This window comes from Phalangium opilio, unplaced genomic scaffold (assembly GCF_054372755.1).
Source record: "Phalangium opilio isolate 3A_F unplaced genomic scaffold, DU_Popi_V2 ptg000100l_1, whole genome shotgun sequence".
Classification (NCBI taxonomy): domain Eukaryota; kingdom Metazoa; phylum Arthropoda; class Arachnida; order Opiliones; family Phalangiidae; genus Phalangium; species Phalangium opilio.
In genome coordinates this window covers 2,536,546-2,608,634 of record NW_028324203.1, presented here as the reverse complement: position 1 = coordinate 2,608,634, position 72,089 = coordinate 2,536,546, and the positions used below count along the sequence as shown (strand labels likewise).

Genomic DNA, 72,089 nt, shown 5'->3' with positions numbered 1-72,089 from the left:
TGCTCACGAGGCGCTCTCGATCTCGACTCCTCTTTTTTTTAAAGTTTACGCTCTCTCTTTTTTTTTCGAGACCCGTGGGGCAAGCCTGGGGTTTTGCCCGTGACGTGGGTCTTCCATCCATCGTGTTAGGTGTTAGGCGAACTTTTCCATAGCCGAGGGATCGGCCATATCCGCGATTGTCGAGGGGTCGGACATAAGTCAGCCCTACCGTTATAAATGCCGAGGGGTCGGACATAAGTCAGCCCTACCGTTACAATTCCCCCCGACTTAATGTTGAGCGCCCTCGCTCAACCGGTAGGAAAAAGTCCAGTATGAAGCTCAAAAAAAAAGGTTCGCAACAGGGAGTGGCACAAGACAAAAGCGAGTCACAACAATAAAATAAAACACAACAGTGGAATGAGTTGAGAGCCACAAGAAAACTACATAACAACCAAAAAATTATGTGAACGACCATCGAGGTGAGAACCACAAGAGTATATACAAAAACGTCTTTGTTTTCGACCAAGACCGAAAAAACCAACGATATGAGTGAGGTTTATCAATTGACTGAAGTTTCAGATATTGAAATTTTTCTTTAAGTATTTTTAGTAGTTTAATCCTTAATCACCATTTAATTCAATCAACTGATTTTACTCTTAATCGATCTATTCCCTCTAAATTTATTCAAAAAATTGCATATCTCCGCTTTTTCAAGAACAATTCCATTTTCCGAAAACATTTTATCATGAAATTAATTATTTTGAAGGGAGTACGTTTAGAAGGATCAATAATTAATATTTTAAATATTCTACTGAATTTCTAAGATGATTGCAAAATTTTATATCATAACTCGTTTAGAGTGAAGTGATTTATGTTATAATTCCGCTGAATAGAATATAAAATGATATTGTACAGTACTGAGAAATTTTTCTTTTTATGGAATCTTTACACTAACCTTTGGTTATTGTTATGCTTACATAATATTTTTCCAGTCCATGAAAGGAGAGCTACCTACTAAAAGCAACCACATGGGACAAAAGTTGTTCCTTTTCCTTTGTTAAACGACATTCTTTTATTAGTCCGAGCAAAATAAATTACTCTTAATCATATTGTATCGAGTATCAGTCTTCTCAACAAATTGTAACCATTGAAAAAACATTTTGGTGCAAACTTGAAAATTTCTCAAGCCACTAATATTTAAACCAATGTCCGTCAAGGTGCTTACAAGTTAAGGAACATCGATACGAAATCCCTTCAAAATAATTAATTTCATGATAAAATGTTTTCGGAAAATGGAATTGTTCTTGAAAAAGCGGAGATATGCAATTTTTTGAATAAATTTAGAGGGAATAGATCGATTAAGAGTAAAATCAGTTGATTGAATTAAATTGTGATTAAGGATTAAACTACTAAAAATACTTAAAGAAAACTTTCAATATCTGAAACTTCAGTCAATTGATAAACCTCACTCATATCGTTGGTTTTTTCGGTCTTGGTCGAAAACAAAGACGTTTTTGTATAATTTCTGTCACTTCAGTCTTAAGGCAGAAGTCAACTCTTAACAGGCTGAAAATGTCATTTCCCGTCCCTATTATCTAAGGAACCGAAAATATTATAAGTGGTTTTGAATAAAATATAAATCGAAATCATCTTTGGTTTGTCATACATTAATTATAATGATGGCACGAGATATTAGTGAGTATTAAATAAAATTAATAGCCTTTTCAAAATCGTAAAGTTAATTTCGTAGAACTGTTTACTTTTTAAATAAGTGCATTGATTATGGCTAAAAGTACGCCTCTTTTTAGGGTAGAAAGAAGCTAAAATACCATTTTTTTAGAAAATTTGTGGCAATAAACAAGATAATTAGCAACAATCAGGGGTAAAAACAAATCCAATTTAGTAAAATTTTGGAACAGGGGAAATATATTCAGTTGATAAAACTTGATAATTCCAAAAACAGGTGAACATTTAGCCGCTCATAACAACCTAGCCTAACATAAGCTTAACCCTGTATCTAAACCTAACATGATCTATTACATCATAAATCAAATGGGTCTTACGTTGCCTATTTATACCCTTGATGATCTATACATATTCTTGATTATTATAATAATTTGCCCTAAAATGTTAAACTTACAGTTTTGGAGACTTGGGAGACCACAAAAATCCGAAATTGCGTTCTAACATATGAATGCTCACTGAGAATAGCCAAAATAAAATTAATATATAATTGAAAAATAATGAAATCCTGTATACCTCATATGGAAGTGTTGAATTAACTGCGCTTACGTAAACACCACTGTCTTAATTGCCAAGCGAAAACACTTTTGTCATCTTTCCAGTAGTATTTTAAAGTGTAAAACCTAGGATATATTTCTAGCATGAAACGAAGCAGACTATATCAAATTCCAAAACAGAGCTGGAAATCAGCTTTTTTTATAATCTTAAAGGACGAAAGACGCTATAAAGAGTATATTACACAGACTTACCAAAATTCAACTTAAGCCTTGGCCAAAACGAACATCGAAAAATTACTTCAAACGATATTTAAACCTCTATTAACTGTAATTATTTACCTGAATTACTTTTTTAGACGAAAATTGGGCCTGATAAAAACAATTGGTTTTTAAGAGCGTTATAGTTCATTAGAAAATCCAAATAACGGTGTTAGAGCTCGGATGAAATATCAAAAAAATAATTAGCGTTGCCTTACTGTCGTCTGCTATCATAGCCCACTCGATCACGCGCGTCACGACGCAAGCTGCTCGCGCTTGAGCAGCGCAGCGTCCGGGAGCGCGGATCGAGTGGGCTATGCTGCTATGAAATAAACTTTCTTTCTGTCGTCTGCTATGAAATAGGGAATTCGAGGCATAATTAATTAGTTAAATTACAAAAATTAGACTTCAATTATTTAAAATCTAAGCAGGTAAGTTTCTCATTTAGTAAATTCTTGTTAATTTGAAAGTATTCCGAAAACTAACTTCCCTGCAGTTTTTCCGTATCACCTATGACAATTTCCCCAAACAACCGGGTAAAATGTAATGCTTTTTCTATGGGACGCTAACCCTAAAAAGGTGATTTTTTCGTTTAGCATTACAAACAGGTATCAAGTCATATCTACAAGGGCCTACCGGCCCTGTAGAATTACGTGAAGTAACTATTAATAAAAAGTTGAAATGAAAACAAAGTAATCAAAACAAAATCATCAAGTGAAGCACAAAAAAAATTTCGTGAATGAGAAATAAAAAAAATCATATTCACTATGTGAAACAAGGCAAATGACCATAACTAAACAAAATATAAAGTAAACATTAAGTTAAACATTAAATTGACACTAACATTAAGTTAAACATTAAATTGACACTAACATTAAGTTAAACACTAAAGTTACACTAAAATTAAGTGAAACATTAAATTTACACTAGCATTAAGTTAAACATTAAATTTACACTAGCATTAAGTTAGTGAAACAAATAGAACATGGGATATCAAAATATGCACAAACATGAAGGCTAGCTAGACCAGTCATGGTTTACAAGAAAAGAACTATCAATTAAACAAATTAATAACGTTAATAATCGTGGACACTAAGGTCCGTCCATCGAGAGACCCTCTCCCAGAGGAAAAATTAGACACTATGGTCAGGTGAGAGACCCTCTCTCAAATAAAATTAATATTTGACCCTACCAGTTCTGGGGTCGCGTGGCCGAAGGCTACGCTTTCTAGAGGCAATTTGTTCATTATGACCATCATCAGATGAGGCTTCACTACAAATGCTTAATGACCGCACGGGTCGACTAACATTGGAATTATTCACAACAGTTGGAGAGTTGTTCACCCTAGGATCAATCTTAGGGTCTGTATCGACCGATTGTTCCCCGGAATTGTCGGCATTTCGCTCGACGAAAGGTTTGAGGTCACGGATATGGAATGTACCCTTAAAAACTCTGTTTGATTTCATACCCTTAAGCCTATAAGTCAATGGGGACAGTTTTTGAGCAATTACATAAGGCCCATCACTACGCGGTGCCAGTTTTTGAGAAAAGTTGGCGCTGGCCTTAGATAAGAAGTGAGTGCGTTTTAATACCATTTGTCCGACCTCAAATTCAACGTCACGGTGACGTGAATTATAATATGGTGCCTGCCGGCTTTGCTGCGCTTCAATATTTTCTTGCGCTTGCGCTTGGGCGTCATCGACAACCTTTTTGATTGAAAGAGCGTGTAAGCTAATCTTAGCGGGATCTAGTGCGTCATCAGGATTGATGGGGGTGCCTACATCGGCGGGGGAACGTAATTCACGACCAAAATTAAGGTATGCTGGGGTGAAGCCCGTTGACTCGTGAACTGAGGTTCTAAGAGCCATAGCATATTGGTGAATGCCCACATCCCAATCCCTGTGGTTGTCGCCTACATACGTAGCAATCATAGTGGACAACGTGCGATTTATTCTCTCGGTTTGATTTGACTGAGGAGAATAAAACGACGTGAACCGATTGCGTACACCCAATAATTTTAAGGTATCCGTCATTATCTTGGATACAAATTGACGACCATTATCACTCACAATTGTTACAGGGAGGCCAAACCTAGTGAAAACTTGGTCAACGAGTATGTTAACAATTGCCCTGGTGGTCGCACGGCGTAAAGGAAATATTTCCACCCACTTCGTCATCATATCGGTGACGACTAATAACTGTGTGATCCCGCGCCTGCTCGGGGTATAAGGGCCTTTAAGGTCAATTGACACTACGGTCCAGGCGTCGGTTATAGCGGCGGACTTCATCAGTCCGGCCGGAAGTCGCTGCACAGGTTTGTGCTTCTGACAAGCCTCGCATGAGGCGACGTATTCTTTAACATCGCGGGTCATCCCGTCCCAAATATAGCGTTCCCGCATGCGCCGCAGGGTTTTTAAATTACCTAAATGACCGGCAGCACGGATATCATGGTTCAGTTGAAGAACTACCTTTTTCAATGCGCTGGGTACCCAAATTTTGAAATTAGGGAGTAGCGGGGCTAGAGGACTAGGGAGGCGATGTAGAACACCGTATATTAATTGACACTTAGGAAGCAGAGCTTCATCGGCTTTTGAGGTAGGTGGCAGTGGCGTGTTTTCGGAGAAATATTTAACGATAGGGCCTAGGCGTACGTCCTTGACCTGTTCGTTTATAATAATCTCAGTTGAAAACTCCTTGGTGTTATTTTGGACCAAGGCCTTACGTATCTCCCGCATTTAGAAGAAGTTAGTTCCAAAGTCTCAATTTACGTTCAGCAAATTTGTGTTATTGCCCGGAAGACATGGGGTGTTCAGGGTTCTGCCCTCAAGGCTATCTATAAACGTGGAATTGAACGATTAATTTTATACGGCTGCGGAGTTTGGTTTCCAGCGAACCACAATTCTGCTATAGTTCGACGACTCCAAATTATACAAAGAGCTTGCCTTCTGCGTATTGCAAGATCGTTTCGCACTACATCTACTTCTGTACTCCAGGTACTTACCGGTATCTTGCCCCTCCATCTTGTTGCGAGTCAGGAAGCGGCTGTCTTCCGTAGCTTCTACCTGAAAGAAAAAAACCCTCCATCTAAATACTCACCTTGACAATATCACTTACCTCACTGAAGTTCCGAAATACACGATCCACCCAGCACGCAGGCTAACTCTTCCATGTCACGACTGTACTCCAACAGGACTTGGCATGGAAATCTTCACTGATGGTTCGCGGTTCGATGATGGTGTCGGCTGCGCATTTGTTGTACTCTATAATAGCGAAGAACTAGTTGCACGACGTTTTACTCTTAACAATGAAAGCACAATATATATCGCTGAGTTAGTGGCTATTGAACGATCTCTACTTTGGTTGCTGAATCACGAAATCAATGAACCTGTTATTATCTTTACTGACAGCTTATCCGCGATCACCGCCTTACGCTCGCCTGTTAATACCACTCGCCTTGTTCACACCATTCAGCAGTTGGTCTACCGTTTACCTTTAGTTCGCATAACATGGACAAAAGCTCATATCGGAACACATGGCAATGAACTTGCCGACAATTATGCAAAGGAAGCTGCTCATAGTGATCTGTTTCCCAAAATTCGGATAGCACAAACTCGTAATTGGCTCAAGTCCCAACTTTTTAGTATTTCTCTAACCTATTGGCAATCACTCTGGACAGCTGATACCAAAGGTCGTTTTACTTATCAACTCCTCCCGAAGGTCTCGGTAGTCGGACCTGGATCCGATTACTATCTCTCCCAAATACTTACGGGACATGGAAAATTCCCGCCCTATTTGTTCCCCTTGGGACATCTCCCCACTCCATGCTGTGCATGTGGGGCTGCTGTGGCTAATGCGGAGCACTATATCTTGCACTGCCCCCTAACTGATGGCTTTATTAACCGTACCAACCTCCAGGAATCCATTACGAATCTCGAAATTGACGATATTATACTTGGACGCCTTCGGGACCTTATGCAATTCATAGTCAAAAATTTTGATTTACTGTCCATGCTTTCCTAATTTATAACGATATTAATTTTATTTTATTTATTAATGTATTATTATTTATTTAATTTATTTATCTATTTAGAACTTTTAACTGTAAATATTTTTATATAACATATATTTAAAAAAAAGGCTAGGTCAACCCGCTACGGGGATGTGCATAATGCATCCTCTACCGAACTGCACTTAATTTAAATCAAACTATATTGTGTATCTATTTACGGTATAGAGTATAATTATAAACGTTGTCCCTATCAACTGCTGATCAACAGTTTTCTCTCTGACAGAACTGCCATCTACTCGACTCCGAATTTCGCAATTACTAAACCGATAGCCCGAGGCGTCCCATAGGGTTCCTGTATTGGTCCCACATTGTGGAACGTTGTTTGTGACACTTTGCTCCAAACGCCTCACATCCCTCAAACCGACATGCAGGGCTTTGCTGACGATATCAACTGCATCGTCTGGGGCCCTTCTCGCAGTGTTTGTGAACGTCAAGGAAACACACTCTTGGCCTTCGTTTATCAATGGTGCATCAAAAATAAACTCAGCTGTAGTCCCTCAAAGTCCAAAGCCATCACGTTCTTTCGCAGTGGATGTAAACCTGATCGTCCCCCGACTTATAATATGGGAAATACCAACATTCCTAATACCAAAGAGCTCCGTCTCCTAGGTGTTACCATAGACCAGGGATTGACCTACCTTCCCCATTTACATGAAATCTACTCCAAGGTGTCCGTCTCTCTCCAACAAATGGCCGCCCTAGCCCGTAAGACCTGGGGAGTTCAATGCCTTGCTCTGAAATCCATGTATAAAAAGGGTCTGGAACGCATGATTTTATATGCTTGTGGTGTTTGGTTTCCAGCAACCAAAAACTCAGCAATAGTCCGTCGTCTAACCACCATTCAACGCGCTTGCCTTCAACGCATGGCGCGTTCTTATCGCACGACATCCACGGCCGCTCTGCAAGTCCTTACCGGTATCCTACCTCTTCATCTTGTAGCTAGCGAAGAAGCCGCGGTTTTTCGCGGTTACAACCTGAAAGAAAATACAATGCACGTTACAACACCCCTAACCAGACACACTTACCTTTCCGAAGTCCCCAAGTTTGCTGCTCATCCTGCAAAAAGAATATTGATTCCATGTCGAGCTTACGACCCCACTGGGCTTGGTCTTGAAATTTATACGGACGGCTCCCGCTTCGATGACGGTGTCGGTAGCGCGTTCGTGGTTTTCCACGATTCTCGTACCCTCGTCTGTCGGCGCTTCACCCTGAACAACGAATGCACAATATACATAGCAGAACTCGTTGCGATTCACCAATCCCTCCGATGGATTGTCGAAAATCGCATAACCGAATCAGTCCACATCTACACCGATAGTCTTTCTGCAATAACCGCCCTTCGTAACCGCTCTAACACGACCGACTTGGTCCAGTCCATTAAGTCCACACTAAACAATTTGCCCTTAGTCCGCCTATCGTGGATTAAGGCCCATGCTGGAAATCACGGCAACGAACTTGCTGATCAATCAGCTAAAGAAGCTGCCCATGGCACTGCCTTTCCTCAAATATATATAGCGCCTTCCCGTCACTATTTAAAGACTTACCTGCACAAAATTTCAACCAATGCATGGCAAAATTTGTGGGAAACTGGTCTCACTGGTCGACTCACGCACGAATTCTACCCACTTCCCTCTACTGAAGGTCCTGGCGCGGACTACTACCTGACGCAAATTCTTACCGGGCACGGAAAATTCCCGCAATATCTTCACGATCTCGGTCATCACCCCAACCCGTTTTGCGGGTGCGGTGCTGTTATCGCCGACGCCAGGCACTACATTCTGCAATGTCCCCTCACAGAAGGCTTCTTGAATCGCTCTACTTTTGACGGAACTATTCAAAAAGTTCTAACTAATGGGAACACGCTTCAACACCTGCGGAAGCTCATGCATTTTATTGACACCAACTTCGATTTGCTGTCACTCACCCCTTAAATCAAGGCCGCCACTGCTGTCAATTTTCATCCTCGAGACATTATCGATCGTTTACATTATTTATTTATTTATTTACTTTATTTATTTATATATACATGCATCTTTCTTTATTTACAAAAAAAATATTTAGGGTCCTACGCTGTTAAAGGGTGTGCATAAGGCACCTTTTCTTATCCGCTCAAACAATAAACAAAACAAAACTCTTATGTATTACCCAATACGGTGCAGAGTATAATCATAAAACTATGTCCCTATCTACTCCCTCCCATGGGTACCACCTTGACGTGGTGGCGAGGGCTTGCGTGCACCAGAGAAGCGTTGAGCGTTGCCGGTAGAGTTACTCATGCCGGTTGGTCATCGTGGAGGTGCCAGAATAAGTGTACCCACCCTCTGTTGAGGTTTCGGACTTTGGCAATAGTCCGTTTAAAACTTGCCGCGCCTTGCTCTCACTAAGTAAGGTGTCAGTTGCATTGAGGAAGCGGTGGGCGTTGCTGGTAGTGTTACACATGCCAGTTGGTCACCGTGGAGATGCATTAGTGTTTCCCTTTTGTGCGGAGGGATGCCAGGGCTGGGACATGCAGGGGGCCGTTTAGGATGAGATCCGAAGTCCTATTCGGCCGGGGTTTCCCCAGCGCGCGGGCTGCCGGCTTTGGTCGAGCCGGCAAGCGCCCAGGGGTCGTGGCACTGCGGGCGCCCTGCATGTCTAGTTTGGCGGTTTCTTCGGATTCCGGCTGTCCTGGCCAGAATATCCGCACAGGTGAGCGCCTATGGTCTTCGGGGGGCAACCCGCGTGGTGCCGGTGATCTCCTTTCAGGATCCCAGGAAGAGGTCTCCGGGGTGGATGCCCCGGGCCCCGGAAGTAACCGGGGGTATGGTTCGCCCAGCTGACTGGAGGCCTGGAGGATTGATTGGGAGGATCCGGTGCTTTCGCAAAGGCCGTGGGACATGTTTTTTGTCCCCGGTTGACCACCCCGTGCTGCAGGCGGGGTTTAAATGCGGCAGCTACTGTCGGGTAAGGCCGATTTCTTTTTAATTTTTGACCATGGATACAGACATAGATTTAAACACCACTAACGCCTCTGAGGCTACCGTTAACCTGGCGGACTGCACACGAGACGTTATTCAACATTTGGATGATTTTTTCGAAGATCTTCCGTGTGGCATTTCTGGGCCTGATTGTAGGAAGTAGGTGGTATTTACTTGCCAAGTAAATACCACCTACTTCCTTAAAAGATGGCACTCTAAAATCGTCCGTCTCTTTTTTCCACGTTTCAACAAAACATAACATTTGACTTTTTATTATTACATTGTCTGCTAAAACATCTTCTAAATGAGCATTTAAAGACTGCACGTTATGAACATAAATGTAAAGGGGATCATGCAAGAAAGGTAGTTCGATGCTTTTTGTGTCTCGCAACCTCTTAAGTTCCAATTCTACTAGGTTGTTTTTGGGTGAATTAGGAACTTTAAATTTTCCATCAATATATAAACCGGAAGCGGTTTTCGCTCTACTACAAGCCACATATAAATGCGCTCTTTCAATTTTTTTTGTAGCCTTACAATGAACCACTACCGAGGAGTAAGTATCACCCTGACTTTTATGTATCGTAATGGCCTCAGAAACAACCAAAGGCAATTGTTTCCTAGAAACTGAGGCATTATTTTGTCTCCATTTTCTATTAAACGACTTGATGACCTTTTCAACAGGCGTCCACGAAGCGTTAATATCACTATTCAAATATAAACCATGACATTTTTGCCTCAACATTTTCCCAACTTTGGGATCGTCAAACTCCATCCATACCCTGAACGGGATTTTATCCCCGACCCTATTTGTGCCGTACTCTATCTTTCTTAACCAACCTGTCGCGCCATTAGTTAGTCCGTCAGAGGTGTCAACATTGTTGGTCATCATATATCTCGCGCCACACGCAAGAGTCAATTGTTTGGGCAGACCATACGTATCAGACGTTGCTAACTTTTCAACTTGGGAAAGTATGTTATTTTTAACTTCACTACTAAGATCACCATTGACAACATCTACTGAAACCGAAACAGCCTTTTCCGTATTCATGTTTAAAAGCTTATTTTGATTGAATTGGTTTACTTCCGCGTTAGTGGCGAAAAGATGTATCGCTTCTTTTGGGGGTACACGCTCAGGCGTTACCTCCAGACTACTAAAGAAATCAATATCATTTTGAGTCATACTTCCCACAGCCATTCTATTTAAAGCTTCAGCAAATATTTTATCATCCCTCTGTCTCATAATTTCCTCAAGTTCGGCAAATTCAAATTGCTCCCATATTGGGTTACCAATTAACGACGCGTAAGGATTATCTTTCTCACTTTGACCTTGAAATGCGAAATAATCGCAAACTGGTCTCAATTGGTTAAAGTCTCCAACTAGAACGACAGACACACCACCAAAATAATCAGGACAACCCATAATCTCTTGTAACCTAGCGTTTACCCGATTAAACACTTTCGCTCCAACCATTGAAATTTCGTCAATTATTACTAGTTTTACTTGACCATAGAGTAACCTGCATTTATGAAGTGTTTCACTTTCCAATCTCGATATATTTCCACCAAATTGGCTAACGGGTAAACTAAAAGTACTGTGCAAAGTTGCCCCACCTATGTTAAACGCAGCCTTGCTAGTAGGTGCGCAACGGATTACTTTCGCTTCCGATGGATTACTCCCAGGTTGTTTGTTGTAAAACCTTGACACAGATTCAAATATAGCACTAATCAAAAGACTTTTCCCCACACCAGCGCCCCCTGTAACAAAGAGGCGCAACGGAGTTTCTTTGCTTTTTACATGATACAAAACATGGTAATATATCTCTCTTTGTTTTGAATTCAATTTTCTAAGAAGGGCGTTGTATTCAGAGTCATTAATTAAGGTAATTGACGGAGCAACAGTATTTTCGGCATTACCATCAATAATTTCTCTATTAATATTTCCTACAGGTTCTTGAACCGTATTAATTAAAAAATCGGAATCATCCATAGCTAAAGATCTATCAACTTCATTTCTATGTTCTAATTCAGGCTGGATATTAGTAACATCCACTTGAATTTCTCCATTTTCAAAATCTGCTACAGCCTGTTCCACGGCTGCTTCGTCAATTTCACTGTGAAATTCTTTCCTAACTTCATTAATAGTTTCGCTACAAAGCTCATGTTCTGATTTCATATCCTTTGTCAAATTATCATTACTTTCATCGCGCCAAGGCTTAAATAACATTAATTGTTCACGATAAAAGTTATCGGGATCTTTTTCTAAATTGAATCTTCTGTACCTAATAATTTTAGCACGGCCACGTTTCCTAATAAACCCTGATTCATCTTTAAGTTTCAGCCATTTACCACAAGCTTCAACTTCATTGCTCTCTCCCTCATCAACATGATCGTGGGCGGCTTTAGTCACTCTACGGGCTTTGGAATATTCGTACCAGGCACCAAATTGAGCTAACGTTATTGCCTCTAGTTCCTCTGGCCTTTGAACATAATGTTCTAGCATCCCAGAGGCAAAAACGTCATTACTGTCTGCTGGTAGTTCTTCAAGTTCAGATTGACTCTTAAGAATGTGTACACGATTTTCAGGGGCATTGGTGTTTATAAAAACACAGGCGCGACTGCACCTGGACACAGGAATTTGTAAACCACAGTAAGCCGCTTCCTGAGCGCTTACCTCGTGGGCATTCAAGAACTGATTAGCAATTAGTTTCAACTTCTGTTTTACTGTACATTTATCATTTTTTGCCTGTTTAGAAGCTTCGCGCAGAAGCAAAGACATCCCTCTTTGAGACTTTCCTATATATGATACAATATACATAACCAGTGCGTAAGCATCAAGAACGAATTGAATGTCCATATTCGCCTGCCAAAGACGCAAAGCGCACGGATTGTAAGGATTAACTCTAGTATCTTTGGGGTGTCTTTTCAACAAAACTGTTTTCCTTTTGAGGTCATAAGTAACGGCAGAAATATACTCGTCTTCAGTTATACGCAACTTAGCTAGCAACTCCTCAAAACTATCTACCCAAAACTCTTTTTCTTTCGATTGCAACATCTCATACAATTTCTTTGACCTTTCCTTACATCTGAGTTCTTCCTGTACGCTACCAGGCTCTCTTAAACCAGGGTCGTAAATTATGGTTCTGGGCATAGGTGGAAACGGGATTCCAAAACGACAAACGGAATTATTATCGACCTTCTTTCTACAAGTCGTTGTGTGTTTGTGAATTTGTAATCGTGTTAACAAGTCTAAATGATCGTCATTGTGCTCAGCAGCACAAGAAATAACATTATCAATAAATTCCTCTACTTCCTTAACATTTGAGAGATCAGTTTTAAGTTTTGGAGCATCTTTTATCCAAATCAAACCATGTTGGTGGGGCGAACCTCTTTGCTGTATTTCAACTCTAAAATAATAGTCTTCTATAACGCCAAGAGGACCTAATTTCTGTAGAGCCTTAAGCAAAGCCCGAAAACGGTGGTCAAAATATCTAGCGCAAGTAACAGGATCATCCTGAATCAGTTTTGCTCTTTCAGAAAAACTTAAATTGCTAATATCATCGTTAGGTAAACTCTCCTGCCCAGAGGTTAGTCTCAAAATATTCAGTAGCTCAGGCCATTTACTTTCGGCAGCCGAAAACGTTATGAAAAAGGTAGCCGTACCAAGCTGTCTAATCATACCCATCAATTCCTTTTGTCTGTGTTGCCAATAAGAAGGCGAGCTCTGTAGTCTTTCTAAAACCCTAAAACCATCATCCTGCTTAATTAAACCATCAAGAGAACCTGCAGAAGCTAAAAGTCCAGCAGTATAATTCGACCCATCTGTTCTTTTAGTTTTCCTCATGCAAACCTGTATAGATTGACTAACTTTCAAGGTTTCTAATTTGACAAAAGAGTAAAACAATTTCGAAGGATTTTTAGCACAGCGCCTATCAATACTACGAAGCTCCCATTTAAAAATATCACCAAAACTTCCCTTAACCTTAAGATTCATTTTTTGACCTACGTAAATGCTCGGGAATGACAATTCTTCCGCATCCTCGTCAAAGAGTAAAGACATTGGGGTTTGACCTTCACCGGGAGCAAACTTAACATGCATGGTATTACTTGGCAAAAAATTACTTAAAGAAACTAATAATGTATCTTGATTCCCAACTGTTAACGAACTACTTTCGTTAGGTTCATTCCACATATCATCGCTATCATCCTCTGCGTTTATTGGCGCTACTGGATTATCTCCTGAAACATCAACTTGATTTACCTGACGGTCATTTTCGTCAACAATAAATTCAAGTTCTTCAGGAATGGGGTCTAATATGTCACTCTTAACGGTAATTCCATGTTTAACATACAAAGGCGTTTTTACCAGAACGTTAAGGGCCTCTAAAATGACTTTGGGTCTCACAGTTTCGTACAAATAGGGTGTGTTATACTGCATTCTTCTCATAAACTTAATTTGAATAGTATCCGTGTCTCGAGGTAACCTTGGTAAAACCGAGGCGGTGGACTCTACATTTATAGGGACGTTAACCACATTTCCTTTAATACCACGTTGTTGGTCACACCCTAACCTTCGTATTTGCATGAATGGTATTCGTGGTGATATCATTCTTTCTTCTAAATTACTTATGTTACTTAATTGCGCAGGTATTTCAGGAAACACAAATCCATTTTCCCTTGAAAATTTTGGAATTTGCTTTCTCTTAACGCTTTTATTACAAGTACTACACAAAAATATTTCATCATTCAACTCTCTTTGTTCAATACCAGGGACTGACAAAAAATCTATGGACTTTACAATGGTGCCAGATGACTTAAAAAAAAGATTTGAACATCCTTCACACGGCCACGTTGGGCCGTCTTTAATGCTATCAAAATAGGTCTGCTCTATAACCGAGGGGTTTGCTCGCCTATCTGCGGCTGAAGATCTATTTCTAGAACGTTCAGACGTTCTAAAACCTATATCTTCACGCCTGGCAGCCTTAGCCGTCTGGTTTCTATCACGTTCAGTGTCTCTATACTCGGGATCTTGGCGTCTAGCCGCCATACCTGCTTGGTTTCTATCACGTTCAGTGTCTCTATACTCGGGATCTTGGCGTCTAGACGCCATACCTGCTTGGTTTCTATCACGTTCAGTGTCTCTATACTCGGGATCTTGGCGTTTAGCCGCCTTAGCCGCCTGATTTCTATCACGTTCAGTGTCTCTATACTCGGGATCTTGGCGTTTAGCCGCCTTAGCCGCCTGATTTCTATCACGTTCAGTGTCTCTATACTCGGGATCTTGGCGTTTAGCCGCCTTAGCCGCCTGGTTTCTATCACGTTCAGTGTCTCTATACTCGGGATCTTGGCGTCTAGCCGCCATACCTGCCTGATTTCTATCACGTTCAGTGTCTCTATACTCGGGATCTTGGCGTTTAGCCGCCATACCCGCCTGGTTTCTATCACGTTCTTTATCTCTAAATTCGGGATCTTGGCGTTTAGCCGCCTTAGCCGCTTGGTCTCTATCACGTTCTTTATCTTTAAATTCGGGATCTTGGCGTTTAGCCGCCTTAGCCGCTTGGTTTCTATCACGTTCACTTTCCCTATACTTTGGATCTTGGCGTTCAGTAGCCTTACTTAACTGATTTCTTACACGTTCGCTTGATCTATACCATTCATCAACCCTTTTTACTTTCTTGGTAAATATTCCACCCTGATTTTCAATTTCACAATTTGACTCATTCTCTCGCTTTTTCCCCTTACCTAGCGACTCCCTCTTACTGCATTCTTCATTTTGTCTCAAGATTCTTAATCTTTCTAACGGATAGACATTACCATGGGACGTACAAGGTACTTGTTCATCGCTTTCGATGATTTCACTAATATTAGCATTAACATTTTGTACATTATTGGGTTCCTTATTAATAGATATGCCTACGCCTACAGTACTTTCAATAGAACATTTATTTAATGCATTATCTTTCGTACGATCATGGCCAACTGGCCTCGTGGTAGGACAAACATTTTGTGTGCTAGAACCTGCTCCCGAAAGAGACTTTTTTTCCGCGGCTAAAGCTCTTCTCCTTTCATTTTCGCGTTTCCTAAATTCGGGATCTGACCTTTTTGCCCTCATTCTTTCCCTTGCCTTTCGTTTTCTGATTTCCTCTTTACTTACATTATTATCTTCCTCCATTTTATTATTCAGTTAAATACTCACAAAAATCCGCAAAAGCAATCCCCTTGCAAGACTCTGTAACGTTTGAAATATAATTTTCCGAAGAAAGTTATTACAGAAGATTGAATTATGAAGCACTACCTTTGAAATTCAAATAAAGAATGATAAAAGTGCGTAAAAAAGGTCTTTCACAAATAGGGGGAGTATAAACTAAACAGCATTTGTTAATATTTAAAAAATATTCTTAGATTGTCAAATACTTTTTCGCCGTTGAATTTGTTTAACACCAGCTTGTAAAAAAGGTCTCTTTCAAACTAGGGAATGATAAAAGTGCGTAAAAAAGGTCTCTCACAAATCGAGGGCGTATAAACTAAACAGCATTTGTTTATATTTAAAAAATATTCTTAGATTGTCAAATATTTTTTTCGCCGTTTAATTTTTTTAACACCAGCTTGTAAAAAAGGTCTCTTTCAAACTAGGGGTGGGGGGGCGTATGAAAAAACAGTTAAACATTATTCATAGAATAATTTCCATATATGGGGGTAGGAAAACGGTAACAGTTGACAAAGACTAATTGTATTTACCTTAAGTGGACAAGCAACGTTTCACTATTTTGTGGTTTTGAAAATGCATAGCTTGGCAACACTGTCACTTGTCCCGCGAATCGGCGTATGGGTTTTCCATCTTGAAGGAGAGAGGAATGGAGTGGAAACCCCCATACCTATAGCGTTGCCTGTGTACCCCCACCTACGGCACCGTAGTCCTCCCAGCATCCTCAGCGGTTAGGTAGGGTCGTACTGGACAAAATTGTAAAGGGCGCTCCCTCTATCTATTGCCGAAAATATTATCCGTATTTTCATTTTAATAGAGCTATTTCAGTGGGAGAAAAATTTCGTCTGCTACGAAAATTGGGCCTGCCTTTGAGTGTAGGGCGGACATTTTGTGAGGGTTTTCTCTATGGGCAAATAGCATTGGTGACGTAGCCATTACCCCCATACCTATAGCGTTGCCTGTGTACCCCCACCTACGGCACCGTAGTTCTCCCAGCATCCTCAGCGGTTAGGTAGGGTCGTACTGGACAAAATTGTAAAGGGCGCTCCCTCTATCTATTGCCGAAAATATTATCCGTATTTTCATTTTTATAGAGCTATTTCAGTGAGGGGGGGGGGGAATTTCGTCTGCTACGAAAATTGGGCCTGCCTTTGAGTGTAGGGCGGACATTTTGTGAGGGTTTTCTCTATGGGCAAATAGCATTGGTGACGTAGCCATTACCCCCTCTGAAATAGCTCTATACAGAGAAAAAGAAATTATTATGGTTTTGAGAGGAGCTTCTCATTTTGGTTGTTGTTTAAAATATAACGCAATGCACGGGCCTAGATAGATATAGCAGGCAATGAATAAAATATATCGCAATGCACGGGCCTTGATAGATAGAGGAGGCAATGTAGGAAACATGACGCAATGCACGGGCTTTGATAGATATAGGAGGCAATGATTTAATCGACTTCGGTACTTGAGAGGTTTATCTTTAATATTTAAATAAATATAATTATTTTTCATTATTTTAATCTTCAATAATTAACATTAATAATAGTTAAATCGTTTAAAATAAAGTTATTCCTATTATCTTTTGAAACTTTTCTAATAATGACGTTTAAAGTGAAGGGTACCCCTCTTGCCCGCTTTCTTCAAATTTTGGGCTATATATACGATTCGTTTCCATTATAATAATAGATAAAAACGCATTCGCGTGAACCTTTGGTGGAAGCCCTGCCATTGGGAGGCTAGACGTTTCTCGTAACCCTAGCTGATCGCCGCGTATATCTTAAAACCAAATAATAGATAAAAACGCATTCGCGTGAACCGATGGTGGAAGCCCTGCCATTGGGAGGCTAGACGTTTCTCGTAACCCTAGCCGATCGCCGCGTATATCTTGAAACCAAACGATGACGGAGGAAAAGAAGCCAGAATGTACTGACCGGCGTCCATGTGTAATGGACAAAAGACCTGAAGATGGTGGTGCATAGAAGCTGGTGTCAATGTGGAATTGACGAAGAACAGAAGATGGTGGTGCATAGAAGCTGGTGTCAAGGTGAACTTGACGAAGAACAGAAGATGGTGGTGCATAGAAGCAAGCAAGTACAGACTAGTGTCCATGTGGGACGGACAAAGACTAGCAGATTGTGGTCCTTAGAAGCCAATAAGTAAAGACTGGTGTTGGTAGATGAATGGCCAAATTTCCGTGAACCGCGAACGCGTTCCGGAAATCGGGTATTTGTTTGCTCCGATTTGTAAACTGCGAACGCGGTCACGTGGGGTCTGACAGACAGACACACACAGACAGACAGACACACACACAGACAGACACGGCCGGTGTAATACCTCTCCGTGACATACGTCACTCGGAGAGGTAAAAATGCAAACTCTTCATTTTGGAGGTATTTACTGTCTAGTGACACTTGAAGTTCCGTGTTATCTTATAAACAGACTAACATCGTGAGCATGTGCGGAGTATGCTGCCTTCCCGTGGCAAGTGTTTAAAACTTGCTTTAGCAAGGCCAAAACTTACACGCTTTTCTACGATAAATTAATTACACAGACACATATATAATTAATATTAGAATTTAATTCATTTCAAAATTAATCCGAAGGATTTAAATCATTTTATTGGCATTATTTAGTTCCAAATTAACAAACAGCCGATATCCTAAATTAAAGGGACTGTAAAGAATCGCGGACTCTTTTTTAAAGAAAAAGGCACCCTCCTCGCAATCATTGACGTCAGCAGCTGATGTAAAACGCGTCAAAGAGGAGTTAGTTCGTGGTGATCATGTACTGAGTAGTACAATTGTACTTTTTCAGTACATTTTAATGTCTTCAGTACGAAAAGTACATTTTGATGGTTGAGAGTGCATTTTCAAATGGCATTTTTAACATTAGCATCTATGGGACGAAAATTACGCCGCTAGATGGCGCTAGAAGCCTTTCGTGGAGGGGGACGGAAATTTTAATGTCCCCAAGGGGAAAAAGTCCTTTTATCAAAAAATCATCCCATTGGGGTAGTACGTTTTACTGTTGGGGAAAGTACGTTCCCAAAAATCTAAGGAACAACAACTTCATGGATGTAAAGCGGTTCCTCACATCCGGTTAATCGCTCTTGATTGGTTGTGAGCCACCCTGCTCCCGCGTTTCCCCAGTCCCAACTCCTGAGAGATCGAGATCCCCGCTGCATGGATTAACTAACGCTAGGGATTGTTCCCATAGAATGCTATTGCCAACTACATGTTCCGAATCATTCCTTGATTCCCCTCTTCATTCCCCCAATTTATTGTACCAAAACGGATGCAGATACAGCGCCATCTCTAGGCAAAGTAAATAGAAAAGATGGCGGCGCCCAATTTAGACCGTATTTGAATTTTGACGTCATAGAACACGGGATATTTGGTCCAATTTTCTTATATCTTCCTGTTAGGGATAGTAGCTGCTGCTAGAGGGCGTTTGGAATATGCATGCTTTATCTTTTGGGCGAACGAACTATCCCTAGCGTTAGTTAATCCATGACCGCTGTGTTTGCTATAATCATCCACGCAGCAATATCAAAGGCGCTGTGATTGGTCCAGTTGCATCACAAACCTTAAAAGTATTTTCCTGAAAGATGATTTTCGTTTAGCTTACCTCAACCGACCCCTTTACGACTTAAAATCAGTTATCGGAAAGAGGCTGCAACGATACTTGATTGAGTTTACCATTACTAGTCAAAAGTAACGAAAAATCTATTTAAATTTCCTCACTAACAATAAAAAATTCAACCTCTTTTGAAGCCTTACAAGAGCAATTGCAACTAAAAAAATGGAAATATCTTTTTCAGCAAATAATAGGTTGATATTGATATCATTTTCATGGGCAAACTTACAATATCAGCCAGCGTTAATTTAGGATATCGGCGTTTGTTAATTTGGAACTAAATAATGCCAATAAAATGATTTAAATCCTTATGATTAACTTTGAAATGAATTAATTTCAAATATCATTTATATATGTGTGTGTAATTAATTTATCGTAGAGGAGCCTGTATGTTTTGGCCTTGCAAAAGCAAGTTTTCAACATTTGCCACGGGAAGGCAGCATACTCCGCACATGCTCACGATGTTAGTCTGTTTATAAGATAACACGGAACTTAAATTGTCACTAGACAGTAAATACCTCCAAAAAAAAGAGTTTGCATTTTTAAAATAATCTCCTCGTCACAGGGTATCCGACGTTTTAAGTCATTATGCGTGACGATTCAATTTTTAAAAAAACGAATCTCTTTATTTTGGCGGTATGTTACTGTCTAACAGGGTGACCACTGAAAATTGTAAAATCCTTGAAAAGAAATATAGGAAATTTATCCTGGAAATAGGAGGGAATTGACGTAAAATATAGGAAGAAATTACTGAAAAATATAAGATAAATGGTCTGCATTTCTTTAAGAAAAATGATATTCATATATTAAAAAGTAGGAACCGTAATTTTATTGCAAACAGAACATATCACCACACATATATGAGCGATAAATTAGCACATACTGTTACTATCACAACTATTTCTTTTTGGTTTTTTAGGAGCTGGTTCAACACCTTTAGGGCTGGTTAAATTTAGGGGCATATGGTGTTTTTTTTTTTCAATTTTGAGTAGCTGCCTATTAATAGAGTCTAGTTTCGATTGAGCGCTAACATTTTCCTCATGACCACTTTTCAAAAGCATTTGAGTAGACAATGGCCGCGTTCAGTAACCGGCGTCAAAATCATGTCAATCGATGATGACATTGATGTCCTACACCACCTGTGTCTTGGTCAACAGCGTCATTGTTGCCAAAACCAAACTCATTCCTTCAGGTGATCAATTGGTTCTTCCCATTTTTTCACCTGATTCCAACCTCGATGCTTCAGAATCTGGGTCATATATCGCTTCGTTTGATGGAAAAGGGGTTGCAGCTTCGTTTTCCAATTTGACACAATTTAAGTCAAACTCTGAACTAAAATTATCGTTCGATAAAGGTTGATTGCCGAGGATTTAGCACCAAACAATTATAGAATTCACTCTGCACGGTGCGATGTCCATCTGAACTTAGTTTGATGAGCAGGAGAGCAAACAAAAAGGGGGTTATCCTGGGAAGAATCATGTTACATAACTAAAGTAATAAGAGGATACAGAGTGGAATCCTTCTATACGCTACCGGTAAAATAAGTAAAAAATTAAGGCTATAGGGAATCTGTGCAAGGTAACCATTTATTTCTTTCAGTTAGTTAATACGTTAAGAGTACATGTTATTCCTAATTCGATTTAATGATTTGGTATATTCGTAACCAAAGGTTAGGGTATTACGTTAGCTTCAATTGCTAGAAAAATACCAGAACTAAATATGAAAGTTAATACCAACAAGTAACGCTATTGGACTCGAGATAAATAACTATGATGGAAGGTAGGAAAAAGTAAACAGAATTTGTCAAGGCAAAAGTAAATGGATTATAATATATTTACTTTTGGTCATAGTTAATAATAAAAATCTAAAAAGCCGCTAAATCTTCTCTTTCATTTCCCGTTTCTATGTACCACTAATGAAACATAATAAACCTCCTATTATACGGTACTTGTAAGTCAAAGAAAACTATCATATAAGAGCCAATGTCAAAATATTATGGAATGTGTTAAAACTCTTCTTTTAACCCTTTGAAACGCATTTCGAACGTTTTACCCCGAATTTTCTTTCACAAGCTGCTTTTAACAAAATAAAGAGGAATAAATTGGTTTAAATATTAGAAAAAGACGAATTTTCAAATCAATTTCCGGATGCCTATACATTCGGTTTTCACTTCCACACATTCAATAAAGTTTAGAAGGTTTGTTTCCAAATTAAGAAGAAACAGAATGTATTTAAAAATCCGTACTTAAGCGGAGTTATTTCGTAGAATATCCTTATAATATTGATCCTAAAGGCATTTCAAAAGTTTGTAAAGCAATTCAGCAATTGGAAAACAGGCATAGACTCTTTCGTCAAAATTAAACTAAATGACATTATTCAAATTAACTTTAACAACCTCGTAGAGATGAGGTGGTTCTTTCACTCTGATGTGATAGCATCCATGATAATTCCCCAAATCTTCCAATGTTGTCAAAATAATAGAACAACGTGTGTTGGTAAATTGAGTGTCTTGGTCAACAGCGTCATTGTCATGAAAACCAAACTCATTCTTCAGGTGATCAATTGGTTCTTCCCATTTTACATTGGAATCCAGCCTCGATGCGTCTGGGTCGTATATCACTTCATTTGATGGAAAAGGCGTTGCAGCTTCGTTTTCCAATTTTACACAATTTTAGTCAAACTCTGAACTAAAATTATCGTTCGATAAAGGTTCGGGTTCTTTCTTAATTTTTTCAGAGGTTATGGTTGGACTTCTAGTATTAAATTCGCCCAATAATGAAATCCCTTGTTTGAAGTTGGAACCGACAGATAGAGAACGAGTAGAATTAGACTCTGTTGCGTTTCTGGGTTCATCGGGATCTGATTCAGAATGAATTTCCAATTCTTTTGGCTGTGGAATTTCATTAGGAGAATCGTGGTTTGTATTTGGCCCACTTCGTTCTGGTTGCGAACTTCTTCGTTTATCGTCTGGCTTTTGTTTTAATGAGAACACAAAGTCTGCAACATCAGTTGATCTACTTTCAGATTGAACTTCGTTAGAATCTGATAATTTCGATTTCCTGTCTGCCTGATCGGGTTTTCTAGCATTATCTTTCGCAGAAGCACGTTTCCGCTTGCTTGTCGACTGATTGTATTCGTTTTTCCGTTTTGACGAAATACTTTTTGGAATTTTTCGTTCAATTCCTGATATTGATGGATGAAGTCTAGCAATGTGATATCTTAGTACTTTCTTTAATTTGGCTGCGAAATCACAAAAATTACACTTAAAGGGACGCTCGTCACCGTGAGTCACATTGTGTATCTTTAAATTCCCGCGTTTCCGGGTACGGTAATCGCAAATATCGCATTTGAATGGACGCTCCTCACTGTGAGTCGCGACATGGCTCTTTAAAACATCGAGTCTTTGGGCACGGTAATCGCAAATATCGCATTTGAAAGGACGATCTTCACTGTGAATCAAGACGTGTTTCTTATCACCCCGCCTTAGGGCACGGTAATCGCAAATATCGCATTTGAATGGACGCTCATTACTGTGAGTCGCAACGTGTGTCTTTAAATTCCCGGGTATTCGGGAACGGTAATCGCAAATATCGCATTTGAATGGACGCTCATCACTGTCAGTCGCAACATGGTACTTCAAATCACCCCGCCTTCGGGCACGATATTCGCAAATATTGCATTTAAATGGACGCTCGTCACTGTGACTTAATTGATGATTCTTAAAGACTGATCTTCTCCCTGTCTGGAAACCACACTGATCGCACTTGAACTTCATCTTTCCCTAATGAACCGAAAAGTGATTCAATAGCAACGCTTAAGAGCTCAATGTAAATACTTGAAAGGAAAGATACTTGATTTTATGGGCATACCGGTTTTCACACGAACATCCAAACGTCTTTTAGATCGAAATCTGAATCGGGTCGCAAATTTTACATCATTGTTGAATAGTAGATATTGAGCGAGATTGTCATTAAAGCTGAAATAACATAAACATATCACGAAAACACTTAATATTCACGTAAGTTGAATGAGGTATGTTGGCTAATCATGCAAAAATGAGGAAATCACACAACATTCTAATTTGAGTTATCTATCCAGCTTACCATAAGATTGCGAAAAGGAGGGGTCCAATTAATTAGGTAATCAGCCCTGACAGCCAAAGAGGAATTTCCATGAGTCTTCGCGAATGAGGTACCTATTTAAAAATTAATATTCAAACAATCGAAATCACCTTAAAATTATAAGTTCTAAGATAATGTTTTAATACGCTTATAAGTAGTTCCAAAGTACTTTTCCTCTAAAAACACGTTTTTACAACAGAACGCGGAGCAGACGAAACCAAACCCTTCAAACTTTAAAAACAGGGGTGGAAACAAGCAAATACTTTTATGTAGTATTTTCAGGGCCAGAAATAAGAAAAATTTCTTATAGGACATGTGTCCAGTGACCCCCTATTTTACTGGAAAATTTATAGGACATTGTGGCTGGAGTGTGCCAAAATAGTGTGGCTTCTCCATAGTCAAGGTATCAAAACTTCGGTAAACTTATTGGTCAAACTGTCCAGTGACCCCCTTAGTTTTAAAAAAAGTTATGGGACATTTTAAAATTTTATTGGACAATGCCCACTGTCCTGTGCTTATTTCCGGCCCTGAGTATTTTAGTGCCACAAACCAGGGTGAGAAATAAGGAAATTATTAAAAAAGGCGTTGTTTCGGTTTCGGAGCCTCTACTTGCAAAATCAAAGAGAATATAAGGGAGGAGTGGAACCTCCCCCGCTCCACAAGCGTAAATGGTTATGTTACGCCTAAATTATACTAGCGGTACGAGGGAGTTTCCGGCTCAGTCGCGCCACCTACATACCATTTAATGTTGCAAACGGAAATGCCTCGGTACTGCGCATTGAAGATGCGCGGTAGAAAAGAATGACAAGTTTTGCCCCATTTTCCACTCCTCCCCTATATTCTCTTTGGTAAAATGGTTTGTTTTCAACGGGCGATAAAAGGTTTGTCACGTATTTCATCAACTCGAGTCTTTATTTGAAACCTAAGCAAGAAACACGAAACAATTATTTAAAATGAAAGGATAGCACAGTAATTTTGACGACTACGAGAAAACAGACATAAGCCTCTTCAGTCACATTACAGTGAATCAAAAATGGAACTAATTGACGAGATTCAAATTAACTTTAACAACCTCGTATAGATGAGGTGGTTCTTTCACTCTGATGTGATAGCATCCATGATAATTCCCCAAATCTTTCAATCTTGTCAAAATAATGGAACACTAAGCGTTGGTAAACAGTGTGTGACCACCATCGATTTCATCATCCCAAACATCGATGCTTTTCCTGATGAGTGTTACTGAACGCAGCCATTATTTCCCTCAGAATACAGAGGCAGTTTTGAAGCGTCGCATAGCGTCTGTGGAAAGTGGCTCAAAAAAAATTATTTATGAAGTTATTCTCCAGTTCCCCAGGCGTCGCTATAGCAGTTACGGAAGGATCAGGCACTCCGCGATATTTCAAACACGGTAAAACGCCGATAGTCTCGTCGTATGCATTAGAATTTTCCAATTATAGGAGAATATAGGAATTATCATAAAATTATAGGAGAAAACAGGAAGGACTTAAAAATATACGAAAAAATAGGAAATATAGGAAGAGTGGTCACCCTGTATCTATTGGCCCTGAACAGGGCCGTTTTTTTCTCCCAACACAATTATTTCTTTGCGAAACTCGCAGCAAGGGTCTCAAAGGCAGCGGCAATCCTCATTTGAGCTTTCGCCAGCTCTTTGATCCCCTGTGCCATCTCTCTCTGCCCCTGAGCAAGGTCCTGAAAAGCAGTGGTAGCTCTATCTACCGCAATTTTGATACCACCCAACTCTGTTGTGGTGGCTTGTTAGGCATTATGGATATTAGGAAAGTTATCACATATTATGTTTTAACAGATGAAATATTATTATTGAAATATTACTTCTGGCAGATTCAACGACTGACTCGGAAACAGTTTCATTGGGGAAATCTTCCTCGGTGGAGTCTACATTTACTTCTCGTTTTTTCGTAACGTGGGGTGTTGATTTTGGGATGCTTTCGCACCTAGAAACGAATGGCTCCCCTACTTCCATGGTAGACTCCATCGCAACTTCAAAATTCTCGTCCAAAGTGACGTAGGAGCATGATGGACGCTCCGATTGCGGTGGTAGATTGCTCGAACTTGATTCATCTACTGGGGGGCCAAAACCCGCCTCAGGAACAGAATTTAGCCCCGTCACTGTTACCCTTCCAATATTTGAGAGAAGCCGCTCCTCCAAATCTGTTAGTGGCTCGGCTTGCGGGCCACCACCAGTCTTATTCTTTAAAGCCTTGGAGGCTTTGGCTCTGACATTGCAACGCCATGCAGAAAAACACTACCGAAAAAGATTGCTTAATGTAATATAAATTATAAATAAAATTGTACTTTTTTGTGAGACATACCTTCTTCCACTTAACTACTGTTTTCGAAGGGCTTACACCACAACTGTTAAGCCTTGTTGCAAGTTCAACCCAAAGGGCATTGAACTTGGCCTTAGTGAAACTAGCACTAAATTTCATATAGACTAAATCCATATTAGCTTCCAAAATTTCAATGTAAATCAGTTGCTGCTTCGTGTGCACTTTAACACCCATTACGGAAATAATTTTCAAGCAAAAATTACTAATTAAAAGCTTCAAAAAACAAGTACAACTTAACTTCCAAAAATTCGACGCAAAAAAAAACTTTACTTGTATATAAAGCGCGCACAAAAAGAATTGACCAATAAAGAAGAAGGAAAATTACGTAATGGAAAAATAATGAAAGAGGAAGTGACGTACATTTGGTTTGGATAACGGTTTGGCGAGAGATAAAAATGCCGATTTGGATTTGGGTTAGAGAATACGGTTTTGGATTTGGGTTAGAGAATACGGTTTTAAGCGCCCTATCCAAATGGAACCGATCCAAACGTTTAGATTTGGATTCTCATCCAAGATCTTTAGAGAATAGGGTCCCTGGACCTAAATTTATAGTAGTCGAACTTTAACCGAATAGTCAGGTCTATATTCGATATTCGTATCGAATAGTGAAAATGGGCTTATCGAATACCGGCTCGAATTATTCGGTTCGGTATTCGATCGAATTATTCGATTGGAACGGTTAACCGCAGACCTCTAGTTGTTTCCATACATTTGCGGTGAAACGATTACTGGAAAAGTGGGAAAACAAGCGATAAATTCTACGACGCTGTTAAAACCAAAAATTCCGAGTAGTCACAAAAGGCCAAAAAGAGAAGATTATGACTATTCATTTATTACAGCTCCAGATATTTGCAGCCCCCAACGGCACGTTTCAAATCCCAGATATTTGCAGCCCCCAGCGGCACGTTTCAAATCCGAGATATTTGCAGCCCCCAGCGGCACGTTTCAAATCCCAGATATTTGCAGCCCCCAACAGCACGTTTCAAATCCCAGATATTTGCAGCCCCCAACGGCACGTTTCAAATCCCAGATATTTGCAGCCCCCAGCGGCACGTTTCAAATCCAAGATATTTGCAGCCCCCAGCGGCACGTTTCAAATCCCAGATATTTGCAGGCCCCAACGGCACGTTTCAAATCCCAGATATTTGGTGCCCCCAACGGCACGTTTCAAATCCCAGATATTTGCAGTCCCCAAGGACACGTTTCAAATCCCAGATATTTGGTGCCCCCAACGGCACGTTTCAAATCCCAAATATTTGCAGCCCCCAACGGCACGTTTCAAATCCCAGATATTTGCAGCCCCCAACGGCACGTTTCAAATCCCAGATATTTGCTGCCCCCAACGGCACGTTTCAAATCCCAGATATTTGGTGCCCCCAACGGCACGTTTCAAATCCCAGATATTTGGTGCCCCCAACGGCACGTTTCAAATCGAAAATATTTGCAGCCCCCAACGGCACGTTTCAAATCCCAGATATTTGCAGTCCCAAAAGGCACGTTTCAAATCCCAGATATTTGCTGCCCCCAACGGCACGTTTCAAATCCCAGATATTTGCAGTCCCCAAGGGCACGTTTCAAATCCCAGATATTTGGTGCCCCCAACGGCACGTTTCAAATCCCAAATATTTGCTGCCCCCAACGGCACGTTTCAAATCCCAGATATTTGCAGCCCCCAACGGCACGTTTCAAATCCCAGATATTTGCTGCCCCCAACGGCACGTTTCAAATCCCAGATATTTGCAGTCCCCAAGGGCACGTTTCAAATCCCAAATATTTGTAGCCACAAAATCCCAGATATTTGCTGCTCCCAACGGCACGTTTCAAATTCCAGATATTTGAAGACCCCAACGGTACGTTTCAAACCCCAGATGTTTACTTTTTTCAAAACCAATTTCGAGTCCAAGATATTTCTATTATTTCCAATTCAAGATATATATACCTAAACTAGATTAAATTCCTATTTATTTGCAATATCAAAAACTATTCAAATCCTTATATCTCAAACATGTCTTCTCACAAAAAACATCGCCAAGAAACAAAGATTTCAAATCGCAATTTATATTTTTCAATCAAATTGGAAGGGAGAAGTCTGACGTGGCTTACAAAGCCAAACCTTAACTTACCATACTACGATATTGAAATATTTAAAAAATATTAAGAATTAATGCCATAAATCCTTACGAAAAAGCTTTCGTTGTTTCACAGCCTCCTATTCGTTCTACAGTAGTCAATGTTTTTACACATAATTTTAGGATATTTAATCTTCCATCGACAACTTCGGGCAACAAAGGTTTCTCTGTTCTAACTAAGAAAGCTGTATTTACGTTCCGAGAGCGCATTAAGGCTCCTCAAAAAAGTCCGCACTTCTCTCGGAACTTCATACTTTTACTTCAATTGAATTTAATCAACTTAATGTCACTTTCATTACAATATAACCTAATTTCAACCCATGTTAAGCGGGACGGTGACTTTGGAGTACCACCCTGCCCCGCGGTCTTCCAAGAAGTGGATACGAAGAAATTATTGCTGAGTAACGTAGAGACTAGAGAGAGACTCTGAGAGAGAGAGAGGCGAGAACCGGGGAATGGCGATTTTGTCAGCGTGCTTGCCAAAGCAGGAGTATTATAGAAGGGATAAGACACATTACCTAGAAAAGCATTACACTTCTCGTCTATCATGCCTTTTGGATTATGGTTTTAATTGCTACTGACATATTTTAACGGTTTTCGATGCAGGTTTCAAAAAATGAAAGTTTCTATTCAATTCTCACTTCTTTGATTCTTTTACTATAAATTAATATGAAACCTCCAGGGAAGATAACGTATCCCATTACACACGAATTGTTTCCCCATCAGTGGCCATCACGGCCCGTGAGCAGGGCCGGAAATAAGCGCAGGACACTGGACATTGTCCAATAAAATTTTAAAATGTCCTATAATTTTTTTACAAGTTTAAGGGGGTCACTGTACAGTTTGACCAATACATTTTCCGATGTTTTGAGAGCTTGGCCGTGGAGAAGCGACACTATTTTTGCACACTTCAGTGGACAAAATCCTATAATTTTCCATTCAAACAGGGGGTCACTGGACACTTGTCCTATGACAAATTTTTCTTATTTCCGGCCCTTCCCGTGAGTCAGTTATCGCCCTAGATATAGTTAAATTGTAAAGGTTCTATTATCCCCTCCGACACTATTTTACCCCCAAAAACCGAAGCCAAAGCTCGAAGCCATTTAGAATATTTTAGCAGACGACGTATAGGATGATTTTGTTAGCAGGTGTTTGAAATAGGCCATAGCCATTTTAGGAGACTTGCGAGTCTCGCGTTTTTTTCTGTATCACACTCTCTCGCGCATCCTTTTTTTGTATTCTTAATAAACAGTTCTTTATCTCAACACGCTTTTTCATTTCTGATTGGATTTTTAATGCCTTGTAACGGATCGCCCCGGGAAAAACTATGTGGCCGGTCGTGGAGGGGGATTCGCGCTACAAGACCCTAATTTCCGATAGCGAAGGGGAGTTATGTAGGCCTAACTCAAATCATCACTATCGTCCCATAAGGGAATTAAACCAGAGGAAAATAAAACATACCTTGTGGTTGATCTTTTGAACAAAGTGTTTATTAAAGTGAAACGATATTTACGTTGAAAATATTTAAGTGAGGATCCAATTTTGGAGGCGCGATGTCACGCGGAATACAAATCTTTTCGCTCGCGAAATTACGTATAAATCTAAAAACGGACCCGTGCCTGGTCCCGCGGAAAACACGAACCAACTCGTTCGGGACGAAGCGGATCTGACCCGCAGAAAACAAAAGGCAAACTTATGGTTCGAGAACCAAACTTGAACTAACTTATTACAACAAACCGGCGTTCCTTCTCGTCTCGGTTTGAGTTTGGGAACAGGGGTTTTTTGGATGGGATAGGAAAGGAGGAGGAGCTTAGATGATGGCGGGCTGAACATAGTCCAAAAAGTGGACCAGGGTGCTCAGCCCTCCATCATCGTCTGCAACGGCTTCAGGGGTGAGGCCGCTGCATGCACCCCCTCGGAAAAGAAGGAGAGGATGGAGAAGAAAGCAGGGAAATAGGAAGAGAAAAGAGAAAAGGATAGCGGGAAAAAAAAGGCACGTAATGGATATAAGGCGAATGTTCAATCGGGGTGTATTCGTGTTTTCATGTTTCCATGATGTCGGTCCCGTAATATGAACTTCCGGGGGCAGAGCGAAGATAAATGACGTCCGACTGCTGCGCATGCTTGGCATACGTAAGTCGCGCTTGGACGGCGCAAAATTGGATACCCGTCCGGATGAACTGGATAAAGGCGGATGGCAATGCCGTTGGGGATCCCCTCCCACGCAACGGGGAACAGGTCCCGATCTTTCGGAGGTTCCTGGAGATATGGTAGCTCCTCGAGGAACAGTTTATCATATTCATCAAATTGGTATAGCCTGTCCTGGGAAGGGGGCCATAGTCCTCGTAATCCCGGTAGGCCTGAGATCTGAGCGGAAATGGCTTTGGCGGTCGTGGGACATCTGCGTCGACGAGGTCTGATATCGGTTCCTGCTCGGGCTCAGGTTCTTGCACTAGGTCAGGCGTGAGGGGTCGTGGGGCGTCCACTATAGGCGGGTCCTGTTGTGGGACGTCAGCGAGAGGGGGAAAATTTTCGGGATCCTGGGCAACAACCTTGGGGACTGTATTGGCGAGATCGGGTTGAGGTGGTTCGGCCTCCTGTGGGATCGAAAGATCCACTCGTGGAACCACAGGCAGTGGGGCCGGATAGAGGAGGGCGATCTCAAACATTATTTCGTCTAATGTGCGCCTTGGGATCTCTTCGGCAGCGGCCGCTTGATCTTGTCCTGGCCCGTCTTGGCCTGGGAGCGCGTCCGGCAGGTAAATTTGACGAGGGCGTGTGGGGTATCTGTCCGAGCCCGTTGGGTCAGGGCGAACGGGGTCTTGCTGAAGGTCATGTCCCAGATCCTCGTTTTCGTCGTGTAGAAGCAGAATGTCTGGTTCCGGAACCGGAGGCGCGATCCGAGGAGGACGGACTTGTTCGGCGGGCGTCGGTTCTTCCTCACGGGAAAGTGAGCCGAACGAGTGGGTGACAGGGAATGAAACAATTGGATGCTCTCTGGGGATTGGACGTAATAGGAAATCCTCAGGTGCGACTGTGGACATCCGGCCTCGTTGTTTACGAGGAGCTACTCTCCAGTATAGAGGAGGAGGGGTAGCCATCTAAAAAGAAAAGAATTAAAAAGAGTCCCATAGGGATATAAGAAGGGTTCCCATTGGGATCGAGTGTGACGAATCGCAATGGTAGGAACACGTTGTTCTGATTAAACAGCTGTGGGTGCCAACCGCCTCGGGTGAGCTAGTCGAACCCTTTCCCAAGGTGGTCTTGCAATTGGTTTTCGCTTAAAACAGAAGTCTATCGGGTCTAAGTTCGTAATGTTGTTTATGCGTAGGTACTGAGCAACTTCATTTGTCGAACGTTTCCTGCGCTTCTTTCCTCCCGGTGGATAATAGTATATATCTAGATCTACTTTGCCGGGTTGTACGGTGTGTCTATAACACAGCTCGAGAACCCATCCTTTCTTGAATGGCTTCTCATAATTTGTCGGAAACTGTTCTGCAATCGCTGGAGAGTCGGGAGAGTGCATATCTTCTCCAGTACTCGTGGCTTCGGACAGTTCATCCATAGGAACTAAAGGGTTAGGTTTCGGGGCTTCTGACTTATTCGAACTTGGTTCATTTAACGGAAGAGGGGCTTCCCCTTCCGGACTAGTGGATATGGTATGGAACTTCGGCGTCTTTTTCACTGGCTTTGTCGATGAACTAGTCTTCGTAGCTCTCATGCGCTTTATTCGTTGTTATCTGTCTTCCTTTCGGTCTATATCTTCTGATGACGAACTGAGGTGGTCTGGCAGACGCAATTCTCTTCGTCTTTCAGCTTGGGGACGCGAGAGGGACGGTTCTTTTGACGACGTGCTTTTACTGCTCGATACTTTTCGCAGTGGTTTCTTTCTCCTTCCAATGACTGAAGATGAGGTAGGGGGGTGACTTCTTTTGCGGGGATCGTGGATCTCTGGCTCGTCACTTGAGATACTGCTACTCATCATTTACCGTGTAGGTCTTGGAGTTGGTTCCGGAGCGATGGACAAAGGGGTTGTAAAACCTCTCTTTTCCTGTTCCGGTTCCGTTATTCGGTCGACATCCGTCGAAGTACTCAATTTTCGGAGGGTCTTTTTCTTAGGTTTAATGTCTTCGGTTGTTGACGTAGTCGGGTGTTCCCTTTTTTCTCGTTCCGGTTTTGTAGGGTCCAATTGTATTTGTGGTTCTGGAGTCAATGAGGCGTCTGTCGGTTGTGTCACTTCTGGACTGACTATATTCTCTCGACCTTCCTCTGTGGGTCGGACTTCTTCCGTTGGGCGGACTTCGTCCGTGGGTCGGATTTCTGCCGTTGGTTGGACTTCTTTCGATCTCGTTTTCGGTATCTTATCCACAAATCGGAAAGGTCCGATCATTTCAACAACTTCCTCGAAGGACTCTGAGGATGGTTGGGATCTTTCCTAGGGTACTTCTTGGGGAAGTGTTCCGTCCGGAGGCGGCGTGTTGGTTTCTCTTACTGGAGGAAAAGGTTCCTTCGGGACAGTATTTTCATTTTCCTGAATGAGTTCCGCGTTTTGGTCTTCTTGCGTTACAATTGGAGGTGGTACTCTTTCTGGAGCTGGCGCTCTGGGTCTCCGTGGGGAGGTAACTGCTTCGGGTTGTGGGTTTTCATTTCTCTGGATAGGGTCTTCAGTGGTTTTGTAAATTTCGGCTGGTTGTCCCGACTCTTCTCCTGGAGAAGGCGTCCCTTCGATTCCCTCTAACGGTACTTCAGGAGTTTGGTACAATTTGAGCTGAGACATATTAATTGGGCCGGTCTTTTGTCCCGAGATCATGTCTTCTAGGACATAGACTAGCGGACTCCTCTTCTCGATGATCTTGTAGGGACCTGTCCACTTTGGACATAACTTGGCCATTCGTCCCAAGTTTGCGTTAGACAGAGGGTGAGTCAATTTCCAAACGATGGTCCCAATGTCGAATTCGAGATCTTCTCGTCTGAGATCATAGTATTTTTTCTGCTTGGCTTGAGCCAATTTCGAGAAAGTCTTAGTAAATTTCCATTGATCCTTCAAAGTTTTCAGGGTCTCCGAACGATCTTCAAATTCCTCGATGGGCATCCCTATGTCGATGTCCCATGGGAGTCTCGGTTCTCGTCCCATGTTTAAATAAAAGGGAGATCTTTTGGTCGTTTCATGGGGCGCTGAGTTTATCGCGAACGCAAGGGCGTTCAGAGTTTCATCCCACGTTCGGTGATTATTTTCAACGTATATGGAGATGGTTTCTCCAAGGACTCGGTTCACCCGCTCCGTGATGTTCGACTGAGGGTGGTATGGCGATGTATGAATCGGTCCAATGTTGAATAATTTGCACGTGTTGCTAAGGATTTGTTTCGGAGCTCCCCATCGACATACAAAGTTCTTCAATGCGAGGGCACATGCGTCGGCTGTTATTCTTTTTAATGGGACTAATTCCACGAATTTGGTCATGTAATCCGTAAAGACAAGAAGAAATCGGTATCCTCTCCTGCTGATCGGAAAGGGTCCCATGATATCAACTCCGATTTTGTCGAATGGTCCAGTCGGAACTGTAGATATCATAAGGCCAGGGGTCCTACGGTTACTGATCTTGTACTGTTGGCAAAGAACACATTCTCTGACGTATCGTGTGACGTCTTTGTCAAGATCGGGCCACCAGTATCTGTGTCCTACTTTTTCACTTGTTTTGTATTTTCCTCTATGGGCAGATAGAGGATGATCATGTAAGAGTCTTAAGGCTTCTCTTCTGAGGGATTTTAGTAGATAGATCCTCGCTGGACGAACTCCTGACGCTTTGCGGTACACGAGGTTGTTTACCATTTCGTAATCTGCGTTGTCCGGAGGATTTTCTTGTCGCAATTGTTCTATGATTGCGCGAATAACAGGATCTTCTCCTTGAGCGGTGATAATATCGTCGCGATCGAAGATATGAAAATTTGCGTGAGGGTAAGGTGGTAAAATATACGCGACGTGTGAATGATCCGATGGTGTGGTCGATTCTTCCGATGACGTGATCTGATTGTCTTCTTCCATGATGGAGGCTATCGACATGGCGAACAGTCCTATTGGAGCTCGTGAGAGGGCGTCGGCTACGACGTTTTCGACTCCCTTCTTATGTTGAACCTTGAAATCGAACGTCTGAAGATACATTGCCCATCTGACAAGTTTCGAGTTTGGTTCTTTGAGTCCAAATAGCCACTGTAACGCCTTATGATCTGTTACGACTGTAAAAGGTTTGCTTTCCAAGTAAGGGCGGAAATGTCCGATGGCCCAATAAATTGCTAGACATTCCTTTTCTGAAGTACTGTATTTGGATTCCGCATTTCGAAGATTTCGGCTCGCATACGCGATTGGAACTTCTCTTCCATCTTGGACTTGAGATAACATCGCGCCCAAGCCGGCGTCTGATGCATCTGTTGTCAATATGCTCGGCGCATCTGGTTTATACGCGGCCAATGGTGGTGAACTGCAGATGGCTTCTTTTATCTTCTGAAAAGATTCCTCTTGATCAGGACCCCATGTGAACTTGACGCCTTTCTTCTTCAATTTATTGAGTGGAGTGGCTAGTTTTGAATAGTGAGGTATTCTACAGGGCCGGTATGACTTGATACTCTTTTGTAACGTTAAAGCAAAAATCACATGCTTTTACCAATTTTCCTATGGAGATTAACATGGGGTTTTTCATGATATTTAGCCACCTCTAACTGAAAAACTAGAGCGAAGTTACTTTTCGGAATACTCTTAATTTAACAATTAAGTATTCAGGGTGTGCCTTTTGCAAGTAGCATGAAAAACAATTAAGTCTAAGTATGTTAGTTTTAGTTAATTACGGAAGTACGGCTCTTGAGTTAAACGTCAGGTTAACCTGTTAGCGCGCTGATACCCATTTCGTCAATTTTCAACCAGATTGAGAACAAGGGAGGGCCTAGCTTTGTGCCTGATAACAAGTTATGTTGACATTTTCAGTTTTCTTCATTCTGTGGAAGTTGAACCAATAGCGCGAGCAGCCTGCGTCCGCGAGTCGCGTGATCCAGGTTGTTGTAGGTACTTGTGGGTACTTGTAGGTGCTTGTGGGTACTTGTAGGTGCTTGTGGGTGCTTGTAGGTACTTGTGGGTGCTTGTAGGTACTTGTGGGTGCTTGTAGGTACTTGTGGGTGCTTGTAGGTACTTGTGGGTTCTTGTAGGTACTTGTGGGTTCTTGTGGGTTCTTGTGGGTACTTGTGGGTGCTTGTGGGTGCTTGTAGGTACTTGTGGGTGCTTGTAGGTACTTGTAGGTACTTGTGGGTTCTTGTGGGTACTTGTAGGTGCTTGTGGGTGTTTGTAGGTACTTGTGGGTGCTTGTAGGTACTTGTGGGTACTTGTGAGTGCTTGTGGGTACTTGTGAGTGCTTGTGAGTACTTGTGGGTACTTGTGGGTACTTGTAGGTGCTTGTAGGTGCGTGTGGGTACTTTCCCGGGGTGCTTGCCCAGGGTACTTGTAGATGCTTGCCCCGGGTACTTGTGGAAGATTGTAGGTACTTGTGGGTGCTTGTGGGTGTTTATAGGTACTTGTGGGTGCTTGTAGGTACTTGTGGGTGCTTGTAGGTACTTATGGGTGTTTATAGGTACTTGTGGGTGTTTATAGGTACTTGTGGGTGTTTGTAGGTACTTGTGGGTGCTTGTAGGTACTTGTGGGTGCTTGTAGGTACTTGTGGGTGCTTGTAGGTACTTGTGGGTACTTGTAGGTACTTGTGGGTACTTGTAGGTACTTGTGGGTACTTGTAGGTACTTGTGGGTACTTGTAGGTACTTGTGGGTGCTCGTAGGTACTTGTGGGTGCTCGTAGGTACTTGTGGGTACTCGTAGGTACTTGTGGGTACTCGTAGGTACTTGTGGGTACTCGTAGGTACTTGTGGGTACTCGTAGGTACTTGTGGGTACTTGTGAGTGCTTGTGGGTACTTGTGAGTGCTTGTGGGTACTTGTGAGTGCTTGTGGGTACTTGTGAGTGCTTGTGGGTACTTGTGAGTGCTTGTGGGTACTTGTGAGTGCTTGTGGGTACTTTTGGGTGCTTGTAGGTACTTGTGGGTGCTTGTAGGTACTTGTGGGTGCTTGTAGGTACTTGTGGGTGCTTGTAGGTACTTGTGGGTGCTTGTCGGTACTTGCCCCGGGTACTTATGGGTGTTTGTAGGTACTTGAGGGTGCTTGTAGGTACTTGTGGGTGCTTGTAGGTATGTACTTGTGGGTGCTTGTCGGTGTTTGTAGGTACTTGTGAGTACTTGTGAGTACTTGTAGGTACTTGTAGGTACTTGTAGGTACTTGTGAGTACTTGTAGGTACTTGTGAGTACTTGTGAGTACTTGTAGGTTAGGCTTAGCTAACGGTAATGTTGATTCTGAGGAGTCCGAATTATTATCTTGAGTTGAAGTAGACTCAGTATCGCGTCTTTCACGGTATAAATTTAAATTTGGGAACGATTCGGGAGTGTTCATTTAATTCATAAAATAATTTATTCAAAAATATTTATCCCGAAAAGAATACGATTTAACACGCCGTTAATTCCAAAAATAATTAATTCAATTTAAATCCATGATAGCAGTAATAATCTATAACTTCATTTGGGTAGGATTGCACTTTATCTAACTAACTCAACTAACAGTAGTTACTGACTAATTAGACCACGGGGAGTTCGGAAAAAATAGTAAAAAAATTCTAAACCCGCCGCAAGTTGGTTAAAAAAATTTTTGAAAATTTTAAAATTGCATGTATTTACCATAACCCCGGGCCCCGAGAAATCCAGAAAAACCAAACTCCGTCGTCTGCAGCCGAGCTCGATCTTACCAAATGGACTCGCGACGAAAATAGTGTTATAGCTTATTCTAGATCTTACTAAGAAAAGGTAAATCTACAAAAATTATGAGATTTATGCTAATAATATTAGAAAAGGTGGATTTTAATTGAGAAAAAAATTAGGAAAAGGTCTCATTTTTTTTTGAGTTGTAAAAGAAGTAAGCATCAAAATTTTGGAAAAGGCGGATTTTAGTTGAGAAATATTTCAGAAAAGGTTCTATTTGGGTTGTAAATAAAGTAATCATCTAGTTTTTGCAAGAGGCTTCAAATAATTTGGGAAGCAAATGAACGTAAAGCAAATGAACGTAAAGGAAAAATTATGGAAAATTACGCGTATTATTTGGAAATTAATGGTAATATTTGGAAAAGGCGTCATATTTTACAGCAATATTTTGGAAAAGGCGTCATATATTACAGCAATATTTTGGAAAAGGCGTCATGTTTTACAGCAATATTTTGGAAAAGGCGTCATATTTTACGGCAATATTTTGGAAAAGGCGTCATATTTTACGGCAATATTTTGGAAAAGGCGTCATATTTTTTACGGCAATATTTTGGAAAAGGCGTCATATTTTACGGCAATATTTTGGAAAAGGCGTCATATTTTACGGCAATATTTTGGAAAAGGCGTCATATTTTACGGCAATATTTTGGAAAAGGCGTCATATTTTACGGCAATATTTTGGAAAAGGCGTCATGTTTTACAGCAATATTTTGGAAAAGGCGTCATGTTTTACAGCAATATTTTGGAAAAGGCGTCATATTTTACGGCAATATTTTGGAATAGGCGTCATGTTTTACAGCAATATTTTGGAAAAGGCGTCATATTTTACGGCAATATTTTGGAAAAGGCGTCATATTTTACGGCAATATTTTGGAAAAGGCGTCATATTTTACGGCAATATTTTGGAATAGGCGTCATGTTTTACAGCAATATTTTGGAAAAGGCGTCATATTTTACGGCAATATTTTGGAAAAGGCGTCATATTTTACGGCAATATTTTGGAAAAGGCGTCATATTTTACGGGAATATTTTGGAAAAGGCGTCATATTTTACGGCAATATTTTGGAAAAGGCGTCATGTTTTACAGCAATATTTTGGAAAAGGCGTCATGTTTTACAGCTATATTTTGGAAAAGGCGTCATATTTTACGGCAATATTTTGGAATAGGCGTCATATTTTACGGCAATATTTTGGAAAAGGCGTCATATTTTACGGCAATATTTTGGAAAAGGCGTCATATTTTACGGCAATATTTTGGAAAAGGCGTCATATTTTACGGCAATATTTTGGAAAAGGCGTCATATTTTACGGCAATATTTTGGAAAAGGCGTCAAATTTTACAGCAATATTTTGGAAAAGGCGTCAAATTTTACAGCAATATTTTGGAAAAGGCGTCAAATTTTACAGCAATATTTTGAAAAAAGCGTCATATTTTAACGCAATATTTTGGAAAAGGCGTCAAATTTTACAGCAATATTTTGAAAAAGGCGTCTTATTCTTTTTGAAATATCTAAACACAAACAGCGATATTTTGGAAAGGGTTTTAAATTACCAGGGAAGAACTAAATACAATTAGAAATTCCAAATATATTTATGGTTATGCAGTAATGTGTGGCACTTAGCGTTACCCGAGAAACACCACTTGGAGGTGGCCACACTTCGTTTCTCATGGAGAGTTTTTTTATGGCAGGTCCCCTTGCCTACTGCCGGCTTCAATATCCTGGGGAGTTTTCATTTGTCAGGCCCCCCTACCTATATAATGTCGACCTCATTGCCCTGCCAAATCAAAACTCCTCAGGACATTGAGGTCGACAGTATATAGGTAGGGGGGCCTGCCAAATGAAAACTCCCCAGGATATTGAATCCCCTTGCCTACAGCCTTAAACGAAGAAAACCGACCTCACTCATCGCTGAGTTCAACCGTGTTTTCTTCGGTTTGACCACCAATAAGGAACGCCGGCTGTGTCTCTGGATTCAGAGCGTTCAACTCTTCCTCCGACACGCCAATTTCAATTAGTTCAAGGCCTTTTTTCCCTGGACCAGGATAGCATGCCTTGACGTCTTCCAGGAACCGACGGAAGTTGGTTCCAGGAGGAAGCCAATTGCCATCTTGGTCCTTGAAAAAAAGACACCTGTACCAATATGTGGCCATATAACTATTCAACGCCCGGTCAGTTCTGTAGGACTTTATGCTCGCCTTCAAATGTCGGTTTCTGTTTTCGATATTATTCGTATGAGCACGTGAATCTTCCGAATTCACGAACTCATACTTATGCAAAACAGTCAGATGCTCCCGAAATCCCATCAAAGTACAATTCATGTACATCGGGGCGCCATCTGACACTATCACTGACCCCGGAGCTATGTATTTCGCCATTTGGGTCCACAAAACGGCCCTGGACTTATTCCTGACCTTCAAAAAAAGACCATCTTTCGTATCTCTGCAATAGATACCAAAGATACAAATGGTCTCTCCGGCCAATTGAGCCCCGCGGTTGTACTTTCTAGAGTGCAAGTATGTTTCGTCCACCTCTACGAACAATCCTGGTCCTCCAATCTGCACCTTGTCGGCCCTGTTCGAAATGACAATCTCAGCCACCTCGCGACACATGGAAAAGTAGTCCACGACGGTATGGCTGGCACATTCACTGTGGATTATAGCGTCAGACACGCTCATTTTGGAAACCCACAGGAACACGAGGAAGAGATTGTCGGTAACCGACAGGTTTTGATTGTAAAACCAGGTGTTTTTCGAGGGGACGAAAGCCTTCGTGCACTCGACCGCCAAATACTCTGGTACCTTCTTTTTGGATGCTTTTAAGGCCTTGCGCTTGTTAGCGCGAGACTGGGCTGCGGAACATCTTATTGAATAGCCAAATCGGCTTTGGGCATTGCCAACCCCAACAAGATATCCATTTAATTCCCCATCATCGTTTTTATTCCCACATCCGCAAGGTGTCTTTCCTTCATTGAAGGATTCAAGACGCGGGACAAGCTCCAAAGAAAGTACTAGGGCAATGGCATCCCTCTCTGACCGCGCCTTTAGGCCATCATCCATCCCGGGAAAAAACCCTCCCCAATTCTTCAAGGAAACCATTTTAAAAAAATGTTCCTCATTCCCAAAATTTGGGTTTTCATACGCCTCGTTTTCCAAATTAGCATGAGCCATTTAGAAATTAAACCTAATAAACCCCCAGAAAATATAATTTGACAGCAGTAATAATTATCTCTCAAGAAAGCCTCTTCAAAAAAACACGTCTAATCACGTTGAAAATCAACGAGTCTCTGCTCAGTAAGTTCTCGTTTCCATGGCAACCCGCGAGGCGGGAAGAGGCGCGAATCGAGGGGAGGCGTTAAGGGGCGGCCAGCGGATTCAGTGACAGTTTTAGCGGGGAAGGAATACCATATATTTCAAAGGTATTAAACGTAAGGTTAGGTTAGGTTACTTATTAGCTAATTTACCACCTTTTCCAAAATTTCTGTTTGCGATTTGGCCTAGTTAACTTTTAAATACTTCCCAAAAGTTTAATGCTATTTTTAGAAACTAAAATATCGTTAATGTAATTTTCGCCGATTCTCGCTTATATTCTCCTTTTCCTTATTTTTGGCATTTCTAATTTTTCTTTACGCAATATTTTGAAAATTTCTCAGATTACTTTACGATCACAGTACCAAAAATTAATGGTTTTGTTAAATTCCGTAGGTCTTAAAAATTCCATAGCTATACTTCCGTTGCGAGTCCTTAAAGTTCTTATAGTTGCCCTCCCCCCGGCATATTTTGAAAGATTGAGTGCGTAATGCGTTTAGTCTATAGCGGTAAGTACATGCAATTTTAAAATTTTCAAAAATTTTTTTGACCAACTTGCGGCGGGTTTAGAATTTTTTTACTATTTTTTCCGAACTCCCCGTGGTCTAATTAGTCAGTAACTGCTGTTAGTTGAGTTAGTTAGATAAAGTGCAATCCTACCTTAATTTGAAACAAAATAAAAATCGGGAAATCCTTCTCGAATGTTTGCGAAGATAGGGATCCAATATGGCGACTTTCTGTCTAAACACGTTTCAACCTGGAGCTAAGCTCACGAATCGGGCCCGAGCACCCCGCCGAAAAAGAGACCGAGGCCCAAAAACCACGGGCACGGCACCATTTGTAACGGATCGCCCCGGGAAAAACTATGTGGCCGGTCGTGGAGGGGGATTCGCGCTACAAGACCCTAATTTCCGATAGCGAAGGGGAGTTATGTAGGCCTAACTCAAATCGTCACTATCGTCCCATAAGGGAATTAAACCAGAGGAAAATAAAACATACCTTGTGGTTGATCTTTTGAACAAAGTCTTTATTAAAGTGAAACGATATTTACGTTGAAAATATTTAAGTGAGGATCCAATTTTGGAGGCGCGATGTCACGCGGAATACAAATCTTTTCGCTCGCGAAATTACGTATAAATCAAAAAACGGACCCGTGCCTGGTCCCGCGGAAAACACGAACTAACTCGTTCGGGACGAAGCGGATCTGACCCGCAGAAAACAAAAGGCGAACTTATGGTTCGAGAACCAAACTTGAACTAACTTATTACAACAAACCGGCGTTCCTTCTCGTCTCGGTTTGAGTTTGGGAACAGGGGTTTTTTGGATGGGATAGGAAAGGAGGAGGAGCTTAGATGATGGCGGGCTGAACATAGTCCAAAAAGTGGACCAGGGTGCTCAGCCCTCCATCATCGTCTGCAACGGCTTCAGAGGTGAGGCCGCTGCAGCCTACTATCAGATTTCTCCTATTTTTGATTTTGGGTTAATTCGGGAATGTGTTAAAGTTTTGGGGGTAATATAGTGTTCCCTCGTTCGCTGCGAAAGGCTAGCGAAGTTGGGTAAACCTAATCCATGACTTGTAAATGATACTTCTGAAGCTTAACTGTAGATTTTGTGGTTTTAGATAGCGCTGTTATAATTGGGGAAGACTTAAGTACAGAAAAAAGCGAATGTGCCTAAGGTCGGAAATCACTAAATTTTCAGTCGGTTGAAACGGCGGTAGAGGTAACTTCCTCCTAAACGTCATTTTTCACCAAGGAGACCAATGTGGAGTAAAATACAATAAATTATAGTTAAAAAATTATTAAAACGTTACGAATTTAAGCTATTTTATCATTCAAATCAACAAATTCTTCAAAAATTAACGATTTTCATTCACGGCACTTAACTCCACCCACAATTCTGTACTTTAGTCGGCTTAAGCCCCTTTTATATTTTTAATTATCCCCGGAAAGTTGTTTTAGCTAATTAACTAATAATATTATTAAAAACACCTCTTTAAACTTTTAAAGTTTTTTTCAACAATATTTTATTAAAATCAACCTTAGGCACGCGCGTACTTCGAGAAATTTGAGACAGAAGGCGCTGAAGCTGCGTAGCAGGGTTTCGAAAAATTCTGTACTTTAGTTTGATTGGCCGATTTGCGTTTTTTTCCTTAATTAAGTGTGAATTATTTGAAATAAACCTTTATAATAACTAATCATGATGGGGTAACGGTATTTTTCTACTAAACGCTTATTCCCCGTTAACATTCTACTACTATTATTAGGTTGGGTTTTAAATTTAACACTAGATTGTAATAAGTAAGTCGGAAACGTAATTTGCCATACCTTAGTGAGTCATATTTATTTAGATAAGGAATTAACTATTATTGGGCTACTATTTACTATTTCGGCGTTCTATTGGCCGGTGTTTCTATGCGCATATGTTTTGGTCTTAATTAGTCCCTAACAACTAGTGGACTAATATCTTAACTTAAAACTAACAATATATAATATACGCGACATAATGATTACGTATATACGCGACAAAAGTAATAGACTTGGCGCGACACAATCCCCCAAAATATCATGCAACCCTAAGCTAACGATGCCAGTTTTATCTACTACTATTTATACTATTATTATCTACTATTATTGTTCTGTTATTGTCTTTAACGGTAATTAAATTAATGAGTACTCATCACTGTTTCGTGTTAGAGAGGGAGGCGGTGTCTTGGTGTTGAGTGGCGAGTAGTTGCGTCATCTTGGCTAGTTTTAGAAGTTTAGGAACTGTGGTATTCCGCTCGCAGTTGGTGACGGCAGTTGGACCATGGTCAGACGGCAAGGAACCTTCGGGAACCCGGATAAAGGTTGGCGACCAGCGCTGGGTTTTTAGGGTTATGTTCAGGAACTCGGCATTGTCAGGTAGTCGTGTCCGGCCGGAGCGAGCGATTAAGAACTTAAGAGTTCAAGTCCAATTCCAAGAGTGATTATTGTTAGCCGCTTCATCTCGCTTTTTTATATTATGGTATCTGGTCGGTTCTTGGGCTTCTAGGACCTCCGGATGATCTTATTGGCCAATCATCAACCAGTCCACAAGAGGCGCTTGTTTACCCCTTTCCTCTTTCTATGGTTTTCGAGTTGACCACCTCTCTCAGAGTGTTTGCTAGGTCACGACCCGCACTCGTGACCTTTCTATGATATTGTAAAGGATTTGTTTCTCTCTCTCTTGCGATGCACGTGCACTTGTGACCTTTCGATAATATTTTAAAGGGTTTTGCACGTGCACTTGTTACCGTGTCTAATCTTTATCTACTGGCATCGCACAGGCAAAGCGTACTTTCTAAAGGTATACTTTCTATAGCATGCAAAATAACAATACCCGTAAATAATTCCTATGGCCCTAGGTATGGCAGTTTTTGTGGTTTTGAAAATAAATACGTGAAAGGGGAAAAGGATAGGCTATAGTCATTTACTACTTTCTATTCTACTACATTGAGTGTGGAGTGAAAAACATGTTTATCACGAGGCCTATTGAAAACCCATAGAAACGAACTATATTTAAACTAGGGTGAAGTAAATAACTTGAGGTAAAAATCAATATAATATAGGCTTAATAATACATGTAGTAAATTATTTTGCTACAGAACACCAAACCAATCCCGAACATACTTGTAATTAAACTAATTATTATAAATAAACTTGTATTTCTATTCTTAGGTAACCTCAAAACATCAGCCACTTGACAAATTCTGTACTTTTAAACGCGTAAATTTTAATCATTAAGGTCTCCTAAAAGAGTAACACAATACCGATTCCAAACATAATTGTAATTAAACTAATTAATGAGGTACACGATTATTTTTATTTTTTGGCCACCTCAAAATTACGAAATCCAGGTATGATAAATAAACGACTTTTTTATCGGTTTAAAAAATACAGTAAGCTAGTTTCCAAATACCATATCAATCACGATACTAATCTTCATTAAAACTAATCATTAAGTGTAATCATATATATTGCGTTACGATAAAGGCTCGACAGATGCCGGGAGTGCATCCGAGAAATATATCTTCAATTTAACGTCGCCCACAATTCTGTACTTTAGTCAGCATATTTTAATTATCCGAGAATAATTAGTTTCATTATTTGAATATAAAGAATTAGTATAATTATAAAAAAAACACCTTCTTTCACCTCCTGTAATTTACCACTTTATTTTCTCAAGTAATCCTAATTAAAACTATCCAAACCACCCTTAGGCACCCGCTGAGTAGGATATATTTTGTCAACCAATAATCAAACCGGATCTTTCCGGCGGGCGATTCAAAAAATTCTGCACTTTAGTCAGTCGATCATAACGGGTTTTTTTTCGCGCAAATCGATCAAATTAATTAAAACAATCGATTTAGAACGAGTAATTATCATGGAAAAAGGCTTATTAAACATCTTTTATAATTATTTAACGCCAATTGTAAATTTTCGTACCCTTAGACACCCTAAAAAGGCCATTATTACAATTTAAACGCTTAAATTTTAATGATCAATGTCTCCTAACACAATATAGATTACAAATATAATTGTAATGAAACTAATTAATGAGGAAAACTTTCATTTCTACCCTTTGGAATTGGTAACCTCAAAACAACGAAAGCCAAATATGATAAATATTCATCTCTAATTGATACGATAAAGGCTCGACAAATGCCGGCAGTGCATGCACCAAAAATATCTTCAACTTAACTCCGCCCAGAATTCTGTACTCTAGTCAGCTTAGGCCCCTTTATGTTTCTTAATTATCTCGGGCTAATTCATTTAATTTCTTCAATGTAAACAAGTGGTATAATTTAAAAAAACACCATCTTTCACCCCCTGTAACTTTCCACTTTATTATCTCAAGTAATCCTTATTAATACGACCCCAAACTACTCTTAGGCACCCGCTGAGTATGATATATTTTGTCAACCAATAATCAAACCGGATATTTCTGGCGGGCGAATCAAAAAATTCTGTACTTTAGTCAGTCGATCAACTTCGAGTTTATTCCCGAAAATCGAGCAAATTAATCAAAATAATCGATTTAGAACGAGTAATTATCATTTAAAAAGGCTTACCCAACATCTTTTATAATTATTTAAAGTTTTAGCCCCCTTAGGCACCCTAAAAGACAATTTTTTCCAACTTTTAACGCTTTCATTTTAATTATCATGGTCTCCTAACGCAAAACGGATACGAAAAATAATTTTAATTAAACTAATTATTGAGATAAACTTGCATTTCCATCCTTTGGCAACCTCAAAATAACGAAATACAGATATGATAAATATTCGACTTTTTAATCGGTTTAAAAAATGCAGTAAGCTAGTCTCAAAATACCACAACAATCACGATAAGAATCTTCATTGAAACAAATCATCAAATTTCATCCTATTTATTGCCGGGAGTGCTAGCGAGAAATATATCTTCAATTTTATTTTAGTCAGTTTAGGCCCCTTTACATATTTTAATTATCCGAGACTAATTCGTTTCATTATTTGAATATAAAGAAGTAGTAATAATTTTAAAAAAACACCTTCTTTCACCCCTGTAATTTACCACTTTTTTTCTCAAGTAATCCTAATTCAAACTATCCCAAATCACCCTTAGACATCCGCCGAGTGTGAGATATATTTTTTAAACCAATAATAAAATAGGATCTTTCCTGCGGGCGATTCGAAAAAATCTGTATTTTTCATGGCGAGGTGCGATTCTTTGGCCTATTCTAAGAAATTTAATTTTAATAAAATTTAAATAGCTAATCAGGATTAAAACGAATTATTAATTTTCCAAACACTATAGTAATCCCGACTCTAATGGTCATTAAAGTAATTAATGAAATATACTTTCATTTCTGTTCTCACCATTGAGTCACTTGTGTTTATTAGGGGGAATACTTGAATGGGATTTACAGAAATAAAAAGTGAAAGCGTTCTATCGGATGAAAACCTAGATGGCGCGAAGCGTCCACGAATTTTACTATGGATGATATTTTCCGAAGCTCTCCCACCAGAGAGAATTCAACTGGGGAATAAAAACTTAAGTTGAAAGACGGTCTAAAAACCACATGATCAGAAATTACAGACCAGTTCCGGTAGTTCTTTCATGTGACCGGAGTTAACCTGAGAATTGACTCTAGGCTCGCTCGCTCGTTTGAGATCCAGCGTCATATGCAATGTTAAAAGCGAAAGTTTCCACTCCCTTCAATAATTGTCTCTGCTCTACCACTCGCCGAAGAGCGCTAAAATTATTCCGGTCAGAATCTGTTTGGCGTCTGGGACTTCCGCACGTTGCTTTCGTATAGGTTGTCTTACAGCTTTTGAAAAGCCTTTTTAGCGTGATTCAGCCAAACACGATTCTTAATAGGTGGTCCAAAACGCTTTAATTACAAGCGATAAAAGCGTTAGCTGTTTTCAACAGTATTTTCGGTTAATTTTCTAATCGAATCAGAAAATTCGTAGAAAAATTGAGCCAAGTACAAATTTTGTACGTTTTTCTTGGCAAAATTAAATAAGGAGAGCCAAAGTACCTCTAAACTGAGCCTTTCATTAAAGAGCCAGTTTTCACGGATTGAAATAAAAACATCAAATTGATGTACAAAAATCCTGCCGAGTACACATTTTGTACTTTTTATCGGCGAGAATAAGAGCTACAGAAGTTTTTCTAAATTTTAAAACTGAGCCTTATTAAAGAGCCAGTTAATTGCATCTAAGACCATTAAACACAGATGGACTGGAATGGAGATAGGGCGTGTAGTTCCTAGTGGCAAGAGTCTCTCTAGCGCCACGCCGTGACCAATATTGAAACTATATCCAATTAAAAAAACAGGCGCGTGAAATAGCAGACGACATTAGGCCCGTTAAAGCTTGAAAGTCTATGTTAGGTTAGAACGTAACCTAAGTTAGAGAAAGTATTTAGTTGAATGTAAGTTACTTTCAATTATATTTCTTATTCTAGGAGAGCGGTCGCTCTCTTAGATAAGACCTGATACTGCCTCTAATGCTGAAGGAGGGCTCTTTGATTGGCCGTAACTTTTTTCGTATTGTGTTTGCTGCTTTGAAATTTTGCCAGTGAACTGAAATTCGGGCCCTAATTTTGTGGTTAAAATTTCAAAAAGATCCATCAAATAGTTAATTCTATAAAGAATAAAGTTGCTAAGGGTGGTTTTAGAATCCATAAAATGAATCCGACATTTGGCGAAAGATACTATATTTTTCCATAGACATAACATGAGAATTTTATAAAAAAGAGCATTTTCTCAGAAGGCATATAAGGAAAACTATTCATTCGTTGCGTTTGGGAACCATTTTAAATGAAAGATAACACTTCATTCTACTGACTTTTCAAGTTTCATAAAGATCAATTAAGTTTAAGTATTAATTTTTATCATTATTAACACATACTTTGACTTACGTTGTTTTGGGTATTGGAATTACGGCGTTTTACCACTGATAGAGACACGCAATTTACTCCTAATTTTTTATGTTGGACTTACCAGGACTTACGGCGTTTTTGTCGTGATTCACACCGTTAGGGGGACTTAAGCAAGAAAAACATGGCGTTAGATCACCCGCGTCTTTAAGCGCTTAAAACCAAAGTTTTTTAATTGGAATTAAAATGGAGGCTAAATAGGTCTGATTTTAATTATTTTCGTAACAAAAACCTCATTGAAATTTACTATAATTATTTTTAAACTTTAAAATCACCAGAGTATTTTTATTATTAAGCAATTTCGCTAAGCCTCGGTCAAAATAGTGTTATAGTTAGGCAATAATGTATAGGCATTGGGCAACATCAACTTTGGTAATTTCAAAAGCCAGACATTACGATTACTGTCGGTAGGTTCAAATAAATTATAAAAAAATTAATTATTAATCTTACTTGTAGATCAATCAATTACTATAGTGTTATTTGTGACAGCTGGGACACATTGTAGAGGTAAATTTTACACCTTAATGTTGAAACCTCCGGCTCCGCTCCGCTGACTAAACGTTGGACATAACTTTTCAATGAAAACTATGACAAACAGAACTGTATAGATTCTTTCATTTATTAACATTTAACATTCGCCTTATTTAAATTCAAATTCTACATTAAAGGTAAACCCATTGCTGTTCATTGTATCTCAAACATGTTCTCTTAATTTCGACATACCAACGTAGCTCTGGCAATTTGAGGCAGAGTTTTTTAAAGTCGTTTATAACACGATGTTTAATTATATGATATTAATTTTGGTTTATGTTAAATATGTAAAACACTGTTCAGTGGTTCTGCTCAAAGAAGTCAAAAGTTTCTGAAATTATTGGGAAAAGATGTTTCTTAGACGGAAGTGTACGTTTCCAAAAATTGTTTCAAACTTACGCTACTGGATTTTCGATATACGAACAAAGCTCTGTTTGTTTGAGGTTGCATTTTTTTAAAGATGTTTATAACACTATTTTGTTTAATTAAATGGTATTAATTTTGGTATATGTTAAATATGTAACAAGCCACTTTCCGGCGCAAACTCTCGAACCATTTTCGCTCTTTCCTCGACTAGTTCAATTTTTATTTTTTTTTATTTTTTTATTTGGTTCTGATTATTCCCCCATATTAATGTTTATTCTACTCCCTTATGTTCCTATAATTTTTATACTGTTAGTCAACTTAATCTCATTCACTATACTACACTGTTTCTTTGCCCTATATTCATTAATTAATCTGTTTTTACATCTCACTTTGTATCTGTTGTTCGTACATAAGCCACTCTGCTGGCTTCACGAACAGTGTTCAATAAATAAATAAATATATAAATAAACTTTAAGTCGTGTAGAAGAAGTAATAAACATTTGACAGCTGACTTGGCGCAGAGGTAAACAAATACCGGGTTGCCAGGCTGTATATTACACATCAACGTTGGCCATTCCTTATTATATGCATCTATCCTTTGGTCGACGCATAGCCCACTCGATCACGCGCGTCACAACGCAAGCTACTCGCGCCATAGAAGCCCGTTCAAATTTTGGCATCAAAAATTAAATTTTATTAAACTAATTATCCACTCTAAAAGTTTGAATCCTTTTCAGTATAATAGATTATATTGTAACACACCTCTTATTAAAAATTCAGGACATTTGGACCACTAGATCCGAAGATATATCCAGTCTTAGCACTAAACCCATCATTTTGACTTTGGAAAATAATTTTTATAGAAAAAACTATCCACTGTAGAAGCTTGAATCTTTCTTTGAATAATAAAAATCGTCGAACTACACGTCTCACTAAAATTTCAGGTCATTTGGATTAATTGGACAATTGATCTGACCAAAAAGCCTACCTCCTCCCATAGAACTTTATGTTAATTTTCGGTTCTTTCGAACTTGCCGCCAAGAATCCAAAAGTCGCACTTTTTGGCCGATTGAACGGGCTCCTATAGGTCGACGTCATTGATAACAGGGCCCCTTTATCCATGTTCAAATAATGACCGCGTTCAGCAGAGCTCAGCGCTGAGTCAGCGCTTTTAGCTGTGTCCTACTGAACGGATTACGTCATTGATAACAGGGCCCTAGCCTAGCCGAATTTATAGCGTGAAAATAAATTTTTTGACGCACATCCTTTATCCATGTTCAAATAATGGTCGCGTTCAGCAGAGCTCGGCGGACTCAGCGCTGAGTCAGCGCTTTTAGCTGTGTCCTACTGAACGGATTTTGTTTTTGGACTTTGACGTAAGCTGCTGACAGCGCTGAGCCAGCGCGGTCACCATAGAAAATAGTCAGTTTTTTGGATCGCGTGACGTAAAACGCGTGGATCTTAGCTTTGCGAAAAAACATGGAGGAATTATTACAAATAGCTCATGCAGATTCTGGTGGGACTACTTATTTAATTGCCGTGAAACTAGCTGATCACGCGAGAATTTCAATAGATATGTTAGTCTTTCTAATTTTAATTATTAAGTTGTTCTTATTTAACTCTATAAATAGGTTTTCATACAAGTTTTGTTAATCCTTGGTACCTTGAACGCTTTATTGCGCTACCGTCATTTTTTTTAAAACACCGATGACTTAGAAAAAGCGTTCAGCAAGCTATGACGTCATTATGACGACAGAGCTCACCGGTAAAAGTTTCCCAAAATCCGCTGTCTTGCTTGGTGAGCTCTGCTGAACGCAGCCATCTGATGTAAATAGAGGCGCCTTTTAGAGTTTGAAATTCAATAAAATTCAAAGTAATGTTTTTTAATTTCTTTTATTTTTAAAGTATTTTTAAAGTAGTTAAAAAGAAGGGAAAAAAAACATAATGGACAAAAAAATTTTAAAAAAAATCCAGGAAACAATATTTTTGAACCTACGTAAAACATATTCTCAATATTATTATTCTTATTCTTGAAATAAAACTGAAAAAGTAAAAAAATTAAACGTGACTTACATTAAATTTTTTTTAATTATTTTCATTTTCCTCAACAGACGTTTTCTCCTGGACGGAGGTTTTCTCCTGAACGGAGGTTTTCTCCTCGGCGGAGGTTACATCCATTTTTTCGCCCTCTGGCTTTTTTTCGTCTACTTTTTAAACAATATAACTTAATTAACATGACCTTAGATTACTTTATTAAAGCCCAGTATATGAGATTTGTGAAAACTACTATTTGTTTTCACGCTATAGGGTAGGCAACTCCTATATTAAACGACCGCTTATTCTGTATATACTCTGTTCCAGCGTCGGTTATCAACACGCGCAAAGCTAGCTCTCTATGTAACCTAGGTTTGTGCGTGCTGACAAGAGAAAAAGGAAAGGATATTCAGGATTTAAATTATCCGCGAGTTTTTTAGCTCGACGTCTCTTGCCAGCACGTACAAAGCTAGGTTGCATAGACACCTAGGTTTGAGCGTGCTGCCAACCGATGTTGTAACAGAGTATATACAGAATAAGCTGTCGTCCGAGATAGGGAGTTGCCTATCCTATAGCGTGAAAACAGATTTCCTCACGCGCATTCTTTATCCATGCTTAAACCAATAAAAATAACAATTGTAATTGTAGGGAAAGACGCGAAATAGTAAAAGATAAGTTCAGTGCCTAGAAACGCAAGGAAATAATATACCAAAATGTCGAAAAATAGTAAAATACATTCAGGCAGTTTGAATTTGAAAATTTATGGCAACGTTTTCTATAAATAGTTTTAAATTATAACTTATAAGGATGTTTTTGTTCATTAAAAGACCCAGGTAAATTTATAAAATTATTTTCTTGTCCTACCTTCCTTATTTCGGCAATTTTTGGCAATATGCCCCGGTTTTTTGCAGATATAGCATATTCTTTTTCCTTTTTTCCCACCAGTACTTCCGCCTCTACGCCCACCTCCTCCCCTTCCTCCACGTCCTCCTCCACCACCCCGTCCTCCTCCACGTCCCCCTCTTCCTCCACGTCCTCCTCCACCACCCCGTCCTCCTCCACGTCCTCCTCCACGTCCCCCTCTTCCTCCACGTCCTCCACCATAAAAACTAACAAGGTATCCCTTCCTCAGGCTCCCGGGCGACTGGCGAGGCGCCGAGGCTTAAGTTATCATAGGAGGATCATAACATGGCGCCTAGCAAAAAGTATTGTTGTGTCCCACAACGTAATTCTGGGTGACTCCCATAATCCCCCTGGACATAATCCCCCCAAAAATTTCCCCCCGTCCAATGGGCATAAGAAAATATCCCATCCATTTGCAGACAAAATCCCCCCAAACTGGAGACAAAATCCCTCCCAAATTGGAGACAAAATCCCCCGCTTACGGAACGAAATCCCCACCTTGGAGACGAACCCTTCGGGGGTCATTCCTATTTTAGAGGTCGTTTTCCACAGTGGAAATTTTTTTAGTAGGATAGTAGTAAAAATAGTAGTATTCCCCCTACGAGGAAAAGCGGAACCAATGATGGAGAAAATAGTATGAATTGCCGACTAACCATAAATTTTCGCCTTTTCCAAAATATTGCTGACTAACCATAAATTTCCGCCTTTTCCAAAATATCGCTGACTAACCATAAATTTCCGTCTTTTCCAAAATATCGCTGACTAACCATAAATTTCCGCCTTTTCCAAAATATCGCTGACTAACTATAAATTTCCGCCTTTTCCAAAATATCGCTGACTAACCACAAATTTCCGTCTTTTCCAAAATATCGCTGACTAATTATAAATTTCCGCCTTTTCCAAAATATCGCTGACTAACCCTAAATTTCAGCCTTTTCCAAAATATCGCTGACTAACCATAAATTTCCTCCTTTTCCAAAATACTGCCGACTAACCATAAATTTTCGCCTTTTCCAAAATATTGCTGCCTAACCATAAATTTCCGCCTTTTCCAAAATATCGCTGACTAACCATAAATTTCCGCCTTTTCCAAAATATCGCTGACTAACCATAAATTTCCGCCTTTTCCAAAATATTGCTGACTAACCATAAATTTCTGCCTTTTCCAAAATATCGCTGACTAACCATAAATTTCCGCCTTTTCCAAAATACTGCTGATAACCATAAATTTCCGCCTTTTCCAAAATATTGCCGACTAACCATAAATTGCCGCCTTTTCCAAAATATTTTTGACTAACCACAAATTTCCGCCTTTTCCAAAATATCGCTGACTAACCATAAATTTCCCCCTTTTCCAAAATATTGCTGACTAACCATAAATTTCCGCCTTTTCCAAAATATCGCTGACTAACCATAAATTTCCGCCTTTTCCAAAATATTGCTGACTAACCATAAAATGCCGCCTTTTCCAAAATATTGGAATTATGGAATTAAGTTAAAACAAAATCAGTAGTTTACTTCTTTTGGTTTAGGAACATTGTTTGCAATACCTTTCACTCTTGTGAATTATACTTTTGCATTATTATTAAAGATAATCTTTGGATTTGGGCTTCCGTTTACCTTTACTTCTAAATGCCTATTATCTGGGGGATTTTCAATAAAATGATCCTTGCGGTAGGATTTTGTTGAACAGTTTTCCTTTTGGGGGATTTTGTCCTGGACGTTTTCTCTGGGGGGATTTTGTACAAACACGTCTAAAATCGGGGGGAAAAAGTCTTGGCAAATCCAAAATAGGGGGATTTTGTCCGGGGGGATTATGTCCAGGGGGATTATGTACGAGACCCCGTAATTCTAGGTTAAAACTAAATATCCCAGGGTTAAGTATGGGCTAATTTTGCCTAAGTATGCATAGTTTCCCAAAAGAAATCAAGTGGCGTAAAGAATGACAACGCGTCCTAAAAATTGGAAAAGATATTTCAAATCACATGGTTGTATGCAGTTTTCATTTCAAGAAGACTGATTACTTTTTTCCTGGTAATTGGGTTTTTTAAGTAATAAGAATTTAAGACCAGGATTTAATGTACTTGTTACTTCAGATTTGCCAACAGGGAAAAGGAAACTAAAGCTTGGAACTTACCCTTCACAATGTTTGCCAATATTGACCGTTGATGAAATTATTTCCGAAGATACCAGAAAGTGAGTTAATGGAAGAAAGATAAGGGCTGATAAGCGACAAATACAATTTAAAAATGATGCAGGACCTTCAACTTATAGGGAGTCGAGTTCAGAAAGAGAAATAGAAGGTGCCCCAGAATCCACTGTCAAACATGCAAATTCTACAGGGCCGGTAGGCCCTTGTAGATATGACATGACACCCTTCCGTAATGTTAAAGGAAAATTCACAGTTTTTAGTGTTAGCGTCCCATAGAAAAAGCATTAAAAATTTTCGGTTTTTTAAGGCAATTGAAGCCGGCCATACGGAAAAACTACGGCGAAGTTAGTTTTCGGAATACGTCTAAATTAACAAGCATTTCTTAAATGAGAAACTTACCTGTTTCGATTTTTAATTAATGAATTCTAATTTTTGTAATTTAACTAATTAAGATAGTACGTCAAAAATTAGCTTAGTGTTAAGATTATTCTGTGTTTACCTCTTAAACGTGACAAAATAAGAAGTGTTTCTATTTGGAACACGTTTTAAGGATCCTTAGAGAAACAGAGATGCAATAAGACATCAACATTGAAGAAATAAACATTACCTCACACCAATGTTTAACTTTACAACATGTTCAGATGTTGCAAACCTAAACACTTTTTTTTCTGTGTAGGGGACTAACTTCACTTACCGTTTTCAACAAAGGCAACTTGGTCTATTTGGGCATGAATGTTAATTTTGAAATTATTTGTCATCGGTTCTACAGTTTGGGAAAGCCATTACATTACGGAAAAGACAGTTTCTTACCGACCTTTGGATATTTTTTTATGTCAACTAACGCAACAAATTTCATCAAAAATGTCATTAACATAAGGTAACGTATTCTTCTAGTTTAAAAGAGACATTCCTCGATTTTGAAAGAAGGTACGCGTTTGCCAAAACTCGGGGCTTCGTCTAGCTCTCTCTCGTACGTGCTTGACATGGACGGTCTGTTCTTTAACCCCAGCAACGAGCTATAAATTACCCTCTTGTGGATTTCCTTACAATTTTCTTTATGTCGGTATCTTAGCCTAGTAAATAGTTTTTATCTTGTTTAAACAAACGTGTCTTTTCATATTCCACCGATGTACGTAATGCATTATTGAGTTTTGCTTTAAATCCTAATTGCAGAGTTCAGAATTATTGGGAAACTGGACATGATATCCGACGGAATTATATAATGAATGGGAATGGGTGCTCAAAGCATATGAAGAAAGAACAAAGCATGGAATTCTCGAAGACGTCCTTTCATGATATCAGCATTATGTTCAAACTATTTCGATCCTTTTTGCCGAAATCTGGTATGCGCGGAAGAATTCAAGGGTAGAGCAGGCTCTCAAAGATATGGAATAGGATTTCTATTTCGGTTAAATCAATGTCTTTTATTTCCTTGTAACAGCGATAAGTATTTTTGATTCCGATACATTAACGTTAGAACATATCAAATAAAGTGGAATGTTGAAGGTTTGTTTATTCTCCTCACCAACTAGAAACGAAGTAGAACAAATTGTGTTTAATATATGTCAAATATATTGGGTAGCTTTTCAAATAAAACCTTGAAACACCTGTTGCCAATTCTTACATTATTTTTGCAAAATTTGAAAGATCTACAATCGGTGCAACTATTGGGATTGTTTAATGTTTAACCGAGAATTTTTTGATACCAACAAGATCAAAATCATAAGTTCATTTCTTGATATTTTAACTTAAATGTGATCATTTTCGCGGAATTCATCATACTAATCGCCCAAGATGGAAACAAATTCGTATGAAATTTGTCACAGATCTCTTTTCCTTGTTATCGTGTTAACATTGATTCGACAACACGATCCTAATGGGCGCGCACAGTATACTCTTAAGGAACATTTCGCCCCATCATCGTTAGGCGAATTTAATGAATAATGTCTTGCCTTGACGTCTTGACCAGGTTCAATTTTATCGGTTAGAGTAGTAAGGAATTTCTTCTTGCTTCATACACCAAGCTTATTTTTATTTAAATTATGTTGGCCGGCCGTTACACTTTCCACTTCTATCTTTGATTCTCTTGTCTATTTGTGCTCCCTGATATAAACGTAGTATAGCTAGATTTTTCTTAACAGTCATTATAAGATCATAAGGTGTTCTTGGAATATCGAAATGAAAAGCTCTGTTTAATTTCGATATTCCAAGAAAATCATGTGATCTTATAATGACTGTTAAGAAAAATCTAGCCATTCTTATATTCCTTCCCTTGATGTCTAATTGGTTCGGTCTGGACCTAAAAGTTAAGACACCCAACGACTGAGCTAAAAGAAATACGATTATAATTGGCGTCGTGTTTTGAGTTCTCTATTAACCTCTCTAGAGCGGTCTTCATGGTTCAGAGTGAGCCGAGAATTAAATTTACTGTTAAATTAATAGTTTTAGGTTCACTAATAGAATCAATGGGCATGACCACAACTTAATTGTTCGCTGAAGTTAAAGGTTTGATCGCGCAATAATTTCACTCTTTTGTTCATAGTGTCGTTTTGTGTGGCGAGAGACATTTTAACTTAACTATTCAGAAAAATTGGCAATTATTCTGTCTATTATTGAGGTATAATGAGAGGAAAGTGTTAACATGGTATCCGAATTGTGAATAAAACTTTTCATAACACTTGAATAATTATTTTTTTTATTTTTTTACCTTTGCGAAAGCAGTTGCTTATCAATATTTCAAATAGGTAAATAAGAAGTTTGATAGTTCTTATTTTGACTCGGTGAGGTAAAATTTTCGTATCCCCAACTTGTTTTTCTGCTACTAGAAGGGAAACGATCCATTGTATTCGTTTAATGTACTAGGTAATGTTTACGAAATCCCTTGAGGACTCCGTGTTTTAAAAGGGTTACTTCAAAAGTAGAATAACACGAGTTCCGATAAGTTTCATTTGTTGAGTAATGAATAAAGTCATTTGCATCATGAATATTGATTGTTCTTTTGGAGCCTCCGAAATTATCTAGGCCCGTGCCAATCGCGAAGCGAGAATATTTTTTTAACTAATTTAGTTCGCCGTGTTTTCTCGCTTGGTGGTGGTTTTAGTATCGTATAATGAAATAAGTTCAGCCTCTTCACCCCGTCGACTGCTATTATTATGGCAAGAGTGGCGGTGAAGCCGAGGTCGCGGATAGTAAGAAAATGTTGTAGAAAATTTCCGAAGACCTTCATTAAACGATTATGCCAAAGAAGTAAAAGATGAAAAAGTTAAGATTAAAAAATGAAAGGTTATAAAGGGGTAAAAAGAATCCTCTTATGGCATAACAAAACTGTGAATTTAGCAACTTCAAGAAGTTTTATTTTACTAAAAAAACAATAATGTCAAAATCTCATAATTAATTAAAGTGAGAATACTATAGAAGAAAAACACGAAGCCTGAAAACATTCATGAGATGCGGGCTTGCTTAAAGGTGGCAATGTTAAATCGCGTGTTATATATATATATATAGCACTTAAAAGCTGATTGCTATCTTTCCGACACTTGATATTTTAACGCATACGTGTAACTACCCTATTCGAGTTTAAGTCGCGAATAGGAATATTTTACAGTCGAGTGTAACAGTTCAGAGCTTAAACGTAGATGTGAAAGCTGAAAAAAATATTTCGTCGATATATTATAGAACTAGAATTTCGATTATTCATTTTAATCAAAGCAAATTTTCTGTGAGAGATATTGGTACCACTTTTTGACAACCAAATTGAACCACCAGGATTTAAGTAAGTGGAAATATCTTTCATTTAAAATTTCAATTTCCCAAGGTTGATCAATGGAACAGATTTTTTGATCAAAATAACTCACTTTAATTTTACGGAAGGGCAGGGTGTTACCGATTATCTTAAAGAACTGTGGGCGAATTCAGAGGGAAAATTTTCAAGTTTTCCGCACAAAAATCGCATGCCCCTTCTTAGTGGGTTGGCTATTATTTCTAATATTGAAATATTTGAAATTTAAGAAAACGATTTAATTGCAAGAAAATCACTAAAATCAAATTATCACAGGATTTTGCTTTCAAAAATATAAATTTCAATTCTAATTAACCGTTCATAAACTACGCCACACCATAAACTTTGCGATTAATGGTATTATTTACTAAGCATTGCGATAAAGCAATCACTCCCGCTTTACTGATATAATACTATGTTAAAATTTCACTGACTTTCATTGTTTTATGGTATATTAATCTATGTGCTTTTCTTTTTTTTCTTTATTTATGTGTATAATCCCGTTAACTCTCTGTAGTTATTTTTATACACAATAAACCCGCGTTTCATTTCATTATTTACTAAACATTGCTATGAGTGTGGTTAATGCTAATGGTGTTTGTTTTTTTAAAATTTCCAATAAAAATATTTTTAAAATAATATTGACAAAGCCTCAGGTTTTCCTGCTAACTCTAACGGTGATCGACCTCGTTCGCTTGAAAAACATTGCGTCAAGTGTTGCTTATACACTGCTTTAAGAGGAATTCTAGCTTGACCACTGACGCTTATGGCCAAGCAAAACTGAATTATGCATTTGCCCCACGTTGACTGAGCCGCTTCGTCACATTATCTGACATTATCACATGTAATGATAACTAAAACCTCGGATATCCTGTTTAGATTGTTTTAAAGTTGCTAACTCTCGATTTTGAAGTTATATGCTATCAAGTGACACTGGAAGTTCCGATTTAAACTTGTATAAAGACTAGCATCGTTAGCCAATATAATAAATTAACCGATCTAAATATCAAAGCTTAACTGAAATACTTGTCCAATTTTTTTTAAATTCAATGAATCTCAAATATCAATATTATCCTTAATATTTAAAAATGATCATGTTATGTTTATAAAATATTAATACAATAACGCAATGTAATCGTCTCGATTAGTAAAATCAATTATCGGTAAAGTGGCCATTTTATAAAAGTTTCTATATAGAAACTATTTCAAAAGAAACGAAAACTATAATTATATTTCTCCTTTAATATCACAAAACGTTAATCTTTCTGTTTTAGAGCAGAAAAAAATTCGGGAATTAGCGAAGAAGCTGCCAATTTTTGTGCCAGAAAAAAATAAATTTTATCTTCTTTGAAACTTAACATGGAAAAAATTAGAGGTGTGCGGTTAACCGTTTCAATCGAATAATTCGATCGAATACCGAACCGAATAATTCGATTCGGTATTCGATAAGCCCATTTTCACTATTCGATTCGAATATCGAATACCGAACTGACTATTCGGTTAACGTTCGACTACCATAAATTTAGGTCCTTGGCTCTAGAGAGACCCACCTTATTTAAAAAAATTTCATCCCAATTTTATTTGTCTCCCATCAAAAACTACCAGCAAGTGCATAGGAAAATTTTAAGAAATACTTGACCACCAATGAGGAAATTTAGGAGCTTCTAATGTTCTTCTCCTTGCAATGTATTGACTATTGGCGAATATTAGGGTTACTACCCGATTAACCGCGAATAGTTGGCCTTGTATTCGCGAATATTAGGGTTAAATATTCGCGGTTACTAGGCTTAACCATTCGCGATTAATCGGAAAGGAAAAAAATTACCAAGGCCCAACTATTCGGTATTCGATTTGGAATAAACTATTCGATTCGGTATTTGATAAGGAAAATTTTTTGGTATTCGATAACCGGTTCGATACCCAAAAAGTGGTATTCGCACACCCCTAGAAAAAATTAATTAAAGCACAACTTAATATCTTTCCAGTAGATAATTTGTTTAATAATTAATATTGATATTTCAGTTCCATTGATTTTAAAAAAATTAGTAACGATATTGGTAAATTGTTTAACTAGATAATTTTAATTGAACGGTTCAAACCCTTTAGGAAAATCTTAGTTTTGAAATGAGTTAAATTCTAATTATAAATATATGTCTCATTAATTTATCGGTGATAATCAATTTATTGCCTTGAGATGGGTAAATGTTTGACGGGAGATTCAAATTTCGATTTGAATTTGGGTTAGAGAAATAAGATAATACGGTTTTAAGCACCGTTTCCAAATTGAACCAACATTAATTTAAACTAATTATTGCAAGTTTTCAAATTTTCGTATGATCTAACCAATTTTATAGTAATGAAATGGTTTCTAATGCCAAAGAGACAACTAAAGAAACAATGAGAAGGTTGCGTCTCAATCCCGAGTGTAGAGAAAAAGAGAATGCACGTAAATGAGAATGAAGGGCTGAAAAAGGGTTGCTACCTTTTCCCGCTTTCCAATTTTGTCTCTTTTCGTTAGGTTTGTTTTACTGAGTGAGTTATTGTGTCGGCAATCTTCTAAGCAGGGGCGGAAATAAGATAACTTTGAGACACCTCTAGGAGTCACTGCCTATAAATTTATTAGGTGAGCAAAAATGAGACGATGTGCCTCGTCCATCTTGTTTAGTGTCCTGAAGCTTTCTGAAATTGTCTACTAAGCGTGTTTTTCTTCCAATTTTCCATTTCCAAATTTAGTGTGTCTGTCATACTCGCGTTTTTCGAAACATCTTTGACATATAATATATATATTGATATATAATTATATATTATAGTCTACGTCATGGATCCCAGAAATATAATGAAAGTCTTAGTGTTAGTGGTAAGTACTTTCTACTAAATTATTCAACTTATCGAGATTGACCAGAGTAAAGTTGCGCTATATTTTATTAAGAACGTAATTACGTTAATTGTTTGGTCATACCACTGATCATAAATAACCTATTTTGTATCCGTTTTCCGTCAGGCAGATTCAACAGGGAATTAAAGATTCCAGAATATAGTAATTGACGAAAACGTGAAAAAGGAAGTGTAAAGTGGGCAAAGTTAATTAAAACCAATATTATATTTTTATTTTTGAAGGCTTGATTATAAAACATCAGTAATTTGAAACAATTATTCAACATTTATTCCACTAAATTTTCATTTGCGAAAAATATTTTATGATAAATTTTGAGCATTATTTTAATAACAGTACCCATACTGTGTTATAATGATCTAGTAAACGTTTTACATTTCCTTATTAAAATTAACAGTGATGTGTATTCGGTCCTCAAAGAGAGAATGAAATGGAAATAAAATCATCTTTAATCTACAACAACATCTTCAATTTATATGTTAACGTATAAAGTCAACCGTTAACACGATCACGACCGAGCTAAAGATCTTTTCGACTTCTATAACGTCATCAGAGTTAAAGGCCCTTTTATTTTTCCGTTTCCGAAAAAAATTTAAATGATCTAAATTACTAAATGTAACTCACGAAGCGAAATGTTTCTGTATATATACAGTGTGGTCGAGATCAGACCAACACCTCCCTTTGTGAACAGCCTCTAATACTGCCAAAGGATGACGTCATTATAATAAACTATAACTATAAATGTTTGGAAAGAATTTTTTTATTTAATGCAAGTGACAAGGTACAAAAGAAACATGGAGAATACGCGTGAATGCAACAAAATGTTTTATAGCACAGTCTTACGACAAGTCTTAGAACTTAGGCCTCAAATTACACCGCAAATGTTCGATGTGACTACCATTGTGGTGGAGGCACTCTTCAAGATGACTGGTCATGTTTTGCAATACAATTACAAGCACTATAAAACAGGAATTTTAAGTAAATGTATTCATCGAGAAGAGGCATCAGATATTTCGGTTTCAAAGATGCCCACCCAAATATTTACCTTCTATCGCAATTAATGGTAATGATTTCGTAACCAGTGAAACTTTTGTTGGGTCGAGTAATGTACGTTAAGACGGTTTAACGTTCCCCTTTGTGAACGTTCCATCCCAGTGAAATGTAGCCTCGTCAGAGAACAGTACCTTTCTAAAAAATAATGGATCGGCTTGGATTAGATCACGCAAAGGCCCGGCCGTCTTGGGTAATCCCTGCAAACAGTTCAATTTGTCCTGGTTGGAATAGGCTGGAATATTACTAAGACACGAGACTAACTATACCTAAGCTGCAACGTAACGATGCGCACTTTTCATAACGGCCTTATTTCTCGGTTCCACGGACAACCTGGACCTTCTGCTTGAAAGTTTTTCCAAAGAAACCTTTGTTTTCCTCATTAAGTCCAAAGTATAAGGTTAGGGGTGTTTTAATATTGTTCAACCATATTTCTATGGATTTCTTTTTACAGTATTTGTGCCTTTTTACCAGTCTTATAGTTACAATTGTATTCCTATAGACCTTGTATTTCTAATGCGACCATCAAAACCACAACGTTGAGACTAAAAATAGGATGGTAAATGTTTAGATCTGTCGGGTCAGGACATTAGAGGTCCAAACATCCAGCGGTGTAGAGAGCTACATGGAACTGGGAAATTTCCATTTACCGTGGTAACCATGAAAAACCGTGGGAAAGGATGGTTTCTCTAGTAATATCACGTATTCGGATCGGGAATGGACGAAAAAACCAATTTGGAATGGAAGTGGTTAAATTGAAGTACATTTTAGTTTGGAAATGGTTGGTAAGTGGATAGAACCTATTTTCTTTGGAAGATCCTAAAATTTAGAAAAGAATAAAAAAGGTTTTGCCAATAATGGCAGCTCTCTGCCTTTGACTGTATTAGAATAAATATGGCAATATGGGAGCCACTACTCATCTCACTAAGTTTGTTGTAGCCTAGTTATTAGCTAGCTAAGCTAACAGTACCGTCTTATAGCTCATTCTCCTATTACTTTCCCACACGAGATTCACGGCTAATGTAGCTGTCAATCAGTCCATTGTAAGTTTTCGCCCAATTCTCGGAATAAATATATTAGGAAGTGACTCATGCTACTTGGTGACGGGTGGTCCGAGCAAGAGTCCCTCAGTCCAGTCAGAGTTTTCTACAGTTGTTCAGCCACCTTATTTTTACTAAAATTTCCGATGAAGAACCGGTATTGCAGTGGTAATTTTGGGCCTAACCAAAACGCTCAAGGGTTGTATTCTTTCAAATACTATGGTTTGGAAATGGTTTTCTTTTCTGCTATTGTTCATTTCGGTAATGGTTGTAAAGGCAATGACGTTTCTTAATTGGGAATGGGAATGATTGGTATTTGGAAACCACGGATTGGGAACAGATGGGGAGGTTGATTGAAATCTATCGTGGAATTGGTGAACAAAAATACGAACAAAAATGGTATGGAAATAGTAACGTTTTAAACGGAAATGCAGCTCTCTACAGCGGTGTCACGTGTCGATCGTTAAAGCGACCTTCAATACAATAAACACCATGACCTGCTCAAGCCAGCAATCTTTTAAAACACAACGTTGGAGCATTTCCGGTACCTTTAGAGATACAGGGTTTTGTAGTGCAGCCAATTAGTAGTTACAATTACAGTAGTTACTCTCGTTTATTAGCAAAATTCCAACCTATTCGAACCAAGTCAAATTGAACAGGGCGTTTATTTTATTCTTGCCAGTTTACAAGGGCATCACTACAGGCTTTATCATATCCCCCTACTTCAAGCCTTAAAGGACGAAGATTACCAAAAACGTCTTACCATGGGTGACCTAATTGAAGCCGATCCATTATTTTGAGGAAGGTACTGTTTTCTGACGAGGCTAAATTTCACAGGGATGGCACTGTAAACCGTCATAACGTACATTACTGGACACAATAAAATTATCACTGGTTACGACATCACTACCATCAAATGCCATGGAAGGTAAATGTTTGGGTGGGCATATTTGGAAACTCAATTATAGGACCCTTCATCTTCGATGAGAACATCACTGAAGACATTCACTCTGACTTCCTGCGTCATGAGTTTAGGCCTTGCAAATGTATTGCAAGACATGAACAGTCGTTTTGAAGAGAGCCTGCATCACAATGGTAGACACATCGAATATTTTGTTGAGGTGTTTCTAAACAGATTAGAGGTTGTAATTTGAGGCGTAAGTTCTAAGACTAATCGTAGGACTGAGCTTTAAATCATTTGGTTGCATTCAGACATATTCTCCAGTATTTGTTTTTCGTATCTTGTCACCCCTTGTCACTTGTATACAATAAAGCATTTATTTAAACCCTGTAATTTAGTATTGTGACGTCATCCGTCGTAGACCAAGAGCCAATGGCCTGGATCTTACCTCATAAATTACTAAAGGTCTGACTATTGTAATGAGTTTAGTTTTGATGCTCATTAATAGATCTGGCCGACTTACTCTTCGCAGCTGGGGCATTTGAGTAGGGTGGGGTCATGTTTGACCCTAATGAGGTATGATTTCTTACATGTGTGTGTGTGTGTGACGTCACTCGAGTACCGACTCCCCAAACTCCTACAGAACTCCTAGACCTAGGCCTAGCCGCAGTGGTCCGTCTCCATTCTAAAAAAAATCTCTCTGGACTCTCTAGTCTCAACCTAGGAGTGTATACAAAAATGCACAACTGGACTCAAAATTTATGTTAAAATTAAAATAATTGACCAGGTCACGTCGTCTGCTAAACTTAGGAATTGGACAATTAAAATTTTTGAGTTAATTTCTGGACTCTGGTTACTCTTGAATTTTCTTTGTGGTCCCGTGGACCACTGACCCCCATTCGGTTTAATTTTTAAACTGGTCATTTGCCCTGTGCCACCGCCTTATTTCCCACGCTGGACAAGGAAGCATTTCTCGTAAAGGAGAATGGCCATCATTGTTGTGTAAGAGACAGCCTGGCAGCCACGTATTTGTTTACCCTGCCCATAGCCCACTCGATCACGCGTAACACGAGGCAAGATGTAGAGCAGCGTCCGTGAGCATGGATCGAGTGGGCTATGCCCTGCCTGGCCAAGTCAGCTGACTTGGGTGAAATATTTATTACTTCTATGCGACATAATTCTAGACATTCTTGAACGAATCATCTTGAGAACATTTTATAAGACAGGCTTATGGCGCTGGGTTTTTTCTGAACCAAATTTGCTTTTTAAATTTGAAAAAAAATTAATTTCAACCCTTTTTTTCCTCTCTTCAGAAATTTAATAACGATAGTGTGTTATATATTTATCTAAAATATATATTAATTAATTAACACACGGTACATCCCTTTAATTTGTAATTTCGCGCTTGTGAAAAATTTAGTGAACTTTCATTTTGACATGAATACATACTAAAAATCTTGGAAAAAACTGGCCATTGTTTATTGTTTTCTTAGGTAGCTTTAGAATATACACTAAAATGAGTGCGAAAAGTGAAATAATTCGCCTTAAGCTCGAGCATAGGCAGAGCGGACGACGCGTTGTCTAAAAAAAACTTTGCTCTATTAGCGGTAAAACAGCGTAAGTCCAACAGTACGTTTCTCTATGATTTTAGCCAGGATGAAACCACGTAAGTCCAACAGAAAAAAGGTCGCAAGTTTAATTATGCACTTAAAAGTACAAAAAGTAATACTTATATTAATTGTTTTCAATAAAACTTCGGATGGCACCAAAAACGTGTTATACCTTTCATTTAAAACCGTTTTCAGACCTAGTCTTTAAAAAATGGTCGAGAAACTTTCGCTATCACAGCAAACATTTCCCATGTTATTCCTATGGGAAAATTTACCTTTTTTTGCCAAAATGACTGAATAATTTTATGGAAATGAAAATTACCCTTAGCAACTTTATTTTCTACAAGAAAAATTATTGGAAGGATCTCTTTGAAAGTTTAACCGCATATCAAAGGCCCTGATTTTTTTCATAACGGTAACCATAATACGAAAAAGGTTCCACCCAATCAAAAAACCACCCTTATACATTAAACGCAGTATGAAGGGAGCTACCGCTCTCTCAGAATTTCGATTAGTTGATTAGTGTTTTGATTTCATTCCGGATTCCATTTCCAGTATATTGGATTAGTTTTTCTGGCTATTCTGGTTCCTTCGGCGTTAACGAAGGCTTTTGAAAAGTCGAACAAACTTGGATCTTACATGGATGTTTTTTGCACCACTCTTTCAGAAAAGTAAGGAAACAGTACACAATTACCATTCTTAACAACAGTATACTTATTGTTGTTCTCTACGCGTTCTCATTTAAGCCTTCGCGGTGAAAATTGTCCACGGCGTTTCGGAGCATTTGCTAAATATCTGGTTCGCGACTTTGATTGTCCTAAACATATTTGTGTTGTGCGATATTACTGCCGATGTCTTAGTGGGACAAAAAATTATAATGAATCATTTAAGCGATATCCTGAGAGTTAAAAACCTCAAGTACGCGGCTGCTTTCTCGGACGCCATGGGGGACTTTTTTAAAGTAATTCTGTGACTTAGCTAGTAAACATTACGATGAGTTTTGAACGTTGTTCTCTATTAGGGAATACCCGGAATTGAAGGAGAGAAAATTCGAGAAAGGGCTTCTTATGATATGGACTACGATCGTTTCAAGAAAGTGGTGAAAGGCGAACTAGTTTACATCGACTGGCAGGAAGAAGTGGCTGAACTAAATGAATTTTGCAAAGACGAATTAAGCGGAAAGAAAGATGACGGCCCTTTGTTGTACCAATCACCTTTTCCCTTGAAAACGGATGCAGTTGGATTATTCTTGTCACGAAACCACTCCATTGACAAGGACACAATGCGCGGAATAAATAGGATGTAAGTGTGCATCGCCCTGTGTTAGATAATTAAAGCCGACTTGCACAGTTGATTGTCAAATGGTCAGGAGTGTAGCCACAAAAATGTATTTCGTCTCCTTGAATGAGATTCACATACAGAGTGATTAACCCATATCACAAATACCAATAGTCGCTTGGTATCATTCTCCAATAAAAACCATAAGAAAGTGCTAGGGTAGCACGTCTGCTAATAATTTGTTTGACTAATTCTGAGTGTGGCGTTTGCAGTTTGCGGTTCGCCGCTTCGGCGTGCCTGTGTAACGAAGCTATCAAGAAGGCCTACGCGTGGATGAACACCAAATGCGTCACGACGGAGAACAACGTTCAGGACATGGACTACGCCGATAAGGAGAGCGAAGTGCGCCTATTGTTCAGCATGTTACTCGTTAGTCTGATGCCGGCATGCCTCGTTGTGACATGTGAAATCTGTTACAAACTATGTCCGTGTTTCAAACAACGCTCGATTAAAAGACAATCCGTCGCAAAAAGATGGTGCGATTAACTATCAGGACATAAAATGGCTACGAAAAGCGGCATTCACAGGACGTCCTCACTTCAGCATGTTATATTTGAAGACAAACACCGCGCTTTGAACCCCCAGAAAAACATCAAACCATAGTTTATGTGTACCAAAATAAAATTATATGCGCAACGAAAACAAAAAAATAATATAAACAGTTTGAATTGAATTTTTTTAATTATATCAAAATAAATACTTCTGATTATTGGCCTTTCTCAAAACCGGCTAGGCCTATGCCAGATTAAGAAATTCTAGTAATTGAAGGTAGACCAAGGAGTCTGGAAGAATATTAGCCACCACAAAAAATGGACTGCATTTACAGATTTTTCCTGAGAAATATGCCAAGGGCGAGTGTTCTTTGGGTCAAACAGAGTTCAAATTGTCAAAGAACATATGGTCTAAGACATTCAGTTACGATGATACGAGCCCACAAAAATTATCCCTTTAACAATTATACAGGCTGTGTTTTTGAAAGGTCCATCAATAATGAAGGAGCGTGTTTATTGGGTCCAACTGAATGGGAAGTATCAAAGAACATTGAATGAACATTATTTTGTTATTTATATATGCCCCCCAAACATTGGCCCCTAAAACAAGAAGTACCCAACAAAGTAAAGAACGACTTTATTCCGGGTAGCCAGCTTGTTTAAAACTATTAGACAATTTCAATAGCTTTCAATCGTTGTACTTTCAAACGTTTTGCACTTTTATTCAGCAGAAGGGCGTGAAATGTGTAGAAGCATGCCAACAACGGGAATGTATAGCCAATACCTGTATAATGGTTCTATTTTAGAAGAACTGCTACGGGCAGACGTACCAAAAAGCGTCAGATGTGTCGTTGGAAAAATTTGCTATGTCTAAAATTAATTTAAGCTGGGGTGTAATTGAATAAATCAAGATTAAATAAACGAGTGGTCTCTTTACTTCAGTCATTCCAGACTAAACAGCGAATCACAAAATAGGCCACCCATAAAATGCTACCGCCATTTCCAATGACCCACGTACTTCCGTGCAGTACACAAAGGCGTGAGCCATAAGAGTAGTATAGAGCCACACTTCCCACCTCCGTAGGTGTAGAATGTAGGTGTAGAGTGTAGGTGTAGAATTTCAAGGTCACCGTTGCCCTCTGCCACGCCCACTTGGGAAACAGCGCCCCCTGGAAAACTCGCGCGCGCCCCCTGGCGCCCTCGCGGGAAAACCCGCGCGCCCCCCTGTCGGCTGCGCGCCCCCTCGCGGGAAAACTCGCGCGCGCCCCCTCGCGGGAAAACCCTGCGCAGGAATCTGGCAGACCTGTCTCTTCTACAACTGTATTTGTGACGTCATTGGCGGGAAAATCTACAACTGTATCTGTGACGTCATTGGTGGGAAAACACCGTGCGCCGCCTATTGGGAAACTCCTCTCTTCTACAACTGTATCTGTGACGTCATTCGTGTTTCAGCTTTAAACGCACATTGACAAGGCTTAAATCTTCTACAACTGTATCAGTGACGTCATTCAAAGAGTTGTTGTGTCGCGTAAGGGGCTGCGGTATAGTTTTATCATTGTTAAATGAAGATGTGTCAAGTTCATAGTGTAGCGGATAAGGTAGAGGTTTGGATCGGTAACGTCTTATCCCCGGAGGTTTACTGGAAAAGGACTGATACGGGTGTAGAGTTATGTTTGCAAAAGGACCTATGGTGTAATATCTTTGAGTATACCAACGAGATTGATACGTTCTTCAAGGGTAATTCGCCGCGTTTTTCCGTTTGGTTATATCCTACTACTTCAAATTTGAAATTGGAATGTTTACCCGTGGAAAGAAACGTATATTGGACATAAGAAAATACACTAGAGGAAAATGTGAAAAATATAACTTCATGTACGCTACTGGCGAGGGAATTTCCCTTAACCATACTTCTTGGGAGCACTTAAAAAAAATTAGAGGACTGCTTGACAATGAGTTGGTAGAGAAAACTAGAGCCGTGGAATCCATGAGAGAAGCTGTTCTTAAGAATCTGACTGAAATATTATTGGAAATAACCAAATATTGTCAAAACGAGGCCTGTCAAAACCAGATTGCTCACGATGTACAATGTGAATTAGAAGAAAGTGATTGGAATGAAAGAGTGCAAAAAAACCTCATTAAGGCCTTGAAAAAAATTGATTATGAAAAAGTTTTGGAAAATTATAGAAATGATTTTGGTTCTAACCAACCAATTGACGAGCCATTTCTTTTTAATTGTATCATAAACGATATTGACTTTTTCAAAACTAAGTTAATCTATACTTGATATTCAAGTAATCTCAATGTTTTTTGTTTATGATCTGTATACTTACTGATTTAAATAAAAAACCACAATAAAATACATTAAAAGTAAATAAATACACTAAGGTACAAAAAACTAACACACCAAAACACAGTAAAACACAATAAAACACTCTAAAACTACACTAACCCAAGATAAATTATCACTATGCAGCCAAAGGTAGAAAAAACTAGTTGGTTTATATTAAACTGGTATTGGGTGAAAAGCGTTCAAAAATGGTACACCTACTGTTTCCGTTTTGTCGTGACAGATGTTCGTGGAATGGTTAGTTGATTCAAACGAAAAATATCGTAATAATTTTGGAGTGATATTGGGGATGTAGGTAAGGAAATTTATTTCGTTTTACTTTAATGTTATAAATGCACAATATATAAATAAACTAATAATAATAAACTAAATACACTAATAATAAACTAAATAAAAAACTTTGTTTCACGTGTTATTATGATCAATATGATATTGAGTCTTACAGAAACTTTGTGAAAATACACATGTACCCCACGTATTACGTGATATAGGAAATATAATACAAAAGTAACAGAAATTAAACAATATTTTACAAGGATTTTTAAATTACACGGGAACTGGGGGGTAAAGTTTAAATTTATACATTAAAAGTAATATTACAAGCGGGGGTATTTTAAGATTTTGAATTCGACGTCTGTTTCATCGAATATTAGGGGACGTTTAACGACGTGGTAAATATTTTTAAATGTTTCTTTACAAATGGTTTCCGGAAAAATAGTGAATAAGGGGGTAGTGTAACAATTGTTACACCAATTGTTACCCTTATCCAGAACGATATTGTCGTAAATATCGTTTCTATCTATAATTGAATGATATTTTACACGGGTCACTTGATCAAAGTCTTTCTCAATATTCATATCGATATCGTAATAACACGTGGAACAAAGTTTTAATATACGTTTTGAATCGTTTTCGTGACACCTTAAGCAATGTGTGTTTTTGTTGGGGCACGCAAAAACATTTTCTAATTTAAAATAGTCTTTTACAACATGATTACCGTGACGCCAATCGGGAATATTGTGAGGTAATTCCGAGGGGTGCGTCATAACATAATTGTACTGAAGAAATGAAAGTTTATAATGCGCTTTAACTCGAGTGTCGAAAACATCTTGCGCCGAAAGATAGTTTAAAATGTTTGAATCGAGGCACTGACCGGCGGTAGCGAGTGTTTCTTCAAGTTCAGTAGCGATATGAGTTGGTAAACAACCCGAATAAAGATCATGCCGAGAAGCGAGTTCATACTCGTATAGTATATTAAAAGTTTCGCGCGACGCTTCTTTAGCCAAGGTATACAGAGAAGGTATATTCGATAAAGACATGACTATTATTATGGCGGGGAGAATTTGATAGTTTTTAGATCTGAATACAGTAACTTATGGTTAGTAGCGAACTTGATTATCCAGCAGATATACTTTTCGTCACGGGGGGAAAGAATCATATTATATTAATAAATCCACGGTACTATAGTCATCAACCGAATACACCCTCAAGTAACATTGGCTCGCTCGTTAACGTATCTGCCTTTAAACTCGTTGTTCTATGTATCACGAGTTCGAATCCCCTTAGCGAGAGTCCTTAACAAGCGAACCAAGGTTACTTTTGTAAAGGATATATTTTTATAATAAACAGTTGTTTTTATAAAGCGAAAACAAGGTTGGTTGACGTCAAAGATAATTCGAAATATATTTTTCTCTCTTAGAACTAACAGTTGTTGGTTATAGACTTCGTTCCATAAAATACTATTAAGCTAGCTAGGATCCGAGGCTTCGTTATACCTGAAGGTGAATAATATAGCGCCTATACCGTGTTATATTTTTCTCTCTTATAACTAACAGGTGTTTTTATAAAGCGAAAACAAGGTTTGTTGGCGTCAAAGATAATTTGAAATATACGTGTGACGTCAAGGTTATAGACTTCGTTCTACAAAAATCTATGAACCTCGGTTCAGCATACCTTAAAGGACGAGAATCATTCGGACCGGAAAATACTTTACTAACAACTTGCTATAACAAATTTCCATAAAAAGGTGAGTACTTTATACTTTTCAAATGGACTAGAAAATTTAGTAAAAGGGAAATAGTTATTTTATACAGCGAATCAAAGTAAGAGACACGCTCTTGTGACCGAAATGGAAGAAGAAAATATAATAGAATCTCCGAGAAAAAAACAAAAAATAGAAGACGTTAAAGTAACGTCTTTACAAGATATCGCTATAAAAAATTTGATGCATGTTTTTAAATATAAGTTGCATAATGAAAGATATTTTAATTTTAACGATGTAAAAAATTTTATACCGAAAACTTTTTGGGGGCAAATAGAATCAGTCTTTTTTAAAGCCGCCGAAGTAGAGAAACATCGACCACCGGGAACTTTCGAAGATTTGGATATAAGTATATCAAAATCGTCTATAGAGAGAAAAATAGTGTTCGACGAATTCATTCCCTTAACGTTTGAAGAATTTGAACTAGTGCATCGCAATCGGATAGAAACGCCACCATTTATCTTAACAAATGAACAAAATCATTTACATTACCAATATTTTGTAAAAATTTGCTATTGTGGTTGCCCTCAAAATTATAGACGAATATGTCCCGGTTGCTATTTTCATCATAGTTTAAACGATTGTTTAAACGCTAAATATGAACAGTTAACTGATCACTATCAGGTTAATAGTAAAGACGCGCTACGCTATTATATCTGGAACTATAACAAAAGTTGGTGTTCCAACTGCATTTTACAACCATTATTCTCATTAAAAGATGCTGACGATTGCGAACAAACTACTGATTGGCATAGTCCGTCAAATAATTATCCCTTCGAACACGGTTTTATGGGGGAAGACATTAACCGTAACACTACTCCAAGACCTACAATAGAAGACGCGTTCTAACAGTTAATTACGTACAGGCGCCGCTCCAACTGAATTTTACCATAAACTCTAAATTTCCCTGAATTTTTTGCCTTAGTTTTCTCAGTTTCCCAGGTTTGTACGAACCCTGAATTCAACCTCGTAGAGATAGGCAGTTCAACTCTATTATGAAAAATACAGAAATAATATCCTAATAACTTAATTGATCGGTTAAGAAAATGAAAATTAATAATAAAACA

The 72,089-nt window shown here is 38.9% G+C and overlaps 4 protein-coding genes and 1 long non-coding RNA gene across 8 annotated transcripts; 3 read left to right on the top strand and 2 right to left on the bottom strand.

The window, feature by feature from the left end:
• Positions 1-6,911: 6,911 nt before the first annotated feature.
• Positions 6,912-8,477, top strand: LOC149632444 (uncharacterized). The gene has a single exon (XM_089851117.1). The coding sequence runs from the start codon at positions 6,912-6,914 to the stop codon at positions 8,475-8,477; it is 1,566 nt and encodes a 521-aa protein (XP_089707243.1).
• A 12,429-nt stretch (positions 8,478-20,906) lies between these two features.
• Positions 20,907-25,263, bottom strand: LOC149632443 (uncharacterized). 3 transcript variants are annotated; one of them, XM_089851113.1, is made up of 5 exons: positions 24,532-25,263; positions 24,199-24,381; positions 23,442-23,533; positions 23,208-23,314; positions 20,907-23,119 (listed from the first exon to the last, which is right to left on the bottom strand). In XM_089851113.1, the coding sequence occupies exon 5, from the start codon at positions 23,111-23,113 to the stop codon at positions 22,010-22,012; it is 1,104 nt and encodes a 367-aa protein (XP_089707239.1). In that variant the 5' UTR covers positions 23,114-23,119; positions 23,208-23,314; positions 23,442-23,533; positions 24,199-24,381; positions 24,532-25,263; the 3' UTR covers positions 20,907-22,009. The 3 variants fall into 3 exon arrangements, with proteins under 3 accessions (XP_089707239.1, XP_089707238.1, XP_089707237.1); XM_089851112.1 differs by lacking the exon at positions 24,199-24,381 and having other exon boundaries at positions 23,190-23,314; XM_089851111.1 differs by lacking the exon at positions 24,199-24,381.
• A 4,099-nt stretch (positions 25,264-29,362) lies between these two features.
• On the bottom strand, positions 29,363-41,220 carry LOC149632442 (uncharacterized). Its single transcript, XM_089851070.1, has 2 exons — positions 41,102-41,220; positions 29,363-31,058 (listed from the first exon to the last, which is right to left on the bottom strand). Exon 2 carries the CDS (start codon positions 31,056-31,058, stop codon positions 30,000-30,002), a length of 1,059 nt encoding a protein of 352 aa, XP_089707196.1. The 5' UTR covers positions 41,102-41,220; the 3' UTR covers positions 29,363-29,999.
• Positions 41,221-47,403: 6,183 nt separating this feature from the next.
• LOC149632441 (uncharacterized) lies at positions 47,404-48,913 on the top strand. The gene is made up of 2 exons (XR_016373858.1): positions 47,404-47,919; positions 48,004-48,913. It is a non-coding gene; the product is annotated as an uncharacterized LOC149632441 (long non-coding RNA).
• A 21,961-nt stretch (positions 48,914-70,874) lies between these two features.
• On the top strand, positions 70,875-71,923 carry LOC149632440 (uncharacterized). 2 transcript variants are annotated; one of them, XM_089851068.1, is made up of 2 exons: positions 70,875-71,007; positions 71,062-71,923. In XM_089851068.1, the coding sequence occupies exon 2, from the start codon at positions 71,110-71,112 to the stop codon at positions 71,869-71,871; it is 762 nt and encodes a 253-aa protein (XP_089707194.1). In that variant the 5' UTR covers positions 70,875-71,007; positions 71,062-71,109; the 3' UTR covers positions 71,872-71,923. The 2 variants fall into 2 exon arrangements, with proteins under 2 accessions (XP_089707194.1, XP_089707195.1); XM_089851069.1 differs by having other exon boundaries at positions 70,889-71,646; positions 71,741-71,923.
• Positions 71,924-72,089: the final 166 nt, after the last annotated feature.

What these genes read in the sequence shown, in the direction of transcription:
- LOC149632444 (XM_089851117.1), top strand. Translation starts at nt 6,912, where the DNA reads ATGCAGGGCTTTGCTGACGATATCAACTGCATCGTCTGGGGCCCTTCT.
- LOC149632440 (XM_089851068.1), top strand. Translation starts at nt 71,110, where the DNA reads ATGGAAGAAGAAAATATAATAGAATCTCCGAGAAAAAAACAAAAAATA.
- LOC149632442 (XM_089851070.1), bottom strand. Translation starts at nt 31,058, where the DNA reads ATGGCTACCCCTCCTCCTCTATACTGGAGAGTAGCTCCTCGTAAACAA.
- LOC149632443 (XM_089851113.1), bottom strand. Translation starts at nt 23,113, where the DNA reads ATGAAGTTCAAGTGCGATCAGTGTGGTTTCCAGACAGGGAGAAGATCA.